Source organism: Henckelia pumila, chromosome 1, assembly GCF_033568475.1.
Source record: "Henckelia pumila isolate YLH828 chromosome 1, ASM3356847v2, whole genome shotgun sequence".
In the NCBI taxonomy this organism is placed as follows: Eukaryota; Viridiplantae; Streptophyta; class Magnoliopsida; order Lamiales; family Gesneriaceae; genus Henckelia; species Henckelia pumila.
This window is the reverse complement of record NC_133120.1, coordinates 116,364,578-116,436,666: the sequence shown is the minus strand read 5'-3', so window position 1 is coordinate 116,436,666 and position 72,089 is coordinate 116,364,578. Positions and strand designations below refer to the sequence as shown.

Genomic DNA, 72,089 nt, shown 5'->3' with positions numbered 1-72,089 from the left:
AAAATTTTCCAAAAATTCAAATTTATCCAAAAATCAATTTTAAAATTTACGGACTCGAACAATTCGATCCGATGCCTCGTGAACCAATCAAAAACAATTTTTGACCGGACCAAAAATAAAATTTTAACACATTAAAATTAATTTAAATAAAAAAAATAATTTTTCCCGCGGGCCGCCCGGGACACTCCCGGGCCGGCCCGCACCCGTGGACGCGGGCCGGGGCAGCCCGGCTGCCCCCTTTGGGCGGCGCCGTGCGCTGCCCTGGGCGGCGACGTGCGCCGCTGTGGGCGGCGCTGTGCGCCCCCCTAGGGCGGCGCCGTGCGCCGCCCGGGGCAGCGACCATCGCTGCCCCACCAGCGATCCAATCGCTGCCCGGGTTTTGCCCGAAATTTTTTTTTTATTTAAAATATTTATTTTGTTTTTAAAAACCGAGACTCAAAAATTTTTGTACAATCGATTAATTTAATCGTTTGATCTGAGCAACCTGTCTCTGATACCACTGTTGCAAAACTGGGCGTTCAGATCAATCACGATTGATACCCGGTGCAGCGGAAGTTTAAAAATTTTAGTATGGAACAATTCCATAGTGTGGGTATCAACCATACGATTAAATTATTTGTGCGTGTAAAATTAAATAACTATTATTAAATTATACCTTCAATCTTGAATCGAGATTTATGGACACCACACAGATTTCTCTGCGCTTCTTGTATCTCCCTGGAACTGATGATCGAACGCTTCTTCAATCAGGTCCACGAATGAAGGTTTAATCCCTCTGATAGATTGCACTAGAAAATCTATCAGAAGTTTTCTGCGAAGAGAATAAACGAATTTGATTCGCTATTCCAGACTGCAATTCAAAATCACAGACCGGAATTTCTCAGGCAGAGAAAGGGAAGGGGCGGCCGAACTGAGAGAGGAGGCTAGGGTTTTTTTTCAAAAATCCTGTCTCTCAAATTATGACCTGTTGTATCTAATTTCTGTACTGCAATAACTTATTTATAATGCAGGCCACTAACAGCTTAGGGCCCATTAGTCATAAGTTGAGGCCCGACAAGCAAAGCCCGCATATTCAGAAATTAATATAAAATTCATCGTGACTCCGATTGATAAACCGATTTTACCAATGTGCACAGAAACCATTTCTGCACATTTTAAAGTCAAGATAAATTTTCCTGAATCCGAATTCAGTGGTTTCCAAAAATGTCCATCCCTATGTCATTTTAGGAAATCCTACTCCCTTACTCTTATTTAAGAAGTCCAACTTCTTTGTTCATTAAATTTAACTCTTTAAATTTAACTATCTCAACGGGGATTAAATATCCATTACTCTGTGTGACCCTCAATGGTTCAGGGATACAGCTAGCCGTGGGCTCACAACTCCTTGTGACTCGGAACAACACTTTCCGACTTGCCCAACGAATCATGGTAAAGCGCCTAGCAACATCGCCCCATGATTCCCTAGGTATCACTGATAGTGCCTACAAGAACCAGTAGATTTTGGTTAGCGTACAGTACGGTCCCTTCATCCATATATCCCGATCGAATCAACAACCATTGGTATATCGAGAGTCGCTCAAGATTCGATAACTATGCAATACATCTTGAAGATCAAATTAGTGACATCGCATGTGCTACTAAGAAACCATTTCTTAAATCACATCAAGTACTCTGGCCAGAGATTTGTCACACTAATATCTCCTCTGATCGCATAGGATATCCACACTCGCAAGTATGTGGTGAATCCTTGACAACAATGCATCGAATCCTATATGTGTTGTAACTGTACCCAATCCCGACACCTGATGACCCCAATAGAGTCGGTAAACGAGTCAAAGCACAGCACTAGCATATAGAGTCTCCATGATGTTTCAAGTAGTAAGGACTAATGGTGTACAACCAAAACCGCGGACTTTATCCACTCGATAAGTGATAACCACTTGGAAAGTCCGGATAGGGTAGTTCGATTATTCATCCTATGAATATCCATTTGCATGCTTCGAACATCTCGATGTTCCCTACCAATGAAACGTGGTACTCTACATCGCAAATGCTAGTCTCAAACTCGAGCGATCCTTATCCTTATTATCGGACGGCTCAATCGACTAGGAACAGTTTAGAATATACAGTGACTATAAGATGTATTTCATGATAGACATCCCCATGTTCTACCACATCTTACATACACTATAGTATATTCAAGGTTTTTATCAAAACAACAATAGTATATCACAATATAACAATATGAAGAAAGATAAAGTCATTGCCATTAATAAAAGTGTAAATTATATTAAACAAAAGATTGTTTATACAAAGAGTCATCAAAGCCCATATCCACAAGTTGGCTCACTGGGCACCCACTCTTTCACTTCCTCCCTTGGCATGCCTCCCTCCATTGAAATGCCATTTGAGTATTTTCAAGCTTTCAATTTCAGTCCGAGCTCGATCCGGCTGTTGGAATTTTATTCTGAAGTCAGATTAGCGATCACTGCAGCGAGAGCTCCATTATATCGTAAGTCTTTCTTTGATCCGATACATTCTAGTTTTCGAATATTGTTAGAATCTTTTGAGATTCGAGTATGTTGTTCTTGGCAGAGTTCTGATCGTTTATTATCTGTCGGTTTTGAAATAGAGCGACGTTCGGATTTGTTTTGATTTTTGGAAGCTATTTTTGAAAGTTAAGTTTTGAGATTGGTTGGGTTTGAGCTTTTGTTGTTGTATTTAGAATTGATTCGTATTGATATCGATATTGAACTGCTGTCTGCATTTTCGGTTTGTTCAGTTATAGCCGTTATGCCGTCGATTTGAGTTTTTGGAGATTTGAACCATTTTTGAGTTATTGAACTTTGGTTGGTGAGTTGATCGATGGTTGTTGATCATCTTTTTTCTCCGTATAGATTCGTTTGGAGTTTGTCAAGCCGGTGTTAACAGCATTTGATCGTCAAGAGATTGGACGAAGAACGGTAAAGAGATTTACCTTGAACCGTAGTTGTTGTTTAGATTGTATAGTCTTTGATACAATATTTTGTTGTAGCTTATCCAGAGTTGGAACTACTGCATTGAAAGGTAAAAGCAGTCATCGTTAACGGGATAGCATACTTGGGACAGTTGGTTCTCGAGTTTTCCCTTTCAAATCACATATTACATCAATACTTGTTCTAGCATGTGGAACTTGTATTTTGTTGATTGAATGAACTCTTATTATGTGGCTTATGTTTATGTTTTTTTATGCATTCATCTTGAGCCAACTGTGATTTCAGCGGGCAGAAACGCCCTTTTTATTTAGACGTTTGGGGGCTATAATCGAGTGGCCTGGGTTGTAGCATTTCACCTAGTGTCAGCATACTCCTTATAGTTGAACCAAAGTCTAGGGGAGTGGGATACGTGGCACCACCTCGATTGGGAGAGTCGGTGAGTTGTTGCGTGATATCATCCTCGGGATACCAAAAGCACATCAGCAATCCCCCGTTTATCAGAATTGATATCCCGATTTAAAGACATGCATTTTATTACGTTGATATCGATTACGTGTTGCCTTGAAAGCATGTTTACTGATTTCATTTACTTGTTATGTTGCTTTTACTGGGATTATATTTCTCACCAGTTTATCCGGTTTTTGCTTTGTTTTGTATGTGTACTTGGCAAAAGGTGGGACAGGATCAAGTCAGCGAAGACCTGGTTGGCAACAAGAGGGAGAGTTAGTCGTGAGACTCGGTTTAGAAGTCGTGTCAGCATATCTACCTAGTTATGTTGGAACATGTTATAGATATCGAACTTTGTTGTTTTGTTGTATCGATTAAGTTGACTTTGACTATCGAATATTAATGTTGCATGTTGTAATATTGATTTTGAATTGTTGTTGAAGTGATTATGGCATGTCCTGTTCTTGATTATTTTTTGGGCAGAGGGCGCGCTCGATCGTACGAGTTCGTAGGATCGAGCGTGGCCCTTCAAATTTTGAGGCAGAAAACTAACATGATTTGATGCGCTCGATCCCACGAGTTCGTAAGATCGAGCGCATGGCTTGAAATTCCCGACAGAACTTGAGGAATTTTTTGTGCGCTCGATCGCACGAGTACATGCGATCGAGCGCAACCCTATTTTAAAAAAAATTTCTTTCTTGTTTTTAAGTCTTGGATCTTGTATGCTTAATTGTTGTTTAATCCGAGATTAGTTGTTTAGAACCGAGGTCTCACATAAGCTAAGATGCATTAAAGATATTTATGCAATAACTGAGTACTAGTTAAAAGCTGATTGAATTTGTTCAATGATTAGGCAATAGAAATGATTAGAAATTTATGATATGAGTTTTAGGAAATAAGATTTCTTTTATTTCGTTACTGGTTATATCAAGATTAAAGTAGAAGAATGTCGGAAGAATTCTAGTCGATATACTGAATTAGTTTAGAACTAACCTAGAATTGATAGATATGTCAGTGGTTAGACTACACAAAAATTATTCAAATGAAAGATTCCGACCTTTCTACGAAATTAATGGAGTTTTAGGTATAGTGGTGTTTAGTACGACAGTCTTATGACAATTCGTATAGAAGAGCATTACTTGAGCTGAAGAACTCCAAAAACAGTTAGTATATTAAGTCGAAAAGACTTAGCTTAATTCCAACATGATTATTAATTCTACGACAATAAGTTAAGTCAAAAAGATGATATTCGGCTATTGTCAATTGAGAAGTAATAGATAAACTCATATCAATAAAAAATAAGAAAAATACGTTAAATTTGAGCATTCTCTTCAATTTTGCTAAAGCTATTACATCATAGAAATCATGATTCTTGAATCTTTTGATATCGATTATGAGGTTTTTGTATTCGACCTCGATCGATCTTGATTTACTCTTGTTCCTTTGTGAGAGTCCAATTTGATTCATTTGCGTTGAGTTTTGAAATGCAAGTGAGTTATTTTCACTTAGCATCTTTTGTCATTCAGAATATTTATTTTTGGATGACCTTGATTTGAGCAGTTCCTTTGAGTCGAGATTCGAGAATTGTTGATCAATTAATGTACATATTCAGTGTATTTTGAAGTTATGGCTTGTAACTAATAGAAATTTGTACATAGAGTACAGCAAGATTTATGGGTTGAGTGCATGATGTGCTAGAAATTGGGACATAAAAAGAAGAATTAGATGACTGCTTGATCGATTGAGTACAGATCTGTATTGTTTGTACTTAAGTTTCTAGATAGATACTCACACAATCAGAATTGTTGCAACCCAGCTAAGCCAGATTTGTTTAGAAAGATGAAAGCAACATCGATATGAGATCAAGCAATTAGAAGTCAATTGAGAATGCTAGATCATGATATGAGACAAGAGAGCAGATCAGAGTGGATGGATTTTGAAGTGAATAATTGGTTGATTGTGCTAGATATTCTGGAAATGGAATATCAGATTCTGAATGAGGCATATTACAACCGATTTTATATCCATCAATTTTTTTGAAAAATGTATGAATTCCATGCATAAATTACTTGAAAGTGGTATTGGTGAAAGGAAATGAAAGCAGATACAATAGAATTGAAATTTCCAATACTAAGTTTCCAGAAAAAAAAAACAGAAAAGAATAAAACAGATGGTTTATGTAACAGATTAGTTACTTAAAAGGCGAAATAAGATCAACTTTTCGCAAGATTTTAGTTCGAAACTACTCAAATAGTCATGATTTTACGATTTAGATGGCAGTAGATTCTGACAGATTCAAGAATATGATTTATTAGATATGATACAGACATAAAAAGATAGTTGTTAAGAAGGTAGCAAGATGATAAGATTATAGGAATTATTGAAATCTATTGTCAAGATAGATACTGTAGATTTATTTTCTAGATTGTGGCACTGATTTTCAAATGTTCTGAGTGCTTGGTTGCATGAGATTTAATTATACCATCCTTCGATAGATGGACTGCCAGATTTGACTATCCATTTTTCGAGGATATACTCAAAACTATAGTACTATATTCGGTACTAGCTGATTGACTTTCTTCCACTTGATTACTATAATTCCTGTGACACCTATCTGAAAGGTATAACAACAACGTTTTGATTTTTAGATGATAAGAAAAGCATACTTGTCTTTATATTGAGACATAATTTCAGAAGTATCAGCTATCAGATCATATATGATTCGAGAAAATACTGAGAATGTGAAGATTAATCCGAACAGAACAAGAATATAGCAGAATCAACAAAGTTAGAAGAAGAATAACAAATACAGATTGTGATGTGTGAACAGAATGAGCAGGAAGAGAATTCGTTTCAGAGCATTATCCCATTTAGAAAGAGATTTCAAAAATGATCTATTTATGAATCCTTGTGAGTATTTAATCTAGCTTATTGATTATTACTCAATCTAGATTTGTCAGATAGATGAAATGTGATCCATACACATATGATAAAGAACATAAGCTAGAATATGATATGTGAATTCAATCAGATAAAGCAGAAGATGGTAAGATTCTGAGTTAAGAAAAATAGCCGATGCAGATTTAGGTCACGAGAAAGCACAGCTCAGATATAAGTTGACTCTCTGATTACAAAACAATAGTATAGGCATGATTGAAGAAGTGATCAGATAGAAGAATAAGAGAAGATATCAGAACATATATCTAAAGCTTACAAAAATGAAGTAAGTATTACTTCAGTCAGCTATAGAATTTAATGTGAGAATGAAATGATATTGAAATCTCATATTGCATTACATATCAATGCATTTCAGATTTGAATTGCAAGAGATCAATTTCGAGTCGGCGAGCTTAAGTTGTTTGAAATGGAATTAAAGCTTGAATCAAATTGAGATTGAACAGTAGTAATGAGATTGAGTAGAATTGAATGACAGATTTGTCTAGCTTGAAGTTGATCAGCATTTGCTAGAGTTTTTACAGATTCAAGATGTTTGAATCACGATGAAAGGTATGAATAGACATTAAATAATATGGAAAGAATAACTCGAGATCGTTTATGATTACCAAGTTTCCAAAAATCACAGACTTAATTGTTTAGATTATCTTATATTATTTCTTTGTTATTGTTGCTTGTAATGCTTATATGATTATTGAAAGAGTGGGTGCCCAGTGAGCCAACTTGTGGCTATGGGCTTTGATGACTCTTTGTATAAACGATCTTTTGTTTAATATAATTTACACTTTTATTAATGGCAATGACTTTATCTTTCTTCATATCGTTATATTGTGATATACTATTGTTGTTTTGATAAAGACCTTGAATATACTATAGTGTATGTAAGATGTGGTAGAACATGGGGATGTATATCATGAAATACATCTTATAGTCACTGTATATTCTAAACTGTTCCTATTTGATTGAGCCGTCCGATAATAAGGATAAGGATCGCTCGAGTTTGAGACTAGCATTTGCGATGCAGAGTACCACGTTTCATTGGTAGGGAACATGGAGATGTTCGAAGCATGCAAATGGATATTCATATGATGAATGATCGAACTACCCTATCCGGACTTTCCAAGTGGTTATCACTTATCGAGTGGATAAAGTCCGCGGTTTTGGTTGTACACCATTATTCCTTACTACTTGAAACATCATGGAGACTCTATATGCTAGTACTGTGCTTTGACTCGTTTACCGACTCTATTAGGGTCATCAGGTGTCGGGATTGGGTACAGTTACAACACATATAGGAGTCGATGCATTGTTGTCAAGGATTCACCATATACTTGCGAGTGTGGATATCCTATGCGATCTGAGGAGATATTAGTGTGACGAATCTCTGGCCAGAGTACTTGATGTGATTTAAGAAATGGTTTCTTAGTAGCACATGCGATGTCACTAATTTGATCTTCAAGATGTATTGCATAGTTATCGAATCTTGAGCGACTCTCGATATACCAATGGTTGTTGATTCGATCGGGATATATGGATGAAGGGACCGTACTGTACGCTAACCAAAATCTACTGGTTCTTGTAGGCACTATCAGTGATACCTAGGGAATCATGGGGCGATGTTGCTAGGCGCTCTACCATGATTCGTTGGGCAAGTCGGAAATCGTTGTTCCGAGTCACAAGGAGTTGTGAGCCCACGGCTAGCTGTATCCCTGAACCATTGAGGGTCACACAGAGTAATGGATTTTAATCCCCGTTGAGATAGTTAAATTTAAAGAGTTAAATTTAATGAACAAAGAAGTTGGACTTCTTGATTAAGAGTAAGGGAGTAGGATTTCCTAAAATGACATAGGGATGGACATTTTTGGAAACCACTGAATTCGGATTCAGAAAAATTTATCTTGACTTTAAAATGTGCAGAAATGGTTTCTGTGCACATTGGTGAAATCGGTTTATCAATCGGAGTCACGATGAATTTTATATTAATTTCTGAACATGCGGGCTTTGCTTGTCGAGCCTCAACTTATGACTAATGGGCCCTAAGCTGTTAGTGGCCTGCATTATAAATAAGTTATTGCAGTACAGAAATTACACACAACAGGTCATAATTTGAGAGACTAAAATTCGAAAACCCTAGCTCTCAAACCTAGTGGCCGCCGCCCCCTCTCCCTTCTCTGGCTGAGATTTTCCGGTCTGTGATTTTGAATTGCAGTCAGGATTAGCGAATCAAATTCGTTATTCTCTTCGCAGAAAACTTCTGATAGATTTTCTAGTGCAATCTATCAGAGGGATTAAACCTCCATTCGTGGACCTGATTGAAGAAAATATTGTTCATCAGTTCCAGGGAGATACAACAAGAGCAGAGAAATCTGTTGGTGTCCAGAATCTCGATTCGAGATTAAAGGTAAAAATTATATAACAGTTATTTAATTTTTACATACACATAAATTTAATCGTAAGGTTGATACTCATACTATGGAATCATTCCATATTAAAAATTTTAAACTTCCGCTGCGCCGGGTATCAATCGTGATTGATCTGAACGCCGCATTTTTTCCAACAGTGGTATCAGAGCCAGGTTGCTCAGATCAAACTATTAAATTAATCGATTGTACAAAAATTTTTGAGTCTCGGTTTTTAAAACAAAATAAATATTTTAAATAAAAATTTCTTTTTTCCGGGCAAAACCCGGGCAGCGATTGGATCGCTGCCCGAGGCGGCGCACGGCGCTGCCCTAGGGGGCAGCCGGGCTGCCCCGGCCCGACCCCACGGGGGTCACTCCCGGGCGGCCCGCGGGAAAAATTATTTTTATTTTTAAAATTAATTTTAATATGTTAAAATTTTATTTTTGGTCCGGTCAAAAATTGTTTTTGATTGGTTCACGAGGCATCAGATCGAATTGTTCGAGTCCGAAAATTTTAAAATTGATTTTTGGATAAATTTAAATTTTTGGAAAATTTTAATATTTTATCCTTAAATTGAATTTTGAAATCAATTATTTTTGGTACAATTGATGATAAGATTTGATCTTATGGATATATTAAGTAAAATATGATTTTATCTATAAAATTGGATTCTGTAGATAAAATATGATTTTATTTGATAAAAAGGTAAAATATGATTTTATCCTGTTTAAATTTAAATTGCCATATGCATGTTATCCAATAAATTAATTTTGAATTAAATATTTTTGGATAAGGATGATCGATTACCAGACCAATTTTTTAGGTGTATGTTAGGAATTTACATTTGTTTTTATTGTTGTTGGTTTTATTAATGGGCTTGGTTTATGGCCCAATATGAATGTCATATGTAATAAAAGTGGGCTTGGTTTATGGCCCGTTCCCACCCCTAAAAATGTATCCCCTACTTGTCATTGTTATTTATTGTAAATACATTAGATTTAGTGGGAGATCAAGATTTGAAGATGGAGTGGGCCCAGCAGACAATAAAAACTGAAGAAATGTAAATTGGAAGCAAATGTAATAGGATTGCATTGCATACTGCATATTACCTAGGATTGGACTAAGACTCGTGATTAGCAACCACGGGTCAATTAGAAATGGAATCGATCATCCTATATATAATATGTGATATTATGATTGTATGCATGTTTTAGACATAATTGTATGAATCCGGCAAACATACAATAATTTGAAAAATGATGAGACAAATTTTCATAATTAAAAATCCCTCATTTTAAATATGATTTAAAATTGATATCAAGATAAATAAAGGAAATTTAAATTTGTTTAAATGTTCCTACCTTCCATCAACGGTCAATGTATGTGAAGCTACCCGCGGATACGGTCCGGCTCATATTATTGGGGGGGCCCGTCCGTCGGAAAGCTGTACATTGGATCGACACATGTTGTAAGTTGGGTGGAACTCCCATGGGATCGGCTCATATTATTGGGGGATCCACATGGCGACCGTCCATCACAACTTAATATTGATGGGTCATCTTGACATGTCACTTTAAACGGCGTCATATTATTGGGCCCTTATTGGACATGAGGTAAACACATGGGGGTTTCTTTGGAAGCAATTGGGCTCTACCTTTTGAGAATTATGGTTGGCTGATATTATTCGGGACCATAAGTTTGTCAATTGGACTCCATGTTCTCACTAAGGAAAAAGTTTCCCGTTTTCACTAGAGGGTAGTGAAATCGTTAAAATAGTGGGAGTGAGATTCATAAAATTAAATTTCGCCTATTTTATGTCTTAGTAAATTGCTTAAACAATCATTGATATTTGTCTGTTTTCTTTTCAGTATTTCATAAGATGAATTCGCGTAATCCATTATTCTCGATCCTCGAACAAAACAAGTTGACTGGAGCAAACTATACGGAATGGTTCCGGAAGTTGAAGATTGTCTTGACTTCGGAGAAGATGCTCTACGTGTTAGAGAAATCTCCTCCGAAGGAAGCACCAGCTGACGTAAGTCCGGAGGAATTGGCCAAACTTGATACATGGTGGGACCATGATATCAAGACCAAATGCTATATGCAAGCCTCGATGTCTGATGAACTCCAGAGGCGATTTGAGGACATCGTGAATGCTGCTGACATTCACGCTCAACTCAAGGAACTTTTTGGGGCTCAATCGAGGGCTGAAAGGTTCGCTACTATTAAGGAGCTGATGACGTGTCGCATGCGTGAAGGGACTTCGGTCCGTGATCATGGGGTACGAGTGATTTGGCTCATACAGAAGTTGGTAACCCTTGATTTGGTGTTAGAGCATGAACTCAACGTGGACTTACTGCTTCTGTCTCTTCCTTCTTCGTTTGACGGATTTGTGGTAAACTTCAATATGAACAAGATAGAGGCCTCCCTTGAAGAGATGGTCAATATGCTTGTGACATATGAATTCACATTAAAGAAGGATAAATCGGTTTCTTGGTGGGCTCCTCATCTTCTGCTAAGAAGGTGCCAAGTACGAAGGGTAAGAAACGTTCTGCCCCACCCAAGAAAGTCGAACCCGAGAAGAAGCACAAGACAAAGGCTTCAAAAATGGAAAATAGGAACTGCGAAGGGTATGTTCTATATTGAAATAAACATTTCACTTAATACTACTTCTTGGGTATTGGATACCGGATGTGGATCTCACATTTACAATGATTTGCAGGTGATGACAAGAAGTCGCAGGCTTAGAATGAGTGAGACCCAGCTGAGGCTCGGGAATGGTTCCAGAGTTGAAGCTACAGCCATAGGAGATGTTTGTTTAATTTTGCAGAACGGTTTTAAGTTACTTTGAAGAGATGTTTTATTTGTTCCAGATTTAATAAAAACATTATTTCTATTTCTATGCTTGATAGAGATGGTTATTCTTGCAATTTTGTGATTGGGATTTGCAATATTTACAAGAATGAATGTTTGATTGGAAATGGACAACTTGAAAACGATCTATACAACTTAAAACTAAAAGACGTTCCAATAAATTATGTTGATAAACCGGCAACAACAAACAAAAGGAAAATCGATAGTCAAAACCCGGCAAACCTTTGGCACGCTAGGCTAGGTCATATTTCCTCAAGGAGGATGAACAAGCTAGTGGGAGAGGGCATGTTTGATATGTCTGATATTAACTCTCTACCTACTTGTGAATCCTGCCTGAAAGAAAAGATGACTAAATCTCCTTTTAAGGGAAAACCAGAGCGTAGTCAAAATATGTTGGATTTGATCCATACAGATGTTTGTGGTCCATTTAGAGTTGGGACTCAATATGGCCACACCTACTTCATTACCTTTACTGATGATTATTCAAGGTATGTGTATTTATATTTAATGAAATATAAGTCTGAAGCATTTGAAAAGTTCAAAGAATTCAAGGCTGAAGTAGAAAACAAGCTAGGTAAAAGTATTAAAGCACTTCGATCGGATCGAGGTGGAGAATACTGAAGTACCGAGTTTTTGGACTATCTGAAAGAGAATGAGATTCTCTCTCAGTGGACTCCTCCTATGACACCACAGCTTAATGGTGTATCGGAGCGTCGTAATCGAACTTTGTTGGACATGGTTCGATCCATGATGAGCTTCACTGAGCTTCCACCTTCGTTTTGGGGCTATGCGCTTGAAACGGCGGTATTGTTGTTGAACAACGTCCACACTAAAGCAGTGGACAAAACACCATACGAGTTATGGAATGGAAAAGCACCTAAGTATTCGTACTTGAGGATTTGGGGATGTCCTGCTTACGTGAAGCGGACAGTGGGAGATAAGTTGGATAGTCGATCCAGCTTATGTTATTTTGTGGGGTATCCAAAGAATTCAATCGGATATTATTTCTATTATCCTGCTGAAACAAAGGTGTTTGTTTCTAGGAATGCCACCTTCTTGGAGAATGAGTTCTTATTGGATAAGAAAGGCGAGATGATGGAACTCGAAGAAATTCGAGAAGAACCCAAAATACAAATTAACGATCCTACACCTCAGGAACCATTGCTGGACACGCCTGTACCTAGAAGATCCGAGAGGACTTCTAGACCTCCTATTCGATATGGTCTTCTTCTTGAAGGGGATCAAGATGAACCCGATGTTGGATGTGATCCAAGAAACTTCAAGGAAGCAATTTCTGATGCGGATTCAAATTTATGGCTTGAAGCTATGCAGTCTGAATTAGATTCGATGCATACAAACCAAGTTTGGTCTTTAGTAGATCCTCCCGATGGAATTGTTCCAATAGGGTGTAAATGGATCTACAAGAGAAAGCTTGGGCCTGATGGTAAGGTATTGACCTACAAGGCGCGATTGGTGGCAAAAGGTTATACTCAAAGACAAGGAGTTGACTATGATGAAACCTTTTCACCAGTTGCAATGTTCAAGTCCATAAGAATCCTTATTGCCATAGCTGCATGGTATGACTATGAGATATGGCAAATGGATGTGAAGACTGCTTTTTTTAATGGAGACATTAAGGAAGAAATCTATATGAAGCAGCCTGAGGGGTTCACATCCATGGGAAGCGAGCATAAGATATGCAAGCTTCAGAGATCAATATATGGTCTAAAACAAGCATCAAGAAGTTGGAACCAGAAATTTGATGAAACAATAAAAGATTTTGGTTTCATCAAGAACCCGGAGGAACCATGCGTGTACAAGAAAGTAGTTAAGGATGCTGAGACATTCTTAGTACTTTATGTTGATGACATCCTACTCATTGGGAATGATGTAGGGATGTTGCAGTCAACAAAGATATGGTTATCAGGTAGATTCTCGATGAAGGATTTGGGTGAGGCATCCTACATTCTTGGGATACAGATCTATAGAGATAGATCTAAGAGAATGATAGGACTCACTCAATCAACCTACATCGACACCATATTGAAACGGTTTTCAATGGATGGGTCCAAGAGAGGAAATCTACCCATGTGTCATGGAGTTTCTCTATCCAAGTCTATGTGTCCCAAGACTGATGTAGAGATAGAGAATATGACACATGTACCATATGCGTCAGCTATAGGTAGTATCATGTATGGGATGATATCTACCAGACCAGATGTAGCATTTGCTCTGAGTGTCACGAGCAGATATCAAGCTAATCCTGGTCAAATGCATTGGAAAGCCGTGAAGGACATTCTTAAGTACTTACGAAGGACTAAGAATATGTTCATGGTATATGGAGGACGAGAACTGAAATTGGAAGGCTATACCGACTCAAGCTTCCAAAGTGACGTGGATGACTCGAAGTCAACCTCTGGATTTGTGTTCATGCTCAATGGCGGTGCTGTCTCTTGGAAGAGTTCCAAGCAGGACACCACAGCGGATTTCACCACTGAGGCTGAATACATTGCAGCATCAGCTGCTGCTAAAGAGGCCGTTTGGATGAGGAATTTCGTCCAAGAGTAGGGCGTCATTCCTGAATTTGTTGGTCCAGTCCCGGTGTACTGTGACAACACGGGTGCCGTTGCTCAAGAAAAGGAACCAAGGTCTCATCAAAGATCCAAACACGTACTGAGGAAATACCACATCATCCGGGAGATTGTGGAAAGAGGAGACATCACTGTCGAACGAGTGGCCTCTGCAGACAATATCGCTGATCCACTTACTAAGCCCTTGCCAGGACCATTGTTTGACAAACATCGCGAAGCAATGGGTCTACGTAGTATGACTAGGTGGCTATAGGGCAAGTGGGAGATTGAAAGAGTGGGTGCCCAGTGAGCCAACTTGTGGCTATGGGCTTTGATGACTCTTTGTATAAACGATCTTTTGTTTAATATAATTTACACTTTTATTAATGGCAATGACTTTATCTTTCTTCATATTGTTATATTGTGATATACTATTGTTGTTTTGATAAAGACCTTGAATATACTATAGTGTATGTAAGATGTGGTAGAACATGGGGATGTCTATCATGAAATACATCTTATAGTCACTGTATATTCTAAACTGTTCCTAGTCGATTGAGCCGTCCGATAATAAGGATAAGGATCACTCGAGTTTGAGACTAGCATTTGCGATGCAGAGTACCACGTTTCATTGGTAGGGAACATGGAGATGTTCGAAGCCTGCAAATGGATATTCATATGATGAATGATCAAACTACCCTATCCGGACTTTCCAAGTGGTTATCACTTATCGAGTGGATAAAGTCCGCGGTTTTGGTTGTACACCATTAGTCCTTACTACTTGAAACATCATGGAGACTCTATATGCTAGTACTGTGCTTTGACTCGTTTACCGACTCTATTAGGGTCATCAGGTGTCGGGATTGGGTACAGTTACAACACATATAGGAGTCGATGCATTGTTGTCAAGGATTCACCACATACTTGCGAGTGTGGATATCCTATGCGATCTGAGGAGATATTAGTGTGACGAATCTCTGGCCAGAGTACTTGATGTGATTTAAGAAATGGTTTCTTAGTAGCACATGCGATGTCACTAATTTGATCTTCAAGATGTATTGCATAGTTATTGAATCTTGAGCGACTCTCGATATACCAATGGTTGTTGATTCGATCGGGATATATGGATGAAGGGACCGTACTGTATGCTAACCAAAATCTACTGGTTCTTGTAGGCACTATCAGTGATACCTAGGGAATCATGGGGCGATGTTGCTAGGCGCTCTACCATGATTCATTGGGCAAGTCGGAAATCGTTGTTCCGAGTCACAAGGAGTTGTGAGCCCACGGCTAGCTGTATCCCTGAACCATTGAGGGTCACACAGAGTAATGGATTTTAATCCCCGTTGAGATAGTTAAATTTAAAGAGTTAAATTTAATGAACAAAGAAGTTGGACTTCTTGATTAAGAGTAAGGGAGTAGGATTTTCTAAAATGACATAGGGATGGACATTTTTGGAAACCACTGAATTCGGATTCAGGAAAATTTATCTTGACTTTAAAATGTGCAGAAATGGTTTCTGTGCACATTGGTGAAATCGGTTTATCAATCGGAGTCACGATGAATTTTATATTAATTTCTGAACATGCGGGCTTTGCTTGTCGGGCCTCAACTTATGACTAATGGGCCCTAAGCTGTTAGTGGCCTGTATTATAAATAATTTATTGCAGTACAGAAATTACACACAACAGGTTATAATTTGAGAGACTAAAATTCGAAAACCCTAGCTCTCAAACCTAGTGGCCGCCGCCCCCTCTCCCTTCTCTGGCTGAGATTTTCCGGTCTGTGATTTTGAATTGTAGTCAGGATTAGCGAATCAAATTCGTTATTCTCTTCGCAGAAAACTTCTGATAGATTTTCTAGTGCAATCTATCAGAGGGATTAAACCTCCATTCGTGGACCTGATTGAAGAAAAGATTGTTCATCAGTTCCAGGGAGATACAACAAGAGCAGAGAAATCTGTTGGTGTCCAGAATCTCGATTCGAGATTAAAGGTAAAAATTATATAACAGTTATTTAATTTTTACATACACATAAATTTAATCGTAAGGTTGATACCCACACTATGGAATCGTTCCATATTAAAAATTTTAAACTTCCGCTGCGCCGGGTATCAATCGTGATTGATCTGAACGCCGCGTTTTTTCCAACAATTTATGTGTTCAAGATGTTGATAATTATTTGTGTGATTTAATGCATCAAGATTATGTTGCATTCATCTTGAACCGTACCTTGATAAGCACAGAGGGCTAAATGACCTAGAGTGCAGATGACGTTTGGAGGGCTATAGTTGAGTGGCACGTAATGTAGATTTACTTCCAGAGCTAGATGACTCATTATAGTTGCACCAAAGTTAGGAAAATTGAGATATTTAACGTCACCTCGATTGGGTAAGTTGGTGGTCGGTTAGAGATTTTATTTCCCCAGGATCCCAAGGACTATGATTTATTGATATCAGATTTGATACCTATTCCTTGAAACATGCATTGCATTTATGCATTAACCTAGAGATTTCTACGGTTTAGAATATGCATTTATAAATGCTAGCATGTTATTGTATTCCATTCAAGATATGAATGTGTTTAGATGTTGGTATGAGATTGATGTAGATGAACATATATGCTTTAAGAATTAAGAATCGATTATGCCTTTATGATTTACATGTTATTATATGTTTTGTGATTTAAGATTATTCTGGCATATCGATTCAATGTGCTTAAATGATGTATATGCATGTCGTTCATACTAAGATTTATTCTCACCGGAGTTATCCGGTTGTTGCTTTGTTTGTATGTGTGCATTGCATCAGGTTAGGGCATAAGCAAGTCATGCATGGCTTGGATAGCTCGAGATTGAAAGATTAGAAGTGGTGACTCAGGTTTTAAGTAGATGACATGTATTAAATGAATTTGGTAAACATGTTAGGACAACAAGAACCTTTGTTTATATTGTTTTCGAGTATTGATTATGCTTTAGATTTCATGAGTTACAAATGTTTACATTGATGTTTAAACACATGTCAATTATATAAAATCATGTTAAGAAAGTTATATGATAGATTACATCTTGTTTGAGATTTGAAATGTTAAAAAGGCTAATTTTTAGTGCAGGGCACGGACCCCGTGCATATTTTGGGTAAGTGTCCGTGTACCCTAATGTTTCAGAATGTGTTTAGAATAATGAAGACACGGACCCCGTGCATGCCCCATGCCAAGGTCCATGTAGCCTACTGTTTTGGCAACCTCTTTATTTTTGATTTCAGCCTTGGGCACGGACCCGTGTTCAGAAGATGCACGGACCCCGTGCCAAGGTCCGTGCATGGTCCGGACCAAGGTCCGTGTGTGGGTTATTCATTGTAAGAAAAAAAATCTTTTAGCGACGTGTTTTTGCGTCGCCAAATATTCTGTATTATGTTTTTATTATTAAGAAAACTAGTATTCAGATTGAATATTTCTAGTTATTAATCGCTACATTAATGATGTTTAATGCATACTTTGCCTAAAACAAGATTAGCAACCCGAGGTCTCTACATATTCCCCCTAAACTTGGCCTAATTAATCAATATCAATTAAATCAAGAACATTTCGAAAATAAGAAAACTTCACGTCAGGTAGAGGCTTGGTGAATATATCTGCGACTTGCAGATCAATTGAAATATGTTCTAGACAAATGTCTTTCTTTTGAACATGATCTCGGATGAAGTGGTGACTAATGTCAATATTTTTTGTTCTGGAATGTAGAACATGGTTGTATGTAATGGCAATTTCACTTGTATTATCACAGAAGATTGGTGATTAAAATGAATCAACACCATAATCTCTGAGTTGCTGTTGAATCCAGAGCAATTGTGCACAACAACTTCTTGCGGCTAAGTATTATTATTCAACTGTAGATGTAGCAATATATGTTTGTTTCTTAACGAACAAAGAAATAATCCTATCTCCAAGAAATTCACAAGTTCCACTTGTGCTTTTACGATCAATTCTGCAGCCTGCATAATTTGCATCTGAGTAACCAATCAGATTAAAACATGAATCTTTTGGATACCATAATCCAACATTCTGAGTTCTTTTTAAATATTTTAGAATCCTTTTGGCATCAATGAAGTGAGATTGCTTCGGATCAGATTGAAATCTTGCACATATATTGGCTGAGAACATAATATCTGGTATACTTATTGTCAGATAGAGAGGGAACCTATTAATCATCTGAATAGAGTTTGATCTACTGAAGGTCCAGATTCATCTTTCTCCAGTTTGATTGAAGAGCTCATTAGAGTAATAGCAGCAGAAAAATTCTCCATTCCAAATTTTTTCAGAAGTTCCTTTGTGTATTTGACCTGATTTATGAATATTCCTTTATCCATTTGTCTGACTTGCATTCTTAGGAAGAATGCCAATTCTCTCATCATACTTATCTCAAATTTGTCCAGCATCATCTTAGAAAACTTCTTGCATAATTTGGGGTTAGATGACCCAAATATGATATCATCAGCATATATTTGAACTAATAAAGTATGATCGCCTTCGAAAAATTTAAACATAGTTTTATCTACAGAACCAATAGTAAAACCATGATCAGTTAGAAAAAGTGAAAGAGTATCATACCAAGCTTGTGGAGCTTGTTTCAACCCGTAAAGAGCTTTATCCAGCTTGAACACATGATCTGGGTAAGTTTGACTTTAGAATCCTGGGGGTTGTTCGACAAACACTTCTTCTTGGATAAGACCATTGAGAAATGCACTTTTAACATCCATCTGGTAAACTTTAAAATCCTTGAAGGCAACATAAGCAAAAAATATTCTAATAGCTTCAAGTCCAGCTACAAGAGCAAAGGTTTCATCAAAGTCAATACCCTCTTCTTGTCTGTAACCCTGTGCTACTAAGCGAGCCTTATTTCTTACTATAGTACCACTTTCATTGAGTTTATTTTTAAATACCCATCTAATTTCTATTATAGATTTATCTGAGGGTCTTGGAACTAAATGCCAGACAAAATTTATTTCAAATTGATTCAATTCATCTTGCATAGCTTCTATCTAGTTACTGTCAAGTAAAGCTTCTTCTACTTTCTAAGGTTCTATATGAGAAATAAAAGTAGCATGCATTAACTCATTAATCATCTGACCTCTGGTTCTCAAAGGTGCAGATGGATTACCTAGTACCAAGTTAAGTGTATGAGTTTTGGACCATCTGTATCTTGGATAGAATTGATCTGAATTTCCTTGATGCTTTTGATCATCGTGATTTTCAATTGATCTGTATTTGTTGGAACCTCATTATCATTTGGTTGTTCTTATGGTCTCTGTTCTTCAACTTGATCTGGTTCACATTGAGTTTCTCTATTTCTTCTGATCTGGATCTCTTCTTCATCATCTGTATCAAGCTTTAAATCTTCTATTATGTTATTAAGATCATTTAAGCTTGGGGATTCATTAGTGACAGATGTTTCATAAAAAACAATGTGAACTGATTCTTCAACTGTTAGAGATTTAGTATTGAATACTCTATAAGCTTTACTAATAGATGAGTATCCGAGAAACAAACCAGCATCTGATTGAACATCAAGGGTAATCAGATGAGTCTTTCCATTGTTGTGAATGAAACATTTACAACCAAATATCTTAAAGTATGATATCACTAGAACTTTACCATACCAGATCTCATAAGGTGTTTTTCTGACTTTCTTATTAATTATTGACCTGTTCTGAGTATAACAAGTTGTACTTACAGTTTCTGCCCAAAACTTTTGTGAAATACCTGAATCAGCAATCATTGTTCTTGCAGCTTCCTTTAGAGTTCTATTCCTCCTTTATGCAACACCATTTTGTTGTTGCGTTCTAGCTGCAGAATACTAATGCTTGATTCCATGATTTTCAAGATAAGTAAATAGAGTTTGATTTGTAAACTCTGTTCCTCTTTCACTTCTAATTTTGTCAATCGTTTGAGATTTCTCATTTTGAAGTCTCAAAAGAAGTTTAATCAGTTGGGTGGCAGTTTGATCTTTGGATTTTAAGAATATCACCCAAGTAAATCTCGAGAAATCATCAACAATAACTAAAGTGTACTTCATTCCCCCAAGCTCATTACTGGTATATGACCAAAAAGACCCATGTGCAATAGTTCTAAGCTTTTGGAAGAAGAGTTACAGCTTTTGTTTTTAAAAGTTGATCTGATCTGCTTACCTAGTTGGCAAGCAGTACAAAGTTTATGATTTGAAAACTCGATTTTAGGAAGACCTATAACCAATTCATGTTTACTCAGATTGTCTAAATCTTTGAAGTTCAAGTTATTGAGTCTCTTGTGCCATAACCAATTTTGGTTCAATTTTGTTGCTACCAGACAAATTGAAGTGAGTGGCTGATCCGACCAATTTACTTTGTAGGTATTTCCACTTATTTTCCTGTCATAATGATTAGTCCAGATTGATCTTTTACGTGAAATTGTGCTTATGGAATTCTACACATTAGTTATAGTCACACAATTGACTAATACTAATCAGATAATATTTCAAATTTTCTACAAGTAATACATCTTTAATGCGAATATTTCCATGGATAAGCTTACCCTTACCCATGGTTGTACCTTTAGAATTATCTCCAAAATTAATCTTAGGTCCTGGTCCTGGAATGTATTCAGATAACATTCTTCTGTCTCCTGTCATATGCCTTAAGCATCCACTGTCCAAGTACCAGACTACTTGTTTAATAATTTCGCCTTTGTTAACCTCTCCATCATCTGGAATGTCAGAGTCAATAGCCATAAGACATTTAACAGCTTCATCTTCACTTTCACTTGACGATGTCTTTGAGTCAGGTGAAGTGGAGTCTGACTCAGCCCACTTGCTATTGCTTTCATCCGCTAATAGAGCCTTTTGTTCTTTCTTACTGCTAAATCTCTTCCTTTTTTCTCTTGAAATTTTCTTGTATGATGTTCTTTTCTCATCCTTCTTAGGTTTGGTACAGTCATCTATAAAATGTCCTTATTTTCCACAGTTGTAGCAAGCTCGATTTTCTTTAACTGGTTCTTTTGGTTTGAATCTTGAACTGTTTGCTTTTTGGAAATTATTGTGATCCTTCCTCATGAACCTTCCAAACTTCTTAACAAATAGTGACATTGCATCACTACTGATTTGTTATGCGATTTTGGTTGCTGGGATTTCATCTACTGCAGTGAGAGCCTTGGTAACTTGTGATTTTGATGTATCTTCCTCAGTTCGAACTCCCAGCTCGAATTCATAGGCTTTGAGATCTGCAAATAGATCATGTAGTTTGATCTTATTGAGATCTTTGGATTCTCTCATATCTATTGTCTTCACATCCCATTCACGTGGTAGAGCTCTCATGACTTTGAGTGCTACTTGATGGTTTCTATAATTATTTCCAAGTGCATTCAGCTCGATCATAATGTTGCTGAATCTTTCATCTAATTCATTCATTATTTCTCCTAGTTTCATCTTTATGTTGTCAAACTTTTGAACGGCCACCATGAGTTTGTTTTCCTTTTTTTAATCATTTTCTTCACATAGTTGGGTGATTTTTCCCATATTTCTTTGGCAGTAGAACAACTTTTGATCATGCTAAACATGTTCTTGTCCAGTGTCTTGTATAGTATATGTTTGGGTACATTGTCCAGATTGGCTTTCCATCTGTCTTCAGAATTCCATTCAGCTCGAGACTTTTTTATCATTTGAGGAGCACCTTCAATGATGGCAACAACAGTGTTAATTTTCTTAATCTTCATTGGTCCATCTGTTACTACAATCCACATATCATCATCCAGTGCTGATAGATCTTTCTGCATACGAATTTTCCAGTCATCATAATCTTCTTTTGAAAACATAGGAATTTTACTAAAAGATGCCATAGCTAAGGATGCCATAGAGAAGTGACGATTCAAGTGATAAGCAAGAACCTCTCTAATACGTGTAGAGGGGGGTGAATGCACTATTTAAAATTTAAAAGTTCTTCGATCTGATTTGTGAAAATCAGACAGAAGTTTTGTTGCTTAAAACTTTTATCTGCTCAAAAGATCTGAAGTTATCAGTCGGAAGAAATATTCCTCGCAGCTTGAATAATTCGAAGACTAAGGCAGATAAGATAATGTAAATGCTGTAAATAAAAGGGACAGAGTTTGTTATGTATGTTCGGAGATAAATTCTCCTACGTCACCACTTCTTTTGTTTTTAGAAGGATTCAAATAGAAGACTTTGATTTATAAAACTCTTTGTACAAATCCAATTCAATCAACCCTTTGAGAGGAACTGCAACGCCCCAAATTTATCTTAATTGATTTTATTTGAGATAATCGGAGATTATAGAGTTCAAGAGCCGACCTGATTTTGATCAGGGTATATTTTGCAAATTTTGGAAATTTCAGGGACTAAAGTGCAAATTTGGAGTTTAATATATTATCTACACTTGGGAAAGGTTTGACTTAGTCCCCATTCCTTCTTCTCCTTCTTCACCTTCGGCTCCCTCCATTGTTAACGCCTCCAATCATTTTCAAGCTTTCAGATTTCAGTCCGAGCTCGATCCGTCCGTTAGAAATTATTTATGAAGGCAGTTTAGCGATTACTGCAGCAAGAGCTTCGTTATATCGTAAGTATTTATCCGATCAAATACTTTCTATTTTTTGGATGTTTTTAGAATCGATTGAGTTTCGAGTATGTTGTTCTTCGCAGAGTTTTGATCGTTTATTCTCTGTCAGTTTTGAAATAGAGCGTCGTTCGGATTTGTTATGATTTTTGGAAGCCTATTTTCGAAAATCTAGTTTTGAGATTGGTTGGGTTTGAGCCTTTTTTGTTGTCTTAGCATTGATATGAGTTGATATCAATATTGTACTGCTGTCTATGTTTTCGGTTTAATCAGTTTATAGCCGTTGTGCCGCCGGTTTGAGTTTTGGAGATTTTGAACCCTTTTCGAGTTGTAGAACTTTGGAAAATAGGTTTGAACGTCATTGTTGATCTTCTTTGCCTCCGTACAAATTGGAGTTTGTCTAGCCCTGTGTTAGCAACATTCGATCTTCAAAGATTTCGACGAAGAACGGTAAATAGATTAACTTGAGCAGTTGTTGTTGCTAGGTTGTATAGCTTCTGATATAACCTTTTATTGTAGCTTATGCAGAGTAAGAGTTATTCGTATCAAAAGGTACAAGCAGTCATCATTAGCGGGATAGCATACTCGAGACAGTTGGTTCTTGAGTTTTTCCTTAAGAATCACATACTTGCATCAATACTTGTTCTAGCATGTGGAACTTGTATTTTGTTGTTTTAGCTTTTGTTATATGGCTTAATGTTTATGTTTTCTTATGCATTCATCTTGAACCAAACCTTTGATTTCAGCAGGCAGAACGGCCCTTTTTTTAGACGTTTTGGTGGCTATACTACAAGTGGCCTAGGTGTAGAAGTTCACCTAGTGTCAGCATACTCCTTATAGTTGCACCAAGTCTAGGAGAGTGGGATACGTAGCACCACCTCGAGTGGGAGAGTAGGTGAGTTTTTATGTGATCTCATCCTTGGGATCCCAAAAGCATAGCAGCAATCCCTTGTTTATCAAAATTGATATCCCTATTTTAAAGACATGAATATCATTCATTTTAATTTGATTATGTTTTCTTGAAAGCATGTTGTTGATATATTACATGTATTGCTAGTTATGTTGCTTTTACTGGGAATATCATTCTCAACGGAGTTATCCGGCTGTTGCTTGGTTTTGTATGTGTACATGGCAACAGGAAGGGCATGATCAAGTCAACGAAGACCTGGTTAGAATCAAGAGTGAGAGATAAAAGTGAGACTCGGTTTAGAAGTCGAATTCAGCATGTCAATCTAGTCTATGTTTTGAAGCGTGTTTAGAACTCGAACCTGGATTGAAGGTTTTCTTTGCATGTGATTCAAACTTGTTATGTTTTGGTATTCGGATTGTAATAGCAAGAACCGATTCATGTTCTATCCTTTTGTGCAGTTGATCAACTTTAGAACTTCATGTATTAATTGGAGAGATTGCGATTGTAGTGCATGATTATGATTTGTATGTTTAGGAGTTGAGTTTTATCAAGTCTACTGCTGTATTTTTGCATCTGTACTGTCACCGCTCGATTGGTGATATTTGACCGATCGAGCAATGGACAAATTGCTAAGTCTCTGTTTTGGTTTAAGGTGGCCCGCTCGATCGGTTGAATCTTACCGATCGAGCGGAGCTGGTGTTCTTCGGGCAGCAACTTTTGCATTGTTGCTCGCTCGATCGTTTAGATCTTACCGATCGAGCGAGGCCCTATTTCAAAAATAAAAAATAAAAATTTCCTTATTGCTTTTAGTCTTGGATCTTGTATCCTTAATTATTGTTTAATCCGAGATTAGTGGTTTAGAACCGAGGTCTCGCATTAAGTGATATCAGAGCGATAAGTTCTTGGTTGAACTAGAGTGAGCGGGGTAGATCGAGTCCGCGTGTATTGGCTCCTCACATGATTATGTTATTTAATTTATAAAGCCTGATTTACTTGAGATATAAATGTTTTTGTTATCGACTGGTATCCGATATTCTGAGAGGTTGAAAGGGCACCGACATGTATCGATTGAGATATCTTGTGTCCTAACCTTTTATTATCAGATGGGTCTTCATCGAGTTATTAACAGATACCCACAACCAGTTACTCCTCCGAATGAGCAAGCTAGTACTGAAACTGATCAGATGGATGCTACAGTGACTTCTATGGAAACCTTGCTGAAAAGGTTTCATTCGTTTAATCCGCCTTTGTTGCTAGGTTTAGAGAATCCTGTTGATTGTGAGAGCTGGTTGGACGACATTGATTAGTTGCTCGATTCCCTTGATTACTCTGAAGACCGCAAAACTAGGTTAGTCATTCATCAGCTTTGTGGTGTTGCTAAGAACTGATGGATCACGACAAAGAGATACATGGAGAATCGAGGTACAATTTCTCTTTTCAAATCTGAGTTTTATAAGCGGTTTTTCTCTGTTTTGTGCCAAAACCATAAGGGAGCCGAGTTTGAAAATCTGAGGCAAGGGAACTTGAACATTGAAGAGTATGTTGCCAAATTCGATAGTCTGTTGCGTTTTGCACCGCATATCGCCGACAATGAAGAAGCAAAAGCCAATCATTTCATCAATGGCTTGAACCCCGACATCTTCATGTTGGTAAACACTGCTAGGCCTGATAACTTTGCAAATGCCATGAATCACACAAAGGGAGATGAAGCGGTTTTGTGGAGACAGAGAGAAAATCAGATGGTACCTCAGCAGCCGAGATAGTCTCAGAAGCAACCATCTCAGTATCAGAATCAGCTAACTCAGTATCAAAACCAATCACAGAGGTACGAAAGAAGAAGCAGTGGTGGTAATAGGAATGATCATTACAAAGCAAGAGGGAAACAGTTCAAGAAGCAGGGGAACAGTTTTTCTAGTTCCAGTGGTTCCAAGAAGTTTGGTTCAGGACAGAGTTCTGGATCTTCATCTTTGTTCTGTAGCAAGTGTGGAGGTAGACACTCACCGGATCAGTGTTTAGGAGTCTTTGGGAAATTCAATACCTGTCAGCAATCGGGACACTTTTTTAAGATGTGCCCTCAGCGTAGTAGAGATCGAGCTCAGAGTGGGAGTTCATCTAGACCTACAACTCAGACTGAGAGACAACTTCTGCAGTTCAATCCTTCCACCCTCAGCAGCAAAACCAACAGGGAGGTAACCCAAATGCAAAAAAACCTCCGAGACAGCAGGCACGAGTCTTTGCTTTTACAGAGAATCAGGCTCAGGTAGCACCTGACGATGTTATAGCAGGTAACTGTTTGATTCTTGATTATTCTGCTCATGTATTGATAGATACAGGTGCTTCTCATTCCTTTATCTCTGAAAAATTTGTGTTGATTCATGCTTTGCAAACTGAGTTCTTGCCTACTGTAGTAGCTGTTACTTCACCTTTGGGTGGAGGAATTGTTTTTGTCAGATTATTCAGGAACTGTGAACTTTGTTTTGAGGGACATTTGTTAGAGTTCGACTATATTGTAATGGGCTGCCAGATTTTGACTGTATTGTTGGTATAGATGCTTTAACCAAGTACAGGGAAACCGTCGATTGTTTTCAGAAGGTTGTCAGATTCAGACCTGAAATGGCAGACGAGTGGAAATTCTTTTGTAAGGGTTCTCGATCTAGAATTCCTTTGATTTCAGTGTTATCTATGACTCGTTTGTTACAAAGAGGTGCAGAGGGATTTTTGATTTATCTAGTTGATGTACTGAAATATAGCCCTGAATTGGTTGATATACCAGTGGTTAGAGAATTTGCTGATGTGTTTCCGGAAAAAATTCCTGGATTGCCGCCTATTCGAGAAATCGAATTCACCATTGATTTAGTGTCAGGTACTCAACCTATTTCCAAAGCTCCGTATCGTATGGCACTGATCGAATTAAGAGAATTGAAGGAGCATCTTGAGGATTTGATTTCCAAGTGATACATCAGACCTAGTGTATCGCCTTGGGGTGCTTCTGTTCTGTTTGTTCGGAAGAAGAATGGTTCTATGCGGCTTTGTATCAACTACCGTCAACTGAATCAAGAGATGGTAAAGAATAGGCATCCTTTACCCCAAATAGATGACCTTTTTGATCAGCTGCAGGGTTCTTATGTCTATTCAAAGATTGATCTGATGTCAAGTTATCATCAGTTGAGAGTTCATGAGAAAGATGTTCCTAAGACCGCATTTAGAACGAGGTATGGTCATTTTGAGTTCATAGTCATGCCGTTCGGTTTGACTAACGCTCCAGCGATTTTTATAGGTTTGATGAACCGTATCTTTCAGAGCTATTTAAATGAGTTTGTTATTATCTTCATCGATGATATTCTTATCTATTCGATGAACCGTACTAACCATGCAAAGAATTTGAGGACCGTGTTACAAATTTTGCGGGTTGAACAGTTGTTTGCCAAGCTATCAAAATGTGAATTCTGGTTGGATCGAGTTGTCTTTCTCGGTCACATTATTTCAGGAGATGGGATTTCTGTCGATCCCAGAAAGATTGAAGCGGTTTTGAATTGGCCTAGACCGACATCAGTACCTGAGATCCAAAGCTTTATGAGTTTAGCTGGTTATTATCGCCGATTCATCGAAGGATTTTCTTCTATTTCCAAGCCGATTACCCAGCTGACTCAGAAGAATGCGCCTTTTATCTGGACTACAGATTGTAAGGCTAGCTTTGTTGATCTGAAGAGGAGACTGACCAGTGCTCCAATTATTTCTATTCCAAAAGGTATTGGAGGTTTTACTGTGTATTGCGATGCTTTTAACCGAGGCTTGGGATGTGTTCTTATGCAACATAAGCATGTGATAGCGTCTGCATCGAGGCAACTAAAGCCGCACGAGACTCATTATCCGGTTCATGATCTTGAACTCGCTGTGATTGTATTTGCTCTAAAGATCTGGCATCACTATCTGTATGGTTAGTCTTTCGAGATCTCTTTTGATCATAAGATTCTTAAGTACTTGTTTTCACAGGCATAGCTGAACATGAGACAAAGAAGATGGTTAGACTTGTTGAAGGATTTTGATTGTGAAATCAAGTATTATCCTGGAAAGTCGAATGCAGTTGCAGATACCTTGAGCCAAAAGCTATGTTCTTTATCTCTTTTCACTATCGGTGTTTCTCAGTTTATTGACGACTGTTGCACTTCTTGTTTGGAGTTTGAAACAGATAGGAAGGCAACCAGAGTATTTGTTATTCAAGACGAGCTGGAGTTGTTTATTGCGATCAAAGAAGCACAGAAGTCTGATCCGAGCACTCAGATTTCAATAGAAAAAGTCTGATCTGGGCATCAGTTTGAATTCCAGGTTAAAGATGATGTTTTGTTAGTGAATAACCATATTGTTGTGCCTGATATTTCGGAGTTGAGACAGCGTATTCTCCAAGAGGATCATTGCAGTCGGTTCAGTGTTCATCCTTGAGGTCGTAAGATGTATAACAATCTGAAGAATCAGTTTTGGTGGAAGAGAATGAAGAGCGATGTTACGAGGTTTGTATCTTGATGTTTGAACTGTCAGCAGGTGAAAGTAGAAAGGAAGCGATCGGGTGGTCTGTTGCACAGTCTATCTGTTCCTGAATGGAAGTGGGATCACATTTCTATGGATTTCGTCATGAAGCTACCGCGATATGTTCGTGGATGCGATGCTATTTGGATAGTGATCGACCGATCGATTGACAAAGTCTGCTTGCTTTATTCTGTACAGGATGACGTATCGTCACAATCAGATGACTGAGTTGTATATTAGCAACATTGTGAGATTGCATGGTGTGCCGAAATCGATTGTTTCAGACCGAGACCCTAGATTCACTTCGCACTTTTGGCACAGTCTTTAGGAGGCACTTGGTACTCGATTGCATCTGAGTACAGCTTATCATCCTCAGATCGATGGACAGTCAGAGCGAACTATCCAGACGTTAGAGGATATGCTTCGAGCATTAGTGCTAGATTTTGGCACTAGTTGGCAGGATTCCTTGCCTCTAGTTGAGTTTTCTTACAACAACAGCTTCCAAGCGAGTATCGATATGGAGCCTTTTGATGTTTTGTACAGTAAGAAGTGCCGATCTCCATTTTTTGGGATGATTTGTCAGAGTCACTTGATTTGGGACCGGATATGCTTAGAGATATGGCAGAGCAAGTAAAGATAATTCAGAAGAGAATGAAGTCAGCTCAGGATAGACAGGCAAAGTATGCGATTATCAGACGTAGACCTCTGAGTTTCGAACAGGGAGACCAAGTTTTCCTTAAGATTTCTCCTATCATAGGCACTGTCAGATTTGGTAAGAGAGGGAAGTTATCTCTGAGATTCATCGGACCGTACGAGATTCTAGAGAAGTTAGGCAATCTTGTCTACAGACTTGCACTTCTTCCGTCTTTATCTGGTATTCATGATGCCTTTCACGTCTCTATGTTGCGGAAGTATCATCCAAATCCTTCTCATATTTTTCAGCCTGACAAAGCCGAGCTTGACGAGACTCTAACCTACTTTGAGCGACCAATTCAGATCCTTGATCGGAAGGAGAAACAGCTCAGAACCAAGTTGATTCCGTTGGTGAAAGTGCAGTGGAGCCGTCACAGCATCGAGGAAGCAACTTGGGAGATAGAATCTGACATGAGACAGCGATTTCCGGAGTTATTCGGATGACGTGAGTTCTTCTTACTGTCTTTAGTTTTTTATTCTATCTTATGAGTTGTGCTTCTTATTGATTTCGATGACGAAATATTTTCTTAGAGGGGGAGAATTGTAAATTTCCGAATTTATCTTAATTGAGTTTATTTGAGATAATCGAAGATTACAGAGTTCAAGAGCCGACTTGATTTTGATCAGGGTCTATTTTGCAAAGTTTTGAAATTTCAGGGACTAAAGTGCAAATTTGGAGTTTAATATATTATCTACGCTTGGGATAGGTTTGACTTAGTCCCCATTCCTTATTCTCCTTCTTCACCATCGGTTTCCTCCATTGTTAACGCCTCCAACCATTTTCAAGCTTTCATATTTCAGTCCGAGCTCGATTCGTCCATTAGAAATTATTTTTGAAGGCAGTTTAGCGACCACTGCAACGAGAGCTTCGTTATATCGTAAGTATTTCTCCGATCAGATACTTTCTATTTTTTGGATGTTGTTAGAATCGATTCAGTTTCGAGTATGTTGTTCGTGGCAGAGTTCTGATCGTTTATTCTCTGTTGATTTTGAAATAGAGCGTCGTTCGGATTTGTTATGATTTTTGGAAGCCTATTTTCGAAAATCTAGTTTTGAGATTGGTTGGGTTTGAGACTTTTTTGTTTTCTTAGCATTGATATGAGTTGATATCGATATTATACTGCTGTCTGTGTTTCCGGTTTAATCAGTTTATAGCTGTTATGCCGCCGGTTTGAGTTTTGGAGATTTTGAACCATTTTTGAGTTGTAGTGTAACACCCGAAAATTTTTATACGTAAATTCGCATGCATAATTAGGGAAAATAATTATTTAAAATTTATAATTGTGTTAAATGACATTTATGTGTTATTATGTGAATTATATGCATGATTTAAATATATCTTAGCATTTAACCCGTAATTATTGTATTTTTAGATTTTTGATTAAATAAGTTATTTGATCGTGTAAACGGGACCGAGGACAGACGAGATATCAACTTTTGAGCCAAAAATATTTTATGAGATTTTATGAGCCTTAAAAATAATATTTTATGATATTTTGGTCAAAAAAATTTTAGTATTTAATTATATATTTATTTAAGGGCTGATTTTTAGCCAAAATTAGTCCCTTTATTGATTTTTATTAATTTTTAAAATTAGCATATTTATTAATTTCGGGATTTAAGTATTTTATCAACATGGTAATTTTATATTGAGTTTTATTAAGTATTATTTATATATATTATGCAATTATCTCCTAATTAACATATTATCAATCTAAAAATCTATTTTTTTTCACTAAACCTAAAACTCCAAACTCATGTTAATCCCCTAGCCGCCTACCCCACATCATTCATCAGATTTATCATCATCTTCTTCAGCCATTAGCCGTGCCCTTCAGGATTTTTGTGGAGTTCTTCGCCGTCTCGTCGTCCCGGAGCCGTATACGCGATATTATTCGATAATAATTAGCAAAGCATGTTGAATTCTCTCCTTTCAACACCATATAAGCTATGTATTTCATATTTATGTTTGTAATCATCATTTTGTAAGGTTATATATGGATTATGTACAGAATTTTTGTTCATGGCATGAACAGTCCACAAATTTGGTTGCTTTCATGATTCATGCTCACGTTTTTTATGCATGGGATGGTCCAAGCTAATGTCCAACGTCTGAATGCATGTGTGAGGGTCCTTATGGTCAAGTGGTGTGGTCGGTTTGGGGCTGGAAGGGTTTGAAACGAAGCACTTCTTCTCTGGTGCACCAGATCGCGCATATTTGGGTTCTGAGGGAGAAGGCTTCGGTCTACCTCCTCAGGCCATGGTTTGGGGTGAGGTCTGAAGGGTTTGAACCCCCTAGATGTTGTCTATGATTGAGAAGTAGTTTCACGGAAAAATATGGCCGGAGTAGGGAGAACGATCGGATTTACGGCAGCCGCTCAGGGCTGGACGCGAGCTTGGAGAACAGCATGTTGCAAGGCTTTGTTCTCCTTCCTCGAACCACTGTTTGGGCTGATTTTTAGCTTAATGGAAACGTCTTGATGTTGGCTAAGTTCTAGAAGTGGTTTCTTGGTTAAATATTGTTTAATCAGAGAGAACGAAAGGAATTAGTACAGCTGCACAGAGTTGGTTGTGAGCAAAAATATGTTTGGGTTAAGTTTTGAACTTTTGGGTTTTATTTTGGGCTGGGCTTGGGCTGGGTGGTCCGGGTCGGGTCTGGGGTGTCATGGATCAGCTCAGTAGGGTCCGGGTCCGGGTTAGGTAGGCCGGGCTTGAGTATTTTAATTTTTAAGTATTTTATAGTTTAAGTGTATTTTGGGCTTTAATAATTAGTTAGAAAATTATTTGGGCCTCCAAATAATTTTATTTGGCCTTAAATATTATTTAAGTTAGCCTAATAATTTTTATGGGCTTGGGAGCCCATGAATATTTTTGGGCCAGTCAGTGAATTTTGAGCCAGTCTAGAATTTGTGTTTAATTAAGTTAATGGGCTTAAATATTTTATTTGGGCCCAGTTAAGTTTAATTAAGTTATTTGGGCTAAAAATATGATTATTGGGTTTTATTTAAGTTTAATTGGCCTAGATGAGTGACCAGCAGTCTTGACCAACCCATGAAAAATAAATAAGTTCGAAATATATATTTAATTATTTTTATGCATGAAGTCTATTTTAAGTATATTATGAAAAATTAATTAAATATATATTACGGACATATTTTCAGTGCATGCATTCATGAAATTTCTTATGTATATAATTATGTAAATGATGAGCAATAAAATATTTTGGTGGAAATTAAAGTATGTGTGACATAGGGGTGGTTTCCACCATATGATTCGGTAGTTTTACTACCATAGGGGTGGTTATCCACCATATGATTCGGTAGTTTACTACCATAGGAGGTGATTTATCACCGCCATCGTACGTTGATTCAGGAGACTGATCAGTCGACACATTATCGTCACACTTATGGATAGAACCATCTTCAGGTTTCAAAAGCATTGCTCAATTATGTTATATATGATGAAGAAATAATATGTTTATGATTATGGTTATGATTCAGTTTATGATTCAGCAGTTCTATTATGTGTTGAAAATATTTTCATGCATGCTCATGTACATGTATATGTATTAGTAATTATGTGATGCAATATTTTTAACCTTGTTATAAAGGATTAGACATGTTGAGCCCCTAGGCTCACTACGCTTATATGGTGCAGGTGAGCATGATGACGTTTATGTAGCTCCTACCGGTGGTGAGGACTTATGAGCTCATGGATCAGTGGACCCCGTGACCGTCGCAGCTATTTAGTTTATTATGTTGAATTTTGAAACATGTTTTATTTTATTATTGTTTCCGCATATGAGATTTTTCAGCAGCATTGTTTATTATTTTAAATTAATGCATGAAACATTTTTAAGAATTTATTTATTTAATATTTTTCAGGTTATTTAAGAAAAAGTATGTTATTTTTATTTACATATATGTATGGGCATGTATGTATAGTAGTATTATTTTTTAAAAAAAAAAATTCCGCATTTATTAGTAGTAGGCGTTTCATGTATAACTTTGGCAAATGGGTTTGAACATCATTGTTGATCTTCTTTGCCTCCGTACAGATTCGTTTGGAGTTTGTCGAGCCCTGTGTTAGCAGCATTCGATCGTCGAAGAGTTGGACGAAGAACGGTAAAGAGATTACCTTGAGCAGTTATTGTTGCTAGGTTGTATAGCTTCTGATATATATAACCTTTTATTGTAGCTTATCCAGAGTCGGAGCTATTCGTATCAAAAGGTACAAGCAGTCATCGTTAGCGGGATATCATACTCTAGATAGTCGGTTCTTGAGCCCTTAAGAATCACATACTTGCATCAATACTTGTTCTAGCATGTGGAACATGTATTTTGTTGTTGTTTTAGCTTTTGTTATATGTCTTAATGTTTATGTTTTCTTATGCATTCATCTTGAGCCAAACCTTTGATTTCAGCGGGCAGAACGACCTTTTTTGTTTAGGCGTTTTGGGGGCTATACTGCAAGTGACCTGGGTGGAGAAGTTCACCTAGTATCAGCATACTCCTTATAGTTGCACCAAAGTCCAGGGGAGTGGGATACGTAGCACCACCTCGAGTGGGAGAGTCGGTGAGTCGTTACGTGATCTCATCCTCGGGATCCCAAAAGCATGGCAGAAATCCCTTGTTTATCAGAATTGATATCCCTATTTTAAAGACATGCATATATTCGTTTTTATTTGAATATGTTGTATTGAAAGCATATTGTTGATATATTACATGTATTTCTTGTTATGTTGCTTTTACTGGGAATATCATTCTCACCGGTGTTATTCGGCTGTTATGTTTTGTATGTGTACTTGGAAACAGGAGGGGCATGATCAAGTCAGCGAAGACCTGGTTAGCATCAAGAGTGAGAGATAGAAGTGAGACTCGGTTTAGAAGTCGAATTCAGCATATCAATCTAGTCTATGTTTTGAAGCGTGTTGAGAACTCGAACTTGGATTGAAGGTTGTCTTTGCATGTGATTTGAACTTGTTATGTTTTGGTATTCGGATTGTAATAGCTAGAACCGATGCTTGTTCTATCCTTTTGAGCAGTTGATCAACTCTAGAACTTCATGTATTAATTGGAGAGATTGCGATTGTAGTGCATGACTATGATTTGTATGTTTTGGAGTTGAGTTTTATCAAGTCTTCTGCTGTATTTTTTCATCTGTACTGTCACCGCTTGATCGGTGAGATTTTACCGATCGAGCGATGGACAAATTGCTAAGTGTTATTTTGGTTTAAGGTGGCCCGCTCGATCGGTTGAATCTTACCGATCGAGCGGAGCTGGTGTTCTTTGGACAGTAACTTTTGCAATGTTGCTCGCTCGATCGGTTAAATCTTACCGATCGAGCGAGTGCCATATTTCAAAAAAAAAATTCCTTATTACTTTTAGTCTTGGATCTTGTATGCTTAATTATTGTTTAATCCGAGATTAGTGGTTTAGAACCGAGGTCTCACATGAACTCCTAGAAATACTATGTCTCGAAACAAAGCAAACTCTATGCTTTGAGTTACAAAGTGAAGCCACAAAAATTTTCTTTGATATATGATCTGAAGGCTACGTATGATTTTGATCTGGATTGATTTTGTATGTGTTTCTTTGGACTCGAATGATTCTTGGAATATTCTCTAACTCAGGATCTCGAACTTTGATCTGATAATATGGGTTTCTGAGTTATTGTGCTGAGTGAATGCTTTTTGGCTTTTCAGATGAACTTCATAATCTTGGATTTCAGTAGCTTGTATTGTTCACTCTTTTTCTTCTATTTGAATCTTTGAATTGCTCGAGTATTTATAGTCTTCAAAAGTAGCCAGTGAGCCGCCAACAATTTTTGAGATTGAGCCGCCAACATATCTCATAATTCGGCGCACAAATCTTGACTTTGGGGGAAGCCGATCAACGTTCAAAATCACATTAAATGCTTTTGTCTTTTAGTTCAACAATTTCAGCAACGGAAACTTTAGAGTGGGACTTTGATCTGGTTGATGGCTATATGATCTGTCTTGGTCGATCTTGATTGTTCTAGTGGTAGTCTGGTGTATTTGATCCATTGAAATAAATTGTCGTAATAAAATATGGATCAAATACATGCTTCATCCGGATTAAAATATTCATCAGAGATTTGATCTGTCACCGTTGTAGAACTTTTATCCAAGTGGGTCTAATTTGATCTATCTTTAGTTTTTTTTATTACTTGGTTTTGTTTTTACTTATTATCACCGAAACTTTAGAGTTTGATTTCTAACAATCAATATCATTGACATGTCTGAATTTTTTTCCCGCCAATAGATGAAAACAAATAAGTATAGAAATATAACACTAGTAGAAAAGTTAGAATATACTTCGCCAGTTTTTACTTCAGCAATTAATATTGCCGAAGTAATATACATATATTTAATGTGTTAATAAGATTACTGAAGTAATATGAATTTTAGACTTCGTCAAATAAAAAACACGGGCTTCATTTAAAATTTTAAGTTGTATTTTACTTCGCATTATGTATTTGATGAAGTAAAAAATGACAAAATTAAATTTATAATGCATAATTTGTGAAGTAAAAGCTATAAACGAATTTTTTACTCTTGCTCCATCGACAAACCCGTTCTCTCCTTATCTTCCTTTAGGGTTTTCTCTCTCGATCTCCATTCTCGATCTCCACTTTGAGGCCATAAATCGCCGATCCAGCACAGCTTCGGAGAGGTGACTGTGGTTAGGAAGGTTTCTGGTCCTCTTGCAAAATATTGTATGGGTTTTTGTTGGCAATCTGGAAACAAAATGGTAGTGAAGACAATCAGAACGCACTTCTACAAAAAGCATGGCGAAAATAAATGTAAGTGCTCAAAGTGCTTAAAGAGTTATGCTTTCGAATATGACTGAAAAATTCATTCCAAGACTCGTGCCATCACAGATTATAGCTGTGTTTGTGGAGTCGTTTTCCCCAGGTATATATGTATATATATTAAAGAAATTAAGTAGAAATACTTGTGAAATTTTAAATCTCTACTATCTATATTCTGTGTGTAGGATTTCTTTGAATTGGTTTCCATCAAGTATTGGAGTCATTTTAAATCGTTAAATTCCAAATCTCGTTTTCGATATTAAATATTTCCATGGAAAGACAACCCTAAGAAAAATTCTAACAATTTTATGAATTTTAAATATCTGCCATGTTGTGTAATTGATTTACAATTAGGTTATGTGATTCATGGTTGAAATTAATTTGAATATAGTGTTATCAATTGCTTAAATTTTGGAATTTCTAGATGCATATATACAAAGTAAGGTTTGAATGTGATCTTGAGATTTTTTTTGTTTTTGTTTTTTGCTGCGCCAAAAAGAATATCGTAAAATGGATGGATCTTGATGGTCGATATAGTAAAAACGTGCAGGAAAAAAATCATGCTTGATTGTTGGAAAAGTTTATATATATATATATATATATATATATATATATGTAGTGAAAATTTGTTGGCATGTATATGTTCTCCGTGTTTTAAACATATATGTTGATTTTTCTTGAGAAGATGAGTTCTTTATATGGCTGGCCTATGCCATTCAATAGCCAAAAATTGTTATATAAGTCAACGATTTTCCAGATTTGAAACAAAATGGTAGTGAAGGAAACAGAGTATTTGTGGCAGGATCCTTTGGTTACTAAAGGGTCGAATATGGTTACTCTGCTTGGGATCGATGTCTGGGAGCACGCATACTATCTGCAGGTAGATCTTATATGTTTTTATGATCAGTTTCATCCCTCTTTACTTAAACAATTTTGTTTGTGATTGAGGTGTCTGAATGAAGTAATTTTGAAAATTGTGCAGTACAAAAACGCGAGTAATGGATCAAACAATTTGAGAATGCCCTTAATTAAAATAAGGGACTCCACATAATGCTACTTAACTCATGTTTATTAATGGCTAATAGTTATTAAATAATATTTTTTTGTTGTTGTTATGTGTGATAATAACACAGTAAGTTCATGGGGAAGGACACTGAGATCAAATTGCATGTGGGCTCCTTGTTTGGGTTTCTTGGTATCTATTGTTTATCTGAACATTTTTTTCTTATTTTACTATTGACAAGTACCATGTTGGACTCGGATAATATACTCGGTTTGTTTTTAATGCTTCCTGAACATTTATTTTGATTTAATTTAGCTATTGCTCTCTGGAGGTAATTTTTCTTTAGCCTAATCATGAAAAAGTAAGATGTATTCACTTAATTAATCTTGCAATGCGGTTGACAGAGAAAGAAAAGTTATCATTTTCACTTAATTCCTTTCATGAAAAGTAGGTTGTGGGAAGGACGAACACACAGAGTGGCAGAGAACTATATTATTAAATGTGAGTTTATTTACTGAATTCTATGTTGTGACATTTATACGCAAAGTTTAGTATCTCCTCATGAGCATATTTGAGCTCAACTAATTATTCACTCTCAAGTATCAACAATGAAACTGAAAGTTATGAGCTAACTCAAATTGCAATGGCAGATGTGTTGTTTTCTCTTGTTCTGCTTTAAATCAATTACATCTTTATATATTTACACGATTTTATGATTCAGGGTTTGGTTTATAGCTTGTGAGAACTACTATAGATATGCTAGACTCGGTAGTAGCGAAAAGGATTGATCTCCAGCAGCTGAGCCTCATGTTGAAGATTTTCTCGGTTTTGAACAATAATGTAATCAATCTCTACTTTTTAAGATGTTTGACTTACTTAGAAGTTAACCTTATCTGCTTTAGCGAACAAATTTATTACTTAATCAACGTGGTTGAGTTTCAAATGTCTCTTGCTTTTTATGTTCTAGGAAGATGTCAAGCTTTATCTGGAAAAACATCTTTCTTGAGCTACAAATACCACAAATTTCTCGTGAGCAGGATAGTTTATTTTTGGTAGGGATAGGACAACAAAAATTAATTAGGGACATGTGACTTACATTTTGTTCTGTATAGAAATTGCTATTTGGTGACATCTGTTAGCTTTCTTCAAGCATAACAATAGTTCTACTGATTGTTGTATGTTTATTAGTTTCAAAGCATCTCATGCTTCATTTAAATAGGAATTTGCATGGGCTATTTGGAGTTCAAAGGGATTGATTTAATGGATTATAGTGATACTTGTGCTAATTCCTACTAATCATGGTTCCAAGGTAGTGTTGCACTGTCTCAATGTTTGTCAAGTTTACTTCAATAAATTCTTACAAATGGTGATTGTTCACCTGATCTCATGGAAAAGTTTCTGAGATGCTACAAAACTATCCTTTTTGTCTGCGTTACGCAATGTTATTACATTGAAGTATGGTCTGATAGAAATGAGTCGCATGGTTGACAAAATATCTTACGGAGTGCAGGAGGAGATAAATTTAAATAATGCTAGATTGTAATTTTTGTAAAATAAGATTGTCGGTTATTTCAGTGCTGCAGTAGTTGATCATGAAGATAATTACAAGCTTATCCTTAACAGCTAGGCCAATGATAAATACATACATGATCATAATTAATGTATTGAGCATGTTAAAACATGCCTCTGTTCACGTTAACCAGCAAAATGTCTCGATTGGTCGTCGTTTTTCTTTTATTGTGGTATTCCGACAATATGATGATGCATGAACTACATTTGTTTGGTCTCATGACCAGTATTTATAGTCAAAATTGCTGGCTTTATGTTTAATAACCGAAATGCAACTCTCAGTTGAATGGACTTGCGTGATTGAGCCCACAGTTAGAGGATTAGTCTGGACTATCATGCATGAAAGTTGCAACCTTTTTAATTTAAGTTATTGGTGTCCTATTTTCTAAATTAAGATAATGCAAGCCACACTATAAGCATGTATCATTATGCATCAAGTCTGTAATCTCATAGATGTTTTTACTTTCAAGTGACTTCACCAAGAAACCAATATATGTTTACTTGTTTCCTGAAAATGATCATATTCTTATTGACGTCTAGCTATCTTTTTTTACATTTTAGTTTGCAGGATCCATCAAGAACATTACATCCAAGATCAATTTGATGAAGTTAGAAGTGAATGAGGTGAATTCGTCTAATCCTATGTAGGTGCCTAAACGTGTCATGTACATTGGAATAATACTTAGTTTCTCTGTTTGAATACACTTCTAGTTTTGTGGAAATACTTGTGCTACATGCATATTTTTGGGTTATTTTGGTGGATATATTTTTCGATGTATGTATGTTTGTCGTTTTGAGATGAATAATTTATTAATCTTATTAGTCTATTTTAAGTTTCAAAAATATATTTATATTGTGGCATTATTGTATCTTAATTTTAATGTAGCGAAACATATGTTTTTATTTCACTAAAATTAAATGGTGAAGTTAAATAAATAATTTATTTCACCATAAATTCGTAGCTATGAAGTCGTTCAAAGATTTTACTTCATAAGTCCATGTAAATGTTGCAGTCATATATATAATATTACTTCGGAAATTTCACTAATCAACGAAGCAAAAATATATCTTTTACTTCTTTAATTAGTAAACTTGCCGAAGTAAAAGACTTTTTCTACTTCGTCAATTAGTGTCATTGCCGAAGTATAAATATTTTTTTTACTTCGGTAATTTCATTAATTGACGAAGTACTTACATATTTTTCACTTCGGTAATTTATGAAATTAACGAAGTAAACAACTTTATTTTACTTTGTTAATTAATTAAATTATTGAAGTAAAATATATGTTTTTACTTCGGCATCAGCCCAATCCTGAACCGGTTTTGGCTCCATGAACCTACTAAAAACTTCGGTAATTTCAGTGTTACGACTTCGGTTATAATGCGAAGTAAAAAAATACCTATTACTTTACGTGACACTACAATAATTATATATCTACGACTTCGGTTAATAACCGAAGTCTTTTGCGAATTTTCTACTAGTGTAAGAGTATCATGCAACAATAAAATAATAATATTAATTTTTATTACCAACACAAAAAAAATTATATTTATTTAGGATATGCATCAACATGAAGGCCAACTGTATATCATAGTAAGATTTTATGATTGATTAACCAAAAAAATTTAACACATATAAATAAAAGTATCACCACAAAAAGAATATATTTATTTAGGTTATGTATCAATGTCAATACCAATAGTAAATTGGAGGACTTTCTATAACTATCCGAATATTTGGCGTGTAACTTTGACGAGGACAAATGCACAACATAAATTCATGCATACATTATTTGTTTCAAATTTATCATATCACTAATACTGCTATTTAATTTTGAAGAAGTAAAATGATATCCAGTTTATGAAATTTTTTGAGAAAAGAACTCAACCATTGCATTTCAGTCATTGTTTGATAATTATGCATTTATTCCAATGATAATCCTTCCAGATACTGATATTTAATTTTTATGGATAAAAAAAATGACTTAATCGACAAAGATAAGTTCTTATGTAGCATACTTCACCATCATAAAGTTTTCGAATGACAATATGGAACAAAAATATAAAACAAAAAAAAAAAATAGCAAGATTGCTATACAACTCCCGTATAAACTTGATATTAAGCCAACCATACCGTGAAAGATTCTTCATCTAATCGTTGGTGCCATGTTTTTCATGATTCACCATAAAAAATATCTACATATCTTCTGAAATAAGTCATTCCCTTCCTCTGTATGCAGCAGCCTGGAAATTTGAATCAGAAAAGTTTACAATAATTCCCAACCAAAAAAACCACAATGCCTCCGTCAAATTCAATATCCAAATTTTAGTATTCAAAAGAGAAAATCGAAATGAACAACAACCTAGTGCGCAAAAATAGTAAATAAAAACGATAATTTCCGACGTTCGGAACTCAAAAAATTTGTTTCCTCTCCGATGCTGGTCTCCAAATCTTCAAGGCATGCCTCGTAAGCAGTAATTTTTTGTTTTTTGTTTTCCCTCGAAAATTTTTCATCTGATTGTTTTTCCCTTATGGTTCATTGCTAGATGAAATCAGTTTAATGGAAGCTTTGAAGCAAGTGGATGTTGTAATTTGTGTTTTTTTCTTCGAAGCAAGTGCTAGATGAGAAGCCTCTCATTTCCGCAATCAGAAGCGCTGGCTGCATATATATATATATATATATATATGAATTTTCAGCTGTCCAACCATGTTTCTCCACTTAGTCCGCGACCACTAAAATCCGGTAGTGGGTTTTAGTGATGCGAAAAAAAAAAAACCAAGTGGGGAAACACCTCCTCTGTTTGGTTACAGCTTCTTTGCTTTAAGTTTATGGGATACTCCAACCTAACTAGATTTGCTATTTCGGATTGCTATGGGTCTTGGACCAATTCAATATTCTTAACGCAATGTCTTATCGGTTGTTTAGTTTTGTGTTTGGAACTATATATGTGGAGACAAGTATGTTTGGCATAAACTTTCATCAGCATGTTAGGATGTGAAGCCATAACGTGCGGTATCTCAAGCTTTCTAATGTTCCATTGCCTTCTGCTTCCCAAAATTTTTATATTTTTTTCAGGATTATATATCTAAGCAACTGGAGACTCAAAACTAGACATGGGCATGGAGTGCAAAGTTGACTTAATATTCACGGTGTAATTCTGAAAATTTTGATTAGACTGATTAGTATTTTAAATTTTTTAGGCATAGTTTGGTACACTTGATAAATAAAGGATTAATTAATTATCTTTTTTCGTCCAATATTTGGTACATTTTAAAAAAGCTCAGGATTATGCAATGGGCCCTTGATAACTCTTTACACGCATGGACTATGCATCCCTTCAAATTCTTGTGATAAATTTAATACTTGTCAAAAATACTATGAAAAGATATAAATACCCTCCATATATATATATATGCATCCAAACCCTAAAGCCGCCTCATTCTCTCCCACATTTACTCGGCTGCTTGAATCTGAAGACCTTTGGCGGCGGAAGAAAGTCGATCGATCGATTTGTGCTCGTGCGAAGATCTTACCCACTGAGGTCAGATTTGTGTCTCCAATTTATTGTTTTGTGTTTTGAAGGTATCTTTCTATCTGAATGACCGTTTTCGTTGTGTGGATTCCACACATTTTTTGAATTTTTCGTGAAGGATTCTTCGAGAGTTCATGTAAATTGTTCCTCGTATTTTTTTTTTTGCTCTTCAAAATATGAGCGTCTCTGAACTTTATTAAGTATATAATTATACTAAATAATGTTTTTTTATACTGAATCCCTTGTACATACTCGCTGTTTGATTCTTCATCGTTTTAGCTTAATTAGTTATGTGGGCTTCAGTTATATATATTTTGTTTTTTTCAGTCTTTATAATATATATAATATGGAATTTTCTTAACTAATCGTTTCGAGATTTGTTATTATTCATTGGATAAATATTTGATTTAGGATTGGAGTTGTTGGAGTTTAGACCTTACGTAATACAATTCATTGATCCCAAGAAAATTTACTTTCGTATATATTTTGTTGTAGGTTATACATGGAATATTTTCATTTATTTTTCTTAATTTTCTTCATTTTGTTGTACGTAATACTTCAATAATTATGGATAAAATGTTTTCATGATCAATAATTTTTCTAAAATGAATTTTAGACTATTTTGAGATACCAACAGTGGCAAAATTTATTCATTATGCTAATTGGATAATTATTGTTGTATACTCAATGTTATTTGCTCACACATGTTGGAGGACTTTTAGAATCTAGGCATGTTAGGATTGAGGAGAAGGTGGCTATGTTCTTGTCCATACTAGCTCATCATAAAAAAAATAAAATCATAGAAGATGTCAGTCAAGGCTGGAAGAAATTCTCCTTCAAACATTAAAGGAAGCTGTCAGTCAAGGCTGGAAGAGCGAAAATAGATTTCGAATTGGTTATTTGAGCTTCTTAGAAGATGTCATGAAGAAAACCTTCCCAAATACATATTTGCGGGCCAATCCTCACATCAATTCAAAAATTCATGTGTGAAAAAAGTCTCATGGTACGTTGATGACGTTGTTAAGCAAGAGCGGAATAGGATGGAATGAAACTGAGAAAATGATTGATGCCACAAATGAAGCGTGCGAACCCCTTGAGAAAGTAACTATTCAAACAAATGTTGGATAAGATGTTGATCTTGTAGCATGCATGGTTATATAGTGGACTGTTCAAGCTGATTTACAATTTGTAGTTGCTTACCTTTTGTACCCTGCTTTAATTTGTTTACCCTTTATAGAACCCTCCTGTTTTTTGTGCTAATGTGAAAGTTAATTATAGGTGTGATTCTGTTGAGATATTTTTGTACAAAAATTTATTGACTGTGAAAGTGTGTTGTATATTGACTGAGGAAAATGTATTTCTGCATTTTTATTCATCCAAATCAAGAAAATGAAATATATTGGAGTATTATGTAAATAAATGTATGAATCAAAATATCTGCAATTGGTCTCACAGATGATCACTATTTGATGTGCAGACATGAATAATATCTGGAATTGATTTTGCAAGCTTGCATAAGTTTTGTTATGCTATATATGATTGAGTTTCTCTAATTTCCACACAGATGGACAACACTGTCCATGGGATGCGGTATAGGTCTTGTCCATATTATAATGATTGGTGTGAGGACGCGATCGTGCAACAGGGGAGCGCTCTGAGAGCTTTGTTGATGTTGTACATGAAGATGACTTGAACATGGGGAACACTGATGGTGGTGCAGTGGGTGCAGGGTTGGAAAAACTGTTGGCTGGGTCCGAGGACAACGATGATTCAATTTCAGTCTCAGCAGCCTCTCTCTTTTCTGATGCAACATCTGGTATGAAATCTGTGGGGAAAAAACACAAACGAAGTGCTGAAATAGAAGATCGTATTGTCGATGCCATGAACAATTTCAGTGACATGACAATGGTGAGCATAGAAGACCTTTCAACAAAAATTAGATACGATCCTGTTCCAACTAAAGATGTTTTTGCTGCTATGAGTGCAATTCCAAGAATGACAGTGGATGAGAGGGTCTTTGTAGGTGACAAGTTAGTGGAGAATCCAAAGAAATTGGCATATTTCTTCAGTTTACCTAACGAGGCTCGATACTCCTTGGTTAAGCAACTCTTAAAAAAAGAGTGAGTTTGATTATCTTTCCTAGATTATGTAGTGAACTTTTACTTCATACTAGTGTTTTGATGAATCTTTCCTAGACTACGAAGTGAACTTTTACTTCATACTAGTGTTTTGATGAATCTTTCCTAGACTACGAAGTGAACTTTTACTTCATAGACTAGTACGGTAGATATTTTATATTATATTGTCGAGAAAGGAATTTATTTTGGTAGTTTGGTATCTCTTTGTTTAATCAAATGCATTTATCATCATTTTTCAATTATGCTTGTTTAATATTACATTTTGTTATGTACTAGTTAATTTTCTATATTTTCGTGCAATTTAATTATCGTTTTTATTTATATATTCGTTTTTGTGACCACTATTAATTTTATTATTAGGTCAAAAATAATGATATTTTAATTATTTTTTAGAAAGAAAAATATTTTTTAAAAAAATTTAATGTTTTTTTTACAAAAACAGTTTAATAATATAAATTTTGCATTTAATTATATAGCAGATCTTATAATAATTTGTATTAAAAAAATACAAATTTAATTATTGCATTTATGGAAGTGCAAATCTAAATTTAGCAATGAGAATTAAAAGTTTATTATGATAAGGTTAATTTTGTCATTACACTTCAATATACATCTTCAATCACTTTTATTACAATCATACCAAACATTCAATATGGTATCATACTACTTTACTTATCCTTAATTATCCTTATATTATCTATCATGTACTTATCCTATCATAGATACCAAACTATGCCTTAGGTAGTGTTTGGGAGAGCTTCTAGGAAGCACTTCTCAACTTTTCGTTAACAAAATTTTACAAAATTTCAAAATTTTGTTAATGAAAAGCTGAGAAGTGCTTCCTAGAAGCTCTCCCAAACACCGCCTTAGTGTCTTATTCATCATTTCTCATCATCCTTGGGTTGGACTTGCTCCTGCTCTAACAACTCAAAATTGTGAGTAGCATTTACTTGCTGTCCAGGGGCTACAGTCTTTCCTTGTTTTAGCCTTATATTTTGTCTCCTATTTTTTTTTCGCTTAGCAATACGATCCAGATTATAAAGTCAATAGCATGGCTCCTCAGTGTTTACTTGGCCCCATATTTTTATATTTTCGGTAGGTCATCACTTACAGATGACAAGGTTGAAAGATCGTGTAATCCATAACCTCTGCTTATAGTTATTATGTTGAGTAAATGATATAATATGCCAATTAATTGGTTCGATAAGGGGTACCAGCCCAGCGTCAGGCCACCTTTGGATCTGCTGCAGATTTCGGATATGTTCGAGGAGACAACTGGGAATCACGCGAGGGTATGGGATGGGGCAATGAATTCCGCGGCGGAGACGGAGGTCTATTACCGGACATCGGCGTCGGGCAACGGAGGCGCGTACCAAAACGGACATTACATGTTTGTTCCTGGACCATGCATGGTGAGTGACAGCAGGGAACAAGCTGTGTACAGTTTTATTCCCATAATGCCCTCGGAGAGGAAAATGATTGTTTTCGGGGGAATAATCAGCTTAATCAAGGTAAATTTTGAGCTTAAATCGAAGGGATTTAATAAATTTAAGTACATAATTAAGAGTAAATATGTTGTTTGATTTTCCATTCTTTTTGTTCGTTTCGAATTTTATTTTTTGTTTATCGATCTTGATTGATTAATTAGGATGATGATTTAGATTTGTTTGTAATCAGTCTGTTTGTGGAATATTTCTTGAATCTTGGTTGGGTGATTTTTATTTTTTATTTTTTGTTGCTGTCATGTATATAATATATATTTGAACAACCTTTTTTGTTTCTAAAAATTTCTAACTACAAAATATGATTAGTTTCTTTCTTATCTGTACGATTTGAATAATTTGAAATGGATTCAATTACGTATGAAATTAGTTGTCATGATTATAAATAACAAACTACATTTCTTCAATCAAAATCAATTAAGAGCCTGTTTGGCTGAGCTTATAAGCTCTCCAAAACAGCTTATAAGCTGTTTTGGGGCTTATAAGCTTCAAAAATTTGTTTGGCAAAAAAAATTTAAAACAACTTATAAGCTGTCAAAATAAGCTGTTTGACAGCTTATAAGCTGTTTTTAAAAAAATACTTGGGAGGGTACTTTTTTCAAAAAGACCTTATTTTAATAATTTTGTTCTCCAAAATATCCCTAACTCAAGCTATTAGGGCATCGGCAGGATCTAAACTTACTGCTGTTTTCATTGATAATCTTTCTCTATTGTTCGAAGAAGAAATCCCAAAGCCAACGCTCTTGCCCTAATCGAAGAAAATCGATCACCTGTCTTCGTTGCTCTCTCGCTCGCTTAATTCGCGTATCTTCAGAGCTCGCTCACTACAGAAATCCTCTTCAACGCACCTCCGTACGCTCAAGGTAACCATGAGGATTTGCATTCGCTACTTTGTTTTCATTTCGATAGAAAAAATTTAGGTGTTTCCATTGAATAGGCAGATTGAACCGAAGAATCAGAAATTTCATGTCATGAGTTGGTCGAAATCTAAGAGGCTAATTTTGGGTGAAATTGCAAGTTTTTATTGCATTTTATGCTCAAATTCTTTTTTAGTCTAATTACCGTAGCATTAAAATGCAAGAGCTAGTGAACTAGGTAGGTGTAATTCTTTCCTTGATTCAGGTTGAAAGCCGAGACACTCTCAATTTCCTAGATTATTAGTTCCTTTTCCCAATTGTGATGGATATGCCTGTGTTCTTTATTAAATGTGTAGATCGTGTGTAATTGTTCTCCAAAATATCCCTAGTTATTTTTATTAATTCCTTTTTTATCCTGCACAGATTTTTACGACCTAGCAATCTCTATACGCCTCTTCCTTTCCCAGCCCACTCTGCGATCTTCTCTTCCCAGCGTTGAAGTCTTCGGCACTCCAGTCCAGTTCTTCTCTCCCGGCGCACAAATTCTCCCACTCGGTTAGATTCTCTTTTTTGTTCATCCGATTTCTCTGTATTTCCTTATTATCCAGACGTAGTTGCAAAAAAAAAAAAAAAAAAAATCGCGACACTTGACAGAGCGATTGGATCAAATTATTGTCGAGTTTCTGTGCTATTTTCGTTGTTTGGGTGTCACTTTTAGTTTATTTGATGTACTAGTATTATATTATTGGGGTGTGCTTTGTGAGGCTACATCTTGAGGTTTAAATCATTGGTGACTTTTTAGTTAAAAATCTAGTGATGTTTTATCTGAGGACTGATTAAAGGGTGTGAATCTTCACTGAGTTTCTGAAATTAATTTGAAAATTTGTAGGGTGTAAAAGGAGGAACTGTGTTAAAGTAGGGGGAAAAGATTGTTTTTTTTCCTTCTTTTAATGGGACTTTTGGTTTGTTCTTGGATGTTTCTTTTGTTTCCTGATAATGTGTAAGGAGTTTTAGGATCTTACATCCAGTCTCGATGAATAACACGGGATTTTTGTCTGATTTGTGTCACTTTTTGTGTCATACCTCGAAGAATTTATTGGATGTGGCTTGGAGATATGAATTTTTTTTCTTATGAGATTTAGGGTCAAAGCTAGTATAAGTTTCATCCTCATGGTCTTTATCATATAGAAATTTGTAGAATAAGTTATAAGCTTAGTTTGTGTTTGGATGGTTGTATTTTGTCTAGATGAAGATATTTGATTCAAGAAAAGATTTTTAAATGACATCTATTAATCCGTTTGGAATCCATGACATGACACTTACTAATACAAGATATTAAGTTAGATCGATGATGAATTTGAAATTAACCTATGTATATCTATCCAAACAAACAAGTGATTCCCAAACACATCGCTTTTTAATTCATGCCAAATTCTGTTTTGATTTTCTGATGGTAGGAAGTAGAGACATCGACGGTTGTAAAGAAAGATTGTTAACATTACTAACCTTGCAATAACATCCATATAGCAAATCTGATCTCTGTACTATGTCATACGAATGCTTCCTAGCTAAGTACTTTAATGTGTGTTGCAAGCTGCTTGCTAACTCCGGTCAACATGGTTTCGATTTTTGCTGTGAAATTTTCCTTATTTTGGCCTAATTTTTTGTGCATTGGAATCGTCCGTTATGTACTAGTATATGTTTTATGTCTCAAATTTATGGTTTTCAATTTGTGGCCAGAGTATTTATAAATATGTTAGTATGTCAGAAAGTCAAGAACTCGTATAAATCAGTGCCTAGAATATTAAATAATGAAGTATTTTTTTTCTTCGCTTGTGACTATTTTAGAAGCTTAATATTGATATTAATAAATATGGTGCATGTGGTGATGCAATTATACGTGAAGATGTGAGATTAATAAATATTTTTTTAGTATAGTACCAAATATTCATGCAGTAATAGTATTTAAATTTTATTCATGCATTAATACTTCTTGTCAATTTAATATTCATACTCATATTTTATGATTAATAAAAATTATATGTTTAATTTGATTCATAATATTGTCTTGAAGTCATATGTTTATGTTAAAAATATGAAATCAGTATCTTATTTTAGTTTTTGGTTTGCAATATAGTTTGGAAATGGAAAATCAAGACGATACAAATAAAGGAGTCATGTCAAATCCAACTTTGAGTAAGAATACAAGTAAAAATTCAAATAAAACAAATCAACAAAATGAAGGGCGTTCATCTGCAAGGTGGAGTACATTTATGTCCTTGAAATTTGTTGATTTTTGTGAAGAAGAAATTTTATTGGGAAATCGGCCAAATAGTCACTTTAATACAAACGGCTGGAAAAATTTAGTGAGAAAGTTCAATGAAGCAACTGGAAAAAACTACGTGTACAAACAGCTTCGAAACCATTGGGATTTTATGAAAAAAGATTGGTTATTGTTCAAGAAGCTTATGCACATGGAAACTGGAATTGGTTGGAATCCTACTAATAATTCTCTTGATGCATCCAATGAATGGTGGGAGAGAAAACTTACGGTAATGTTTCTATCTTTATTTATATAAAATTGTTTATTCATTCATTGATTCTTAGCTTGATAATAATATACTTTTTTATTGCAGGATGATCCCATTAGGATGATCCCATTAGGATGATTTGAAATAGATAGATTTGATATTCTCTACTTGAGTCCATCATATATTTTTCTATAAATATAAATATTTAATTAAGTGGTTTAAATTTTATTGTATTATATTTTCCTCCCATATGATTTTTTAAAGGACTTTGATTTGAATTAAACCTTTAAATACAATTTGAAAACATAAATCATATTAGGTGTTACGCATTTGATAAATGGTGATTCTTGGGACGGTTAGGACTTAGGACCTAGGGGTGGTTTTAAAAGATCATAATAATTGAATTGTGTTGTGGCTTTGGTTTTTATATTGTTATTAGGTAGTGGTGGTTGGTGACACGCCCCGAGACCGAGATGTGCCACCGGCGTTATTTCAAATTCACACAAATTATAAAACAACCAGCCTCGTTGTACAGTATAAACCAAACTCCGAACTGAGGGTTCGGTCAGTAGAAACCAGTCAATTATCATAAATAAATTCCAAAACATCGTCTTTACAACTCGATAAATCCAAAATAACAAAACCAATGCGGAAGCGTCTAAATACTTAATAACAAAATATTAATGCAAAAATCTCAATAATAAAAATAGCGAAATTTAATCTTAATATTCCTCTATCACCATCCCCAAAACATATCTTGTTCACGATCTTCTAAACCATCATCTTCATCATCTCGAAGGGGAAAAGTAAGGGGGTGAGTGTTTCGGGAAACACTCAGCAAGTGGGGCCGTTTTATATACCAAATATATGCATAACATAAAATAATAATCGTGAACGTGAACATCAACATAAACATAACTCAATACTTGGGCCATCGGGTCATAACATCATCATGATACATAAATATTCAACACATGAACATAAGCACTGAAATTCATCTTCTTTCTATGATTTACTGTCTCCTATATATAAATCCTCTAAGGAGCGAGGCCATGTCCAATATGTTAATCATCTATGGAGTGAGGCCATACAACGGTTACAATTCCACCGTATAAGGGTCATATCATTACCATATCAATTCGAATCATAACAGTGCTTAACAACATGCATGACATAACATGAATCAACATGACACGAATAAAAGACACATGCTCGAACGAATTTCGAAAACCAAAATATCATGACTCATCAATAAATATTTTTAAAACCACATCAAGAAATATACATATAAAAGCCCACTTAGAGTTTATATATTGGTGCACCCACAAAAATAGAAACTTGAAGGGAAAAGCTTCGACCGAAAATTGGAAATTCAATAATACTTCTCGAAACCCACTACTCCTTTGACCAATCAAAGCAATCCTATTCTTTAATCTATTCTCAATTCACGAATCTTCTTGACAATTCTTTAAACAAATTCCTATGCCACCCACGTGAGGATTGAACAACTTTTTAATATTGACAAAAGGCTTCGAAAAAATAGTACAGAAAAGAAACTAAATTGTGGACGGAAATATGGATCAAAGTTGCAGCCTCTACTCACGAGAATATGGCCAAGATTGACAGAAAATTTTTTATCCTAAATTTGCTAATCTAACGCTCGAAAATAAGGGGAGAAAGTGAAAGATTTCTAAAGAGGTCTTGTGGCTTTATATAGGAGAGGGTGATGATATATGGGGTTGAAAATGAAGTGATTTTTTGCTTTAATTAAGAGAATAAAATCAGCCTTGATTTTGAAAATTGAGGAAGAAAATCTAACAATACACTAACTTTATTCAATTGCTGAAAATATAATGATTTGTATCCAAAAAAACTCAATCTCGAAGAAAAGGGAAGATTACATCTTCCAAGTTTGGGAGATTATTTCTAAAAAGGAAAAAAAAAACTTGGAGGCCAAGTTCCGGGTTTTCACATCCCTCCCTCCTTACGAGAAGTTTCGTCCTCGAAACTTAAGTTAACTTGCTATTAGGGTTCGCTAATCTAAATAGTTCAGTCAGCTTCTCATGGTTGGTTGCCTTAACTTCTTACGAACCTCTTAGATGTAAACGAATGTGTAACACCAAAATCAAATGAAACATATGTAGACACATTGTCGATTAGAATGGTACCTGTCACGACTTTGTTTGCAACACCTGCTTCTTCTTGAGTAATGGCATAGACACGAGCATTGGGTTTATTTTCTTTTGGTTGGCCTTGAGTAGTAGTACTAGCATTTGGTCCTGTCTTTGCCTTCATGGGTTCGGGACATTGAGCAATTCGGTGTCCCATTTTTCCACAGTTGAAACAAGCGCCATTGTTCCGACGACATTTTCCTTCATGTCGGAGGTGGCAGGTGGGGCATAGCTTGATCTGCGGATGGTTTTGAGCAGAATGAGTCTCATTGGATAAATCACCAGTATAGTTTGGACGCTTGGACACATGTTTGTTTGAAGAAGACTGGCTAGACAGTGGTCGTTTGTTTGTGGAAATCATTCTCACGACGCTTGATATCCGATTTAGCTCGGATGGCCGCTCCCATCAAGTCTTCAAAGTTGGCAGGCTGAAAAACTGCTAATGCCGACTGGATTCGGCTGTTCAACCCCTTCTTGAAACGATATGCAACTTCAGATCATCATCTCCCATAATCGTTGGGGCGTAAGACCCGAGCTCATTGAACTTGGAGGTGTATTCCACCACTGTCATGTCTGGAGCTTGCGTGAGATTTTCGAAGTCGCTCAGCTTCTGCATTCGAACCTCAGCTGGAAAGTACTGTTTCAAAAACGCAGTACGGAACTGTTTCCATGTGATTGGTCCCGCCGCTAACATGGTTGGTGAAACGGCTTCCCACCATTTCCTTGCTTTGTCCTCCAGAAAAGTAATTGTTACCTCCACCTTAAGTTCTTCAGGGACTTCAAGTAAATGCAGTTGGTCCTCCATCTTCTTCATCCAATTTCTTCCCACCTCTGGGTCAGTATCTCCCTTAAACATTTCAGTTCGGTTCTTACGGAGCGATTCATAATGGAATTTGACTCCATTATGAGCAGGTGGAGGAGGTGGCGGATTGACATTGCCGTTGCCGTTGCCATTTGTATTTCCCATCCCTTGGAGGGTCGTCGCCACTATTGCTGCGATAGCCGCAAGGTCTTCTCTGCTAAGACTGATTCCTGGAGGTGGATTTGCATTGCCGTTGCCGTTGCCATTTGTATTTTCCATCCCTTGGAGGGTCGTCGCCACTATTGCTGCGATAGCCGCAAGGTCTTCTCTGCTAAGACTGATTCCTGGAGGTGGATTTGCATTATCCTCACGATTGTTGTTGCGTGTTTTGGGGGGTTCTCCGGCCATTTCCTACAGTAATGGATTCTTTAAACCTTTGTCGAAATATGGTATTTCAGGAAGAAAGGAAATATCGACATAAATGAATTAATAAATCATCCAAAAGAATAAAAGTTATTTTATTGATTCCCAAAATATAATGAAGGTGAACGAAACAAAACAAGCTAAGTCTAAAAAATACCAAGATATCAAAACCATGTTGAATAAAAATCAAAACAATGTTGAATAAAAGAACTAATCTAGGTAGTAGCTCTAGCGCGAGGGATAATCATCTTCCAAAAATGAAGAAGAACGACTTAAGATCAGAATTTAAATTGATGAACAATTTATCATAGGTTACTCAGGCAGTATTAATGTCAAGCGAAATTTTCGGGCAAATTTTCCAAAAATGGAAAATTTGGAGATTTTTCCTAGGATTGAAACTCTGATCATAAGGAGTATGAAACAATTGACGGAATCCGAGTTTTCCACAAAAAGTTATAGGCAAAACAAAAATTTCCAAAAATATCAAAAACGCAAATTCGAGGGCTCAAACGATCGAATTTCGGGTCAGGATACACTAGGCTTGGGTCAAAATTTGACAACGTCAAATTTTTTTCGATACGGAATCCCATCCAGATTTATTAACCTGGCGGCTCTGATACCACTAAATGTCACGCCCCGAGACCGAGACGTGCCACCGACGTTGTTTCAAATTCACACAAATTATAAAACAACCAGCCTCGTAGTAGTATAAACCAAACCAGTCTATTATCATAAATAAATTCCAAAACATCGTCTTTACAACTCGATTAATCCAAAATAATAAAACCAATGCGGAAGCGTCTAAAAACTTAATAACAAAATAGTAATGCAAAAATTCCAATAATAAAAATAGCAAAATATAATCTTAATATTCCTCTATCACCATCCCCAAAACATATCTTGTTCACGATCTTCTAAACCATCATCTTCATTATCTGGAAGGGAAAAAGTAAGTGGGATGAGTGTTTTGGGAAACACTCAACAAGTGGGGGCCGTTTGAGACATATACCAAATATATGCATAACATAAAATAATAATCGTGAACGTGAACGTGAACATCAACATAAACATAACTCAATACTTGGGTCATCGGACCATAACATCATCATGATACATAAATATTCAACACATGAACATAAGCACTGAAATTCATCTCCTTTCTATGATTTACTGTCTCCTATATGTAAATCCTATAAGGAGCGAGGCCATGTCCAATATGTTAATCCTCTATGGAGTGAGGCTATACAACGGTTACAACCCCACCGTATAAGGGTCATATCATTACCATATCCATTCGAATCATAACAGTGCTTGATAACATGCATGACATAACATGAACTAACATGACACGAATAAAAAACACATGCTCGAACGAATTTCGAAAACCAAAATACCATGACTCATCAATAAATATTTTTAAAACCACATCAAGAAATATACATACAAAAGCCCACTTACAGTATATATATTGGTGCACGCACAAAAATAGAAACTTGAAGGGAAAAGCTTCGACCGAAAATTGGAAATTCAATAATACTTCTCGAAACCCACTACTCCTTTGACCAATCAAAGCAATCCTATTCTTTAATCTATTCTCAATTCACTAATATTCTCTGACAATTCTTTAAACAAATTCCTATGCCACCCACGTGAGGATTGAACAACTTTTTAATATTGACAAGTCTTCGAAAAAATTGTATAGAAAAGGAATTAAATTGTGGACAGAAATATGGATCAAAGTTGCAACCTCTACTCACGAGAATATGGCCGAGATTGACAGAAAACTTTTGATCCTAAATTTGCTAATCTGACGCTCGAAAATAAGGGGAGAAAGTGAAAGATTTCTAAAGAGGTCTTGTGGCTTTATATAGGAGAGGGTGATGAGATATGAGGTTGAAAATGAAGTGATTTCTTGCTCTAATTAAGAGAATAAAATCAGCCTTGATTTTGAAAATTGAGGAAGAAAATCTGACAATACACTAACTTTATTTAATTGCTGAAAATATAATGATTTGTCTCCAAAAAAACTCAATCTCGAAGAAAAGGGAAGATTACATCTTCCAAGTTTGGGAGATTATTTCTAAAAAGAAAAAAGAAACTTGGAGGCCAAGTTCCGGGTTTTCACAGTTGGTGAGTCCAAAGCTGGAGTTGCGAGCCGCAACACCATTCCTTCCTTTGTAAGGCTAGCTTGGCAGCATGGTGCCTCCATTCGGTCCATATGTTGTATTATATACAAGAATTTCAAACATGAAAGTTCATATATCAATTTCTCATTAACTTGATAGTTATGTTCATAGAATAAATATATATACTACAAAAATATATCTATTGTTTTAGATTTATCGCTTTTGACCGAGTGTCTCAATTGAATATCTTATGTGCATCATATCTGCATGTATGACTACTCAGGTTATGGCCAGTCATCTGAAAAGGTATATGTTGATAAATTTTATTGAGAATATTTTTACTAAGTGATTGGATGCCTTAGAGCACTGGTAAAATATCATTTATTGTAAAATTAATTTTGTTTTACTTGGATTTGTCATACTTTTTTACTTGTGAAAATTTTAAATATGCTGCTCAGGTCACTTTGTCCAGTTGCTGTGTTGGCAATGGACTAGAGTGAACTTGTTGTCTTTTCTCACATGGGTATTTTAATAATTATGAAGCTTGTTAGGTTAACCTTGCCAGCCATGTAAAATATGGCCCCTGAAACTAACAACCAATTAGATTGCAAGACATGCGAGGATTGATGGCAATTCTAGTTTTCTGCAACTTACTTTCAAATCTCGACTTAAAATCAGAATTTTGCGCCAGAATTTTATACTGGAGAGCATTTAGGAGTGTTTAGAATTTTCCTCAACTCTACGAGTTCCTTAATCTATGAAGTTGTAAAATAATAGGCTATTTTTCTTGTGTTTGAATAATGCAGCCTGTGGAGTTTTTCACTCCGATCTGCATGTGATCAAAGGTGTCTTCCTTTTCCCAACCCTTGTGTTGTGTGACTTGAGACTGGTTCTGTAATGGGCTGGCTGCATCCCTCTGCTTTTGGCCCATCTGGCCTTCTGCTCTAGGGGGCCAGGCCCATTTCTCATGGTCTTTTCTTCACCTAGAAAGAAGAGTTTTTGCACTCCCCAGGATTCGAACTTGCACCATCAGGCTTTAAGTGCAAACTCTTCTGAATCTTGGTACCACTAAGCTGTCGAGAGAAGGCCATGAGAAATGGTCCTAGGCCCTCAGAGCAGAAGGCCAGATGGGCCAAAAGCAGAGGGATGCACCCAACCCATTACATAAAAGGGCGCACTAAGCTATTCTAGCTTAGTGGTACCAGGATTCAGAAGAGTTTGTACTTAAAGCCTGGTGGTGAAAGTTCGAATCCTGGGGAGGGCAAAAACTCTCCTTTCTAGGTGGAGAGAAGGCCATGAGAAATGGGCCTGGGCCCCAGAGCAGAAGGCCAGATGGGCCAGAAGCAGAGGGATGCACCCAGCCCATTACAGGTTCCCAGCCCTTGTGTTGTGGGACATGAGATTACTACTATCAGTAAAATCATTGAAAGGTTTGATTATTTCTTTTTTTTTAAAAAAAAAAAACTCTGTTGCCACATAGTTATGGAGACTGACTAAGATTAATGTGTTGTTCTCTTTCAGGTTTCCAGTTGGATCTCAAATTGTTGGCGCCTTTATAATGCCTTGCGGAAGCTGTTTTTATTGCTCTAAGGAAAGTGTGTTATTTAAAATGTTCATTTGTGATCTTAACTCTCACTGCTAGCTAGTAAATACACCATGTTACAACATTATTGCTTGGGCTAACAACAGGGTCAAGATGACTTGTGCGGGTACTTTTTTGGTTACAATCAAGCAAAAGGAACACTTTATGATGGCACAACAAGGCTATTTTTCTGCAGTAAAGGTGCACTCCTTACTCAGTTTCCTTCTATAGAGTATCATCACGTTCAACTATTCGTTTGTCTCAATGTCCAAAAGTAGATTCTCCCGTGTTTTTTTATTTTTGTTTGCACTTTTGTGTATTTTTGTGTGTTGTCTATGTTAGTTGAAGTAAGCAGAGCCTGAAGAAGAATAAAAAAGGAAAAATAAATAAATAAATAAGGATAGAATAAAGGTAAAAAAAATGTACAGGAAGAAAGAAAAGAAGCAACAAAAAGGATAGAATAAAGGAAAAAAACTCTGTTGATCTGCATTATTTTCAAAGTCTATTTTGTGTATTTCAGTGGGAAGTACACCGTCTCAGGCAAGCTTTCATTTCCAAGAGCTTGGGAAGAACGCGGAAAAATCGAAAAAACTGAAGAGACTTCAACAGATTAAGGAGCTGGAGTGTGGTCTCTACATCAACATCTAAGCAAAAATTCTCATGCGTTGAGTTGTTTTACCATTGTTTTATTAGTGTCGTTCTTTGTTATTTTATTGATTTCTTACCTATCTCAATGTTGTAAATATTATTTTTTAATGTTGAAAAATTGTATATGAAATTTTTAGTTTGAATTTTGTATTTTAAATGATTTATAAAAAATAGAAAATTGTATATTAAATTTTAATTTTTTTGTTTTTTTATTTAAAAAAAGATAAAACCGTTGTCGTACATACTTTAAAACCGTTGTTGAATGTCATGTTAAAAAATATGTTCAAAGACAACAGTTAAAAACCGTTGTCTTTGAAATAAAAGACAACGGTTTTTCACCGTTGTAAAATCGTTGTCGTTGCCTTTCAAAGACAATGATTTTTAACCGTTGTCTTTGAGCATCCTTTTTAACAACAGTGCTTTTAACAACAGTGTTTTAATGGGTAAAAAAATATTGGTGGTGTAGTGGTCAGAACCGGGGAGGAGAGAGATGTTAATGGTTCTCTGTCGGGCTTCTTTCAGTCGAGAAGGGGTCTCAGGCAAGGAGATCCGATCTCTCCTTCTCTCTTCATTATTGTTGCTGAATATTTGTCTAGGGGCTTGGATAATTTATTTTCTCGGCATTGGGCGCTTCATTTCAGTACAGGCTGTCCTTTCAGAATTTCTCATTTGGCGTATGCAGATGATCTTATTATTTTCGTGAATGGCACTATCCCAGGGACCAAGATACTTCGGAATTTTTTATTTCATTATGAACAGTGTTCTGGTCAGCTCATTAGTAATGCGAAGAGTGTGGTACTCACTGCCAGTAACTGTCCACCTCAGAAGAAGGGGAAGTATCTGGAGATCAATGGCATTGGAGAGGGTTCTCTTCCTATTAAATATTTAGGTGCTCCTCTCTTTATAGACCCGAAGAAGAGTTCTTACTTTTCGCATATTATTGTTAATGCTACTAAGAAATTGCAAGGATGGGATAAACAACTTTTGTCCTTTGGTAGTAGATTGGTGCTTATCAAAAGTGTTCTTTGCTCCATGCCTATATACCTTTTCCAGGTTATGCAGCCTCCGGGGACTATTTTGCAGAGATTTGAGATGTTATGTGCAAAATTTTTATGGGGAGCTAAGAGGGGAATAGAAAATTTCATTGGGTTTATTGGATGAATATTTGTCTTCTAGTATCTAAAGGGGGTTTAGGTATTCGAAGACTAAAGGACTCCTTGACGGCCTTTTATTTTAAACTATGGTTTCGGTTCAGGTCTGTGGAGTCTTTGTGGAGTAAATTCTTGGTGGCTAGATACTGTAAATTTGATACTTCGGCAGCTGTTCAGATTAAGCCAAATAATTCTCCAACATGGCGACAGATGATGAAAATTAAAGACAGAGCTGAACAGGAGATTGGTTAGAGGATTGGAGAGGGTCTGCTCAGCTTCTGGTTTGACTATTGGCTTTCGGATGACCCTATTTATTCTCTGACTATTATTCAAGGGAATTCTTCCAGGCTTGTTGAATGGTTTTTGGAGGATCATAAATGGAATTTGGCTCGCCTCCTTTTAGTAGTTCCTCCTCATATTGCTTACAAGATTATGGATGTTATCATTTATCCTATTTCGAGAGATGTTGCAGTTTGGAAGCCAACTCTTAACAATAGATTTTTTGTTAAATTTGCCTGGGAGCTGGTTCGGCATCGGCACATGGAACTGGGTTCGTTTAAAGGTTTCTTGTCTAAGTTTTTTAAACATCTATTTCTATTTTTTGCTGAAGGTGGTTCTTTAAAAGAATTCCGGTTGATGATATTCTTCAGGCTAGGGGGATTTCTCTGTCCTCGATTTGCCAAGGGTGTTGTAACCAATAATCTTTTGAGAATTTATTTTTTGAGTGTGACCCTGTAGTTGGTGTGTGGCAATATTTTGGTCGGCTCTTCAGAGTTCAAAATTTTTAACTCTTTGCTAATTGGAAGATTTCGACTGGCTGGAGTAAGAGTGGCCACATTAGGGAGCTTATTCCTTTTTTATTATCTGGTTTATTTGGAAGGAGAGAAATGAGCACAAACATAAGGGTACCAGAATTCACTCGGCGGGGATTATTCTTCATATTAATGAGTTTATTCTTTCAATTAACCGAGCAGGCTTGCTGAAGGGGAGTCATTGGATTGGTTTTGAGGATGTGGCTACCTCAATAGGTATGAACTCGGCAATTTCGAGAACTACTACCATTCGTCTAGTACGATGGTTGGCTCCGGAGATCGTTTTTTTAAACTAAATACTGATGGGTGTTCTAAAGTGGTAGGACAATCTGGCATTGGAGGAATCATCCGGGATCATCATGGGCTGAAGGTTGTGGCTTTTCATGATTATATTGGGATTGGTTCTAATATGAGAGCAGAGCTTCTAGATATTTTAAGGGATCTGCAGGTTTGCAAGCTGTATAATTTGTTTCCCCTTTGTCTTGAAGTCGATTCTTTAGCAGCTCTTGCTATTTTGGATGCGAATTTTTTGGCTTGGGAACTTACTGGGATTGTGACTAAGATTCAGGCTATTCATTTGGAGTCCATGGTGCAAAAATCTCATATTTATAGGGAAGCTAACGGAGCAGCGGACGAATTAGCTAACCTTGGCTTGGCCTTGGGATCGACCATACTACATCCGATAGATATTTCTGGGAAGCTTAGAGGGATAATTAGAGTAGATAAACCTGGTCTACCTTACATTAGAGTTAAATCTATTGTTTCTTAATTCCTGCATTTTTTTCTTGTAATTCCTTGAGAGGTTCTAGTCTAGTTCTCCTCTCTTGTATCTTCCTTTTTATGGAATAAACGGGTAGGGATCCGCCTAACCCCCGCCACAAAAGGCGGCTTTGGGAAAAAAACAAAAAAAAACTGTAGTGACCCGTATCCAGAATTAACGATTAATGATTAATTAATCATGTAATCATGTTTAGATTAAGTAAGACATGATTAAAGAAATTCCAAATGGGTTAACGAAGTCCAGAAATGGATTCAGGATGCTCAAAAATAGCGGGAAGGTTCCGAGGGTTCGGATGGTTCGGAAGCTCCGAACCAAGTCAGGAGGCTCCGAACTGGATCGGAGGATCTGAACTCAGGATCGGACGCTCCGAAGTGGATCGGAGGTTCCGTCGGCGAGATCGGAAGGTTCGATAGGGACCAGGGCACGTGTCATCGCTTACGTCAGCAAAATGACGTCATGGATGACGTAATATTGGGCGATCGGACGCTCCGAAGGTGGGATCGGAGGTTCCGATGGTGATCGAACGGTCCGAACCGGGTTCGGAGGCTCCGAACTTCGTCTATAAATAGAGGGTCTGAGGCTCATTTGTGACTCACCAATTTTCTCTCTTTCTCTCTCGATTCCTAAGCCTTCTAACACAGATCTAGGGAAATCTAGGCGTCCTATTGGGATTCCGGAAGTGACTTAGTGATCTAGGCATCGTCGCGGAGCTGTGGCCTAGTTTTGAGGCTATCGACAGCAAAGAGCTTACGACGGACGCAGGTATAGCTTTGGCATCCTAAAAATATTTAGGAGTATGCAATAGCTTAATTAAGACATTTAGAGCTTTATTATTGATGCATGGGTAATTGCATTGTAGTAGCAGTAGCTGTACTAGTAGGCTTGGAGTCTAGGTCAGCGGAGCTAGGTTTGACCAGCAATTGTTAGAGGTACTTAAGTACTGACCGAGATAGCCGGCATGATATATTTGCATGTATGTTGCATGAGCATGTGCTATATGTTCTATATGTTTTATCATGTTTTACCGCCTTAGCACATGCATGGTTTTACGTGTGACTGCATCCGGAGAGATATGAGTCATTGACAATTTTAATAGGGAACAGTGATCTCATGTTGAACTCGAGTCAGGTTTGACAATTTTCATATGGGACTTGTATCCTGTTTTGGATTCGGGTCAGGATGGGGTTGACTCAGCCCTGATATAGGACATATACGAGCACCACACGGACTCGCGCTCTGGCCGGTACTGTATATTTCTAGGCGCCATGAGCAAGTGTTTTACCTGGGATTTTAAATCATCTGTGTGCGCATATTTGTATATATATCATTGCTTTCGTATTGAGCTTAGACCTCACGTCCAGTATTTTCTGTGTATCTGGACACCCCATTCGACGGGGCAGGGGTAGGTGCAGGATTGAGCACCAGGAGCTTGGAGTAGCCAGCGACCAGTGAAGACAACAGGATTAGCTTTAGGTTTTGCCTTTAGGCTATTTATTCGATTTGGTTGTATAAATAGAATTTGTTTAACCGGTTGTATTCCGCCGGTCTGCTTTTATTTAAGTCTTTCGTAGCGATTTATTTAATGCATGTTTAATTATGCTCTTAAACTCTGATTAGGTAGTGAATCCGGGTAGGGTCGCTACAAAAAAATTATTTCAGGGGCTACGACAACGGTTTTTAACCGTTGTTGATGAACATTTTTCTTGTAGTGTCTTAACCACATTCTTGAGATTAAATATGCAATTAAACAGTTTTTCCAACTTTTTTATTTTCATTTTCACCTCCTTTCTTGCAGCGTGCTTTCTCCTTGTCAAGATTTGTTTCACCTAATTTTACAAAAGTTCAGCCTCTTATTTATTCATGCTTCCAGAATTCAACTCTTATAATGAAAGTTAAGGGCTTCTTTGAACCTAAATTCCTAATTAAAAAATGTTAAAGAAATGTTTATAAAAAACAGTGATAGATATACAGAATTAGTGTTCATTTCCATTTGCAGTTTTCTCGGGTAGAAGTTGACTGTCTAAAAGAAGATCAAACGAAGAAAAAAGAGAGGGAAACAGAAATTCATTTAACTCACCAATTCTTTATAAACATTGCGCAAGCCATAAAATTCAGGAGTGATATCCTGAATTACTCTTCAAGAGCGCAAACGAAATTGATTGATGTATAAAACTTCACTAAGCCTAGAAATTAATCATTGAAAAAAATTTAATGTCATACTCTGAAAAAATAAACGAATTGAGGTGGTGAGAGATGGAATATTAGAAAACCATTAATCAAAACAAACTATAGAGATTGAGAATAAGAAAAGTGACGATTAAATAGACTTGCCCAACATATGTTTCAAACTTTCCAAAGCGTGCACATATTTAAGGACTTGAGCCAACATCCAAAGCGTGCATGCCAAGTTTCAAATATGAATGGCAAAAATATTAGCATTGTGACCTATCTGCATGGGACTGTCGACATAAGGTGGTGTACCTTCAGGAACAAACAATGCTCTGTCTATACTTTTCATTACTTCAAACTATTTTCTTTGATTTTATGACTCCACATCTTTGCAAATGATCCAGCATTTCATTATTCTTATTGATATCACTTCCAGTCCAGATCTCCTGCTTAGAAACATAAAAGAACATTGAGATAAGATGTGACAGGACCATTCGTCTCATTATCTGTCACCAACAGAACAGGAAACTAAATAGCAATACACACCATAAAACATAATTTTCTTAAGACATAATTCTAGAATTCAGTCAATCGTTGAATCGATAATAACAATCATTCAGTGAACCGAGACAAACAAATGTCAAGCAAAGTTCGATTGCCATTCTAAAATCCTACCAAACCCATCGCGTCAAATGGCACATAATCCCAATATTTTATTGATTGCATCCATTCAAGACTAATTTAAAATCCAATAAAAAATTTTCCTATGGCAGAAAATCGATATATTCAAAATAATACATTTCCATGAAAATTTTTCAGCATTTGCAGTCAATTCACGCCCAAAAGCAGCATAGAAAACAGTACCTCCATGTGGGAAAAGAGAGATTTCCCCGTGAAGTGACAATTAGGCAAGCGGCAGCCATCAAAATCAAGAGGATATCCTGAATTACTCTTCAAGAGCGCAAACGGAATTGATTAAAGTATAAAACTTCACTTAGCCTAGCAATTAACCATGAATTGAAAAAAATTAACGTCATTCTCTGGAAAAACAAAGGAATTGGGTGAAAAATGGTGTATTACTTACCAGGGTCTTTCGTCGGCGGTGGTGAGAGATGGAAGATGAAATATTAGGAAATCATTAATCGAAACCAACAACTATAAAGATTGAGAAGAAGAACAATATCAATTTCGTAGAAACCCTAGTTGAATTTAAGTGTAGCGAGCAGAAGCGTGAAGATTGGGAGGCGTAAATTGGAGAAGAAACTCTGTATTGAACAGAAGGGTAGCCTGAAAATTAGGAGATAACGGGAAACAGTTTTTTAGAAACGTGGAGTAAAACAGTTTTTTAGGAATGGTGTACGTGGTTGTTATGTAAAATAAGGCAGTGTTGTGTTTTGTGTCGTAACACCAAAAACAACACAGTGCAGCGGAAATTTAAAGCGTAAATAACACAAATAAATAATTTTGCACGAGTACTGCCTTAGGGCTAAATATCACTAGTAAACGTAAGAATAGTTTTACAAATAAATCCTAGTGATTTTACGAAAAGTCATTAAATTATAAATTCCTTAACAAGTTGAGAAATCAAATTTGCATCCTAAAATACAACATAGTATAAAAGATATTGGATGCAACTTCCGTAGCCTAAATTGAAGAGACACAAAATCTTTAACAACACAGTTCCCACAGTGTTGTCTTTGATGTCTTCAACACGAACGGCGACACGGGGACAAGCAACAACAAAGGTTGCAAACCTTGCTTCAAAAACTTCGAATCCTTCAATTGAATTCTTCAGAGTATGCGCAGTGTATTGTAGTCTGAAGCGTTATTCCATCTTGTGCGTGAAATCTCCTTTTATAGATAACCATTCAAATCTTGAAGATTTCCTTAGATTGAGTCCTACATGAATAAGGAAACATGTTTTAGTAGGAAATAAATTCTATCAAATCTTGTAAATCAAATCTTGATAATATCAAATTATATTATATCAAATAATCATTTTATCAAGACATGATTTAAACTTGGCAAATATATATCTCATCATAATCGTGATATACTCAATATATTTACCATATATTCTATCTTGTCTAGAAAGCAAAATATAATTATATCAATTAACACAAGGGCCGAAAATACCAAGAAATAAAATTTCTTTCAATCTCCCCCTTTTTGCTTTCTGGACAAAACTTTGCAAAAGTGAAAATACTCATAAACTCCCATTGAGTTAAAAAAAAATTCTCCCCCTGAATTTTAAATTCTCCTCCTGAAGTGTTGTCCCCCGTGTCATAACACGGTGGATAACATGGACAATAACACATAGGATTATTTAATTCATATATCATAGCATACGTGGGGTAGAAGATGTTAGTCTAGTTAAAGCAAGTAAGAGCACTTTGACGCAAAAAACTAGATCAAAGAGAAACACTTATATTAAAATCAAAATGAAACAATTAAGAAAAGATGACAGAAGAAGCAAAAACTAGATTTGATCACTATCAGATTCATCTTGATCAGATGCTTCATCCTCATCATCTTTAGTCCTAGAAGGACCAGCTTCAGCTTGTGCACTATCTCCCCCTGTTGGCCAGAAATGCCAAGTTGCCTCCGACAATCTGCTAAGACCGTGCTATAGAAGGCAATGTCTGCCTGTGCTTGAGTAATTTTTTCCTCAGCCCGAGTCATCAGCAGCTGGATGGTGGCAATGGTAAATTCCAGGGTAGTAGAAATAGGCACAGTTTCTTTAGTGTTGTCACCCGTGTTGGCAACACCGGGTGCAACACCAGCATCATCAGCAGCAGGAGAAGGAGTGGAAGTCCAGGGCAAATCCAGAACATGATTTCCCTTGAGAAGTCCAGCTGCTAACTTCAAAATCTCAGGTTGATCAGTGAGCTCTTCTGTAATATTGCGGATGAAAGCTTGAGATTCCAAAATGCCGTAGATCAAAGCAGGGAAAGGGAGCTTTGTAGACTTGAGTCCTCCATCAGCAAATTGGAGCACTGTCTTGAATACCATCTTCCCAAAATTAAAAGGACTCCCAGTTCCAATGGCATATAAAATGACCGTCTGCGGTCTGGTGATAACTGTTGAATTGGATGAAGGAGTCCAATTCTTGAAAGCTATCTTATGCAGCACAGAATAAAAGGAGGTCAGCTTAGCTGCAGAAAAATGGTCAGAAAATTTTTGACCATACCACCAGTGAGAACAGTAATCACTTCGTTGATCTCTGGAGGATTTTCTTCGTCCATATCTGGGGTGGAATAGAGAGAGTTGATCACTGCAGGAGTGAATTCAAATAGCCGACCTCGAAGGTACACCAACCCATATTTTTCAGATTTTGGATCTTCAATGCTTGCAGTCAAGTTGGCATAGAACTCCAGAATCACCTTCTTACAGTAGGGTATTACAGCAACAACAGTAGAATATAGCTGTCGAAGCTTCAAAAATTCAATTAGATTGCACCTATCGTAGGAGCGTACATCTATATTTCTCTCATCCAGAAGACCTCTGTGAGCGAGGAGAGGCCAATTTGTAGCAGCATCACCAGAGTAAAACATGAGAGAATGAGCAGAATCCATGTCATAATCCTCATCAACAGTGTTGTCCGTGGTGTTGACGACACCAACAGCAACACTGGCAGCAGCAGCAGAAACATCCTCCTGGTCCAGAGAGTATTCATCAGCATCCATGCTGGAAACATCCTCAGAGTCTTATTCTTCTCCAATATCAGCACTCTTATCAGAAGAGTCAACAGCAGAATCGGTAGAGGAGGAAGAGGAGGAAGAGGCAGAATCTTGATGTGCTTTGCCTTGGGAAAACTCCTCCATCATCTCAGTATCAGGCTCATCATGTGAGCAGAAGGAGGAACAGTAGAGGAAGCCTTTCCTTGCTTGAGGCTTTCCAAAATTTGTGCCAGAGTGGCATCTTCATCCAAATCAGCACTTGCTTGAGGCACAGTAGCTGCAGGGGTGACTTTAGAAGGAACACCATCAGAAGATTTTGAATCTTCGCTATCAGAAGCAGATTCAACTGTGGGAGCGGAGGCGAAGGCAGAGGCAGCAGTTGAACCAGAAGGTTTCTTCCTTGCCACAAATTCATAGTTGGCATCATCAGAATCATCACCGGAGCTGCGGTCTTCTTCAGCCATAGATATGCGTGGACTCTTGTAAAAACGCTTGGATTGAGAAAAATCAGGGTTGTATCCAGCCTGCCTTTTTGATCGACGAGCCATTGGTGCAGCAGGATTCACCTTTTTCAAAACGGAGAAATCAGGAAGATTTTCCACATCAATTGCGTTCCCTGGTTCTCCAGGCATGAGAACAGCGAGAGGATCAGGTTCCATGGGTACTGGAACTATCGACAGAGAAGGAGTGGAAGATGGGTTTTCTGGTGTTGTAACACCGGCAGCAACATTAGGCTCTGTGGCCCATCTTACTTCGAATATCCTGTGGATCAAATCCTGCCATTTAACTAAAATTTTAGAGTAAGAGAAGGGTAGGGTTCGCAGAGAAAAGCAATCGGGAACAAAGAATTGAGAGTACATGATAATGCCTGATGATTATTAAAATTCATCAAGATTAACTCCTTAACTCGAACGGTAACAAAATCCTAACAAACCCATAATTATCCTGATCCTTGATCTCCTTACAGTTACAACGGTAACTTTCCTAACGGACCAAAATTAAAACCGAGATAAAAGAGATAAAATCCCATAAATAAGGCAATAATCCAAGATACTTATTTCAGCCCAAATCTTCCAAGATTAACTCCACATCGGCTTAACTCCACTGAAACAAAAATCATTCACACAAATTCAATTTTTAGTAAATAGGGTAATTCATCAAAATTTATCTATTTAGAACCTTACCCAAAAACAGACCCCAATTTGCAAAAATGCATATGCATGACCTATTTTATGCCTAAACAGAGTGTAACATAAAATAAAAATGCAATCACATGCGAAACAATATGTTGACAAGTGTAGTGTTGCCTCTCGTGTTGCCAACATCATCAACAACACCCAAGTTTTTCAAAAAACTTTGAATTTTGCACACTTGATTACCCTTATCAGACAAAATTTCAGAAGTGGTAGCTTTCACACTAATCGAACGGTCTTCATTGGACTCAACAAGGAACTTTTTTACATTTTCTTCCGATTTGACAAAGTTTGTTTTTATGAAATTGGTCACCAAACTTCATAAAAGATTTTAACACTGAAAGTGCGAAACCACCTTTCACATGGAACAAGAACATTGAATACACGTACATTCCTCAACTACTTGGTGGTTTGATCAGAGTTCTAAGTAAAAAAGGGTCAGTGTGCCAGAAAGATTTTTGCAGAAAAACTTGGCATCAATTTAATCATTGTAACAGAAATTCAAGCACTACACAAAACAAAATGAGTGCAGAATGCCTAAAATCCTAAAAATGCATGACAAGAAAACAACAGTGTTGTCGGTAGTGTGGTAACACCACAGACAACACGTGCAAGGGATTATAATGCACACATGCTGAGGCCTCCGAAGAGTTGAAAATCTCTCATGATCTAATGCTTTAGTAAAGATGTCTGCCAATTGGTTATTGGTTCCAATAAACTCCATTCGAATCATACCTTTTTCTACCAAATCTCGAATAAAGTGATGAAGAATGTCAATGTGTTTTGTGCGTGAGTGTTGAACTGAATTCTTTGATATATCAATAGCATTAGAATTATCTCAATAAACAATGGGGGGTTCACTTTTAAAACCATAGTCTTCAATCATTTGGTTAATCCAAAGAAGTTGTGAACAACAACTTCCGGCTGCCACATATTCAGATTCAGCAGTCGAAAGTGACACACAATTTTGCTTACGACTATACCATGAAACCAAATTATTACTAAGATAAAAACACCCACCCGTAGTGCTCTTTCTATCATTCACATCACCTGCCTAGTCAGCATCACTAAAAACTACAAGGTTAGTGTTGGTTTCCCTCGTATACCACAATCCCAAATCCAATGTATCCGAAACATACTTCAAAATTCTCATAACAGCTTTTAAATGGGTTACCTTTGGATCAGATTGGTACCTAGCACATAAACACACACTGAACATGATATCAGGATGACTAGCAGTCAAATACAAAAGACTCCCTATCATGCTGCGATACATGGTGTTGTCAACACCAGCCGCAACACTGTCTTTTCTTAATTTTTCACTTGAGCCCATAGGAGTTTTCATGTTCTTAACATTCTCTTTGCAAAAATTTTTTACCAAATTCTTTGCATACTTACTTTGACAAAGAAAAATCCCATCATTTGTTTGCTTAACTTGCAATCCAAGGAAAAAGGTTAACTCTCCTACCATGCTCATTTTAAAAGTAGAAGACATGCATTCAACAAAACTATGAACATGCTTTTGAGAAGAAGCACCAAAGATAATGTCATCCACATAGATTTGACAAATAAGAATTTCACCTTTGGCCTTTTGAATAAAAAGGGTTTTGTCAACCTCGCCTCGTTTGAAGCCAATTTCGAGTAAATACTCGGTCAACCTACCATACCATGCTCGTGGAGCTTGCTTCAAACCATAGAGTGCATTCTTTAACTTGTAAACATGATCCAAGTGGTGTGGATCCTCAAAGCCTTTGGGTTGCTTCATATACACTTCCTCATTCAAAATACCATTTAAAAACGCACTCTTCACATCCATTTGGTAAATTTTTATACCCATATGACATGCAATAGCTAGCAATAGTCGGACTGACTCAATGCGGGCAACAGGAGCGAAGGTCTCATCAAAATCAACCCCCTCAACCTAAGATGTTTCCTGATTCATCGATTTTATTTTTGAAAATCCATTTTGTACCAATGACATTACCATGATCAGGTGGTGGAACCAAAAACCAAACATCATTTCGGACAAATTGCTCAAGTTATTCATGCATGACATTTACCCAAAATTCATCATTCAAAGCATCATTGACATTCTTGGGTTCAATATTGGAAACAAAACAGGAATGCATTACCTGTGAGTATACGGAACTCATGCATACTAACCCAACCATCTTACGGTAGTCAACTTTGTCCTTAGCACGGGTTTGCCTTGTTCCATGAACATCTCCAATAATCTGAGATGAAGGATGATTCTTCTGTATCTTGCTTGGAATGTCCTTTGCAGTAATCATCTCAACTTTCTCATTTTCTTGCGAATTTTACTCATGAACAATTTTTGGAGGATCCAGTGTTGTGTTTGGTGTTGCAACATCAGGAACAACACTGTGTTCTTCGGAGGGAATTTCCAGCAAGCTTTCAGTATCATCTTCAGCAGTTTTTCCCTTGAGATCTGCACCATCATAAAAAAAAACATTAATAGATTCCATCATTGTTCTGGTTCTAAGGTTATACATCATATATGCACGACTATTAGTAGAATAACCAAGGAACAAACACTTATCACTCTTGGAATCAAATTTTGCTAGGTGATTTCTATCGTTCAAAATATAACATACACAGCCAAATATATGAAAATAATTAAGATTTGGTCTCTTTCCCATGAGGATTTCATAGGAAGTCATTGAAGATCCACTTCTCAAATAAACACGATTGGAAATATGGCATGCTGTGTTCAATTCTTCTGCCCAAAATCTTTTGGAGATATGTTTTGAGCTCATCATCACCCTAGCCATCTCCTGCAACGTTCTATTCTTCCTTTTGGAAATTCCATTCTGTTGAGGAGTTTTTGGGGCAGAGAACTCTTGTGAGATGCCCTTCTTATCACACAAAGAAGAAAACAATGAGTTCTCAAATTCCTTTCCATGATCAGTTCTGATCCTTGCTCCATAACTTTCAACTTCCATGGAACCCATCAAATCCATGTGAAAATGTTCAAGACACCGTGTTGTCCCACAGTGTTGTAACACGGGATGCGCAACACGGGTTTGCTTACATTTTTGGCATGCACCATAAACATATGGAACACCAGTCTTTAAATTTGGAAGACCTCTGACAACTTCGTACTTACTCAGATTCTTTAAGGTCTTAAAATTCACATGTACAAGTTTTTGGTGCCATAGACTAAACTCTTCAACCTTTGAGTGTCTACATGCCAATTCTTCACCGAGTTGGTAGCAGTTATCAACTGATCTTGTACATGTGATAACACAACGATTAACATTATCAAAAACTTCACAAGTATTCTTATCAAACTTCACTTGCACATCATCATCACACAGTTGACTAATGGAAATTAAATTTGCATTAAGTCCTTCAACGTGTAAGACGTTATGAAGCTTTGGAAACCCTTCCACATTGAGTGTTCCTTTGCACCACCTCCGTAGGTCACTCTACCACCATTTTGTTCAATGTAGTCCGTGAGGTGATCTTTCAAACCTGTCATGTGTCGTGAGCTTCCACTATCAAAATACCAATTACCTGCAGTGTTAGCTTTCAAAAAAGTATAAATAACAAAACATCTAACATCAGACTTTTGTACCCAAACTTTCTTCACAGTGGGCCTCTTTATGTCAGTGTTGCTCTTGGTGTTGTGCAACACGGGGGGCAACACCTGCTTAGATTCCCAAAAAACATAGTCATTCTTCAGCTTTCGACAAAACGTCCTGATATGACCAGGTTTGAGACAATAATGACACAGAAAAGGACGCTTCCATTGTTTTGTCTTTGGGACAAAAATATTTTTCTCAACAATGGGTCTTACCTTTCGAAACAGTTGAAGGATAGTTCAAGGAATTATTACCTTCCTTCACAAACACTGGTGTTTTGGAAGATTCACCAATTCAAAAACACTTTCTTTAAAACCAAGACCAAACTTATCATCACCATTCTTACCCATAGTCAAAATAGAATCAAGTTTGCTAGTACTGGAATTAAATTTAGCAAGTGTTATTTGTGTTTTTTCAAGTTCCAATCCCAATAACCCTAATTCCAGATCTTTCTTACTCATGAGGACTTCCAATCTTGCCATAGCAGCTTTTAATTCAGTATTCTCTTTGGTGAGAGTTGTGTTCAACTGATTTCTCTTGATCTAATCATAGTACAACTCTTCATAGAGTTGTTTAATACCATCTAGAGTGTAAGGATCAGCCACCTGTTCTTCATGATTACTGGAATTATCAAGGTTAGAAGCAATAAGACAAACAGATTTTTTAACTGTGTTGCGTCCAGGTGTTGCAACACCGGAACCAACACCGAGAGGATTAATATGAAAATTTTTCTTACTCTCTTGTAAAGCAGTAAAAGATATGAGATCTACCTGTTGAACCTTTTCTTGTTCTTCTTCAGAATCATCATCACTCAGAGAAACATTCATACCTTTCCGAAGGCGATTTGCACATTCATAAGCATAGTGGCCATATCCTTTACATTCCCTGCATTGAACATTATCAAAATTTTTACTTGAAGACTGATTCTGACCTTCATACCTTTGACGAGGTCCTCGAGTAACAGAAGGTTTTTGAGGCTTCTCTGAAGTAGGCAGTCTAGGAAACTTTGAGGGTTGTGTACTTTTTACATCATTCTTTTCTTTCATTACCTTGAGATAATCAGTAAATTTCTTCGAGATCAAGGCAACAGAATTTTCCTCAAGATCAGAATCCTTTACTTCCTATTGAACTTCAGCAAAATCATTGTAAACATTATTATATACTTGAAAAGCAATAGACTTACCTTTTGAGTCATCTTCGGCTTCCAACTCCATCTCATATGTCCGAAGAGAACTTATTAACTCATCCAAACCCATTTTAGATGTATCTTTGGATTCATCTATAGCACAAACTTTGATGTGAAATCTTTTGGGGACAGAACGAAGCACTTTAGATACAAGTCTCTCGTTCGAAATAGGATCACCTAGAATAGATGCTTCATTTGCAAGACTCTTCAATATTCCATTGTATTCCATGATGGTCTCTGATTCCTCCATTTTCAATTTTTCAAATTTTGAAGTTATGAGACGCATCCTTGTCTTCTTGACACTTGCCGAGCCTTCACAATGAATTTGTAATTTTTCCCAAGAATCCCTAGCACAAATACAAGTACCAATTAGATTAAACATGTTCATATCAACAGAAACAAACATAGCATTAAGAGCTTTGGAATTATAAATAGCCGCAGTGTTTTCTTCGGCTATCCATTGTGATCTTGGCTTTGGTCCTGGTACATCATCATCTCTCATAGGTGGTGACCAATCGTCAAGAACACGTTGCCAAGCCCTGGACCCAATGGATTGAATGTACATGCTCATCTTCAATTTACAAGGGCCGTAATTTGTCCCATCCAAAATAGGAGGACGAATAGCACTTGTATACGGAGTATCCATAACTAACCTGTAACACAAACCAGGAACTCACTTAGTAAAGTCAAGTGGCGGCTCTGATTCCACGTGAAAGAAACGGTGTATGTGGTTGTTATGTAAAATGACGCAGTGTTGTGTTTCGTGTCGTAACACCAAAGACAACACAGTGCAGCGGAAATTTAAAACGTAAATAACACAAATAAATAATTTTGCACGAGTATAGA

At 36.6% G+C, this 72,089-nt stretch overlaps 1 protein-coding gene across 5 annotated transcripts; it reads left to right on the top strand.

Annotated features, from left to right (window-relative positions):
* The first annotated feature begins 45,061 nt into the window (after positions 1-45,061).
* Positions 45,062-56,768, top strand: LOC140874739 (uncharacterized). Of its 5 annotated transcripts, XM_073278107.1 has the most exons (7): positions 45,062-45,119; positions 45,233-45,535; positions 46,247-46,389; positions 46,807-46,938; positions 48,521-48,935; positions 55,958-56,219; positions 56,539-56,768. In XM_073278107.1, the coding sequence occupies exons 2-4, from the start codon at positions 45,284-45,286 to the stop codon at positions 46,880-46,882; spliced, it is 471 nt and encodes a 156-aa protein (XP_073134208.1). In that variant the 5' UTR covers positions 45,062-45,119; positions 45,233-45,283; the 3' UTR covers positions 46,883-46,938; positions 48,521-48,935; positions 55,958-56,219; positions 56,539-56,768. The 5 variants fall into 5 exon arrangements, 3 of the variants coding, with proteins under 3 accessions (XP_073134208.1, XP_073134210.1, XP_073134209.1); XM_073278109.1 differs by lacking the exons at positions 55,958-56,219; positions 56,539-56,768 and adding an exon at positions 55,243-55,352; XM_073278108.1 differs by lacking the exons at positions 55,958-56,219; positions 56,539-56,768 and adding an exon at positions 49,020-55,336.
* Positions 56,769-72,089: the final 15,321 nt, after the last annotated feature.

Excerpts from the sequence above, each read along its gene's own strand:
- LOC140874739 (XM_073278107.1), top strand. The coding sequence starts at position 45,284 with ATGTTCGAGGAGACAACTGGGAATCACGCGAGGGTATGGGATGGGGCA. Across the intron at positions 45,536-46,246 it reads GAATAATCAGCTTAATCAAG|AAGAAATCCCAAAGCCAACG; the intron begins GTAAATTTTGAG and ends TATTGTTCGAAG. Across the intron at positions 46,390-46,806 it reads CGCACCTCCGTACGCTCAAG|ATTTTTACGACCTAGCAATC; the intron begins GTAACCATGAGG and ends TATCCTGCACAG.